Below are 69,346 nucleotides of genomic sequence, written 5' to 3' on the forward strand. Positions count from 1 at the left end.
AGGGTCCCAAAACATCACAGTGGATAAGGTCAAAAATCTTATCAGATAGATGATTTTGACTATGAAAAAGAAGTCTTCGCTGCTTAGCAAGAGGACAAACATAGCAGGGTTTATTTTTATCACAAGAAGAGTAAGACAACTTATTCTTTAAGATTTCCAATCTTTTGAAGGAAAGGTGACCAAGCCTGTTATGCCATGTGCGAGCCGTGATCAAATGGACAAGAGAGGTTGATCCGTTTGTGAGCACATATAGGCCATCGAGACTATTACCCCTGCCAATCATCTTCTTGGTCAAGACATCCTGTATAACAAAGGAATCATATGAGAAGGATACCACAATGGATGAGTCTAGTGTCAAAGCATGAACTGATGGCATCAAATTAAATTTGAAATCAGGAACTAAAAGGATATCTTTGATCACTAGGCTCTCATTGACACATATGTCACCACTAAAAAACACAGGTATCACCGTATGATTAGGTAAGATCACACTAGAATGTTGTAAAGCCTTCAGGTTCTTGAACAAGGATTTATGAGCACGTATATGCCGAGTGGCTCCTGAGTCTAAAATCCAGATGTTTCTAGAATTAGAAGTACAACCCGAGGCGTTGTTAAAACAACAAGAACCTGCATGAAAGGATGTCATGTTGATATCATGATGACCTTCAGAGGTGATTGGAGCCGTGAGTTAAGTTGAAAGCATGTTGATGATCTGGTGAATCTGATCATTGGTCAGGCTAGTTGTAGCTGCAATGCCTGATTCTGATTTGCCTTCTTGATGGTTGACCAATCCTTCAGCCATGTTTGCCTGATTCTTTGACTTTGGTTTATAACCAACCGGAAAACCATGAAGCTTGTAACACTTGTCGATAGTATGTCCAGGTATTTTGCAATGAGTGCATATTGGCATGTCCTTCTTGTTGGATTTCCTTTGGTCATTCACAGCCATCGCCATGGGATTGGACTGATCTTGGCCACCAATTGTATCCAGGCTAACAGATCTGTGCTTCTCATCTTGGCGCACCATGGAGAAGACCTTGTTGATAGGTGGAAGATGATCCATGAGGAGGATCTGGCCGCGCACAGTGTTGAAGGAATCATTGAGTCCCATGAGAAACTTCATGACGTACTCACTTAGCATAAAGTTGAGTAGTTCTTTTGATCCTCCACAAGAACAAGTGCAGATAGGCTTGTAGTTGCTCAATTCTTCCCATATAATCTTGAGCTTGGTGTAGTACATGCCCACACTCATCTGATCTTGAACAAGGTTCATGATCTCGCGTCTGAGCTCGAAGATTCTTGGATCATTGCTTTGTTCATACCTTTCTTGTAGGTCTTTCCAGATCTCCACTGCAGAATCTCCAAAAGCTACGCTTGGAGCTATCTCCTCAGTGCACGAGTTCAAGATCCAAGCGATGACGATATTGTTGTTCCTTGTCCAGGAAACCACGCGATTAGGATTGGAATCGTCAGGTTTTGGGATTGAGCCATCAATGAACCCTAATTTGTTCTTGATCTGCAACGCCATCTTCATCGATCTGCTCCACGAGTGGTAATTTTCTCCATTCATCTGCTGCGTCATCAAGATCATTCCTGGTGAGTCTGTGTGATGCAAGAAAAAAGGATCAACCACATCGTCAATTGGAGCCTTTTGCGACCTAATTCCAGTCGCGGACATATCTCCAGTCAATGCTTCTTCGGACGACATGTTGAGTATGCCGATTCAGGAAATCGAGAAATGAGAGAAAAAGGAAACTTCAATGGAGATTCGATTAGAAGCGATTTGCAGAAATTCGCTCTGATACCATTTCATGATCGAGATCTCAGAGAGAAGAAAGAAGAGATGAAACAAAGGAATCTCGGAAAAGAAGAAAAATGTTTCATTCATTTGAAAAGAGGGGAAGATTACAATATATAACTTCCCAGATTACAATAAAAGGAAAAGACAGAAAACACCCTTATTAAACTTATTTAATGAAGGGCAGAAAAGTAAGACAACATTAAACAAAGAAAGTTATTTAACGAAGTTAACGTACACATGAAGCAACCAAACCAAAAACTGAGAAAACCGTCTAAACTAAACCAATTCTCAATACGGTCCAAGCCAACTCAAACGAAGATCATTATAATCATTATAGTATGATATATGAATGTTTCCATTTGCAGGAATAGGCGTGTCATACATCTTGTTGTACGATATAGGGGCAAGGATTAAATATCATTCCCAGACGAAATGCCAAAAATACCATAGCCCGGGCCAGAAAGACAAGATGTATATATGTAATCATCTGATATTGTAGAACAATTGAAAAAAGTATAGTTCCGTATTTTATGATTTACATAATAAAATGGAAACATTGAGAATCCGCGGATTTTCAACAGTTGGCCGACAAGACAATTATTAGGCTCATAAACATCGATCTCTCTAGCCTTGTAGTTAATTTTCTGGACGAGGAATTTTACCCACTCTGGAAACTCGATAACCGTATGATTCTTAATTCCTTTAGCTCCGTTTGGAACTCGGAAAATAGGAGGGAAAGGAAAATGAAAATCCATTTTATTTTACCTAGGTTGTTTGGACTGAGGAAAATATGGTGGAAAAAAAATATGATGGAAAATGCAAGGAAAGTGTATAACTAAAATGAGGATTTCATTTTCCTTCGAAAATCAATGGAAAATGAGAATCTTTCCAAATTTGTCTATGAAGGGATCACATTTATGTGTCTCATCCAGAAAAGCTCAATAACAGAGAGTTTATTTGAAAAAAAATATTTAGAGGGGCTAATTAAAAAATTGATGGTAAAAATGAATTTTTTTTTTTTTAAAATGAGTCAAAATTGTAAATTTTTAGGGTAAAAAATGGGCAAAAAATATAAATAAAAAATATTTGAGGAGGGGGGGGGGGGCTAATTAAAAAAATTCATGGTAAAAATGAACTTATTTTTTTAAAATTGGTCAAAAGTGTAAATAATTTTTTTAGGGGGGGCTAATTAAAAAAAATTCATTGTAAAAAGGAATTTTTTTTAAAAAAAATGGGTCAAAAATGTAAATTTTTTAGGGTAAAAAATGTAAAACTTTTAAAAAATTGACAAAAAATGTAAATAAAAAAATTTGAGGGGGGGCTGGAGCCCACCTTGGACCTGATAGTTCCGTCCATGATCTCATCGTTACTTTCTCGTCAATTTTCTCTCATATTTTCCATGACTTCCAAACACAATTAAAATTTTGACTTATTCTATTATTTTCTCTCACATTTTCATTTTATCGGATCGGCGGTCCATTTTCACCGCATCTTGATCCTTTGCACTTGTTTTCACCGGCTCCAACTTGAACTATGAATAAGGCGAAGAACGCTGAGAGCTTGTAAGACCACAACATGAGTGTAAGTTAACTAGAACCGAGACACCAAATTTCTTGAAAAATATTAGAAAATGATTTATGAAACTAATCGGATCGGAATTTCCAATTTGATCAGCTGCTCCGATATTTCCTGTGGGGCCTTGGTTCTGGACTGACAATCACACAGTGAGATGACTTTGAATATTCAAAGTCAATATAATCAAATAAGTTGCAAAATCTCTAACACACACATGGACCACAACATCTCCGATGCATTATTTTTCCAAAAGGTGTTTATTGCTATTTTTGGACCACAACTTATTAATTTATACTTTCAGTGAAATTTCCATTTGAACTGTAATTTGACCACGTCAATGGAGTTAGCTTGATCGTTACTTTTCTTACTGGGGGAATTATTTATTATTATTGGTTCTTGATACCAAGTATTGAGCTTAATAACTACTGAAAAAATGGGCTCAAGGTCCACATTGAGAAGCAGTTTTGATTTAAAGTTTGCACTTAACTAGGTCTAGGAGTATCTAGGAGAGGGTTTACAAAAATTTATAAAAACCAAAAATTTATGTGATCAAAGTTAGTCCAAGTCAAATGAGAGACATGAAATGTTTTCCTATTCTAATCTCAATAGATATAACTAATTACCTCCAATTAATACACATACTCATCACATGTTTCTACCAACCAGAAAAAGAATCTACCACAATCCTCTTTTGCTCTCTCTTACCTGAAAAACACTAAAATCTATCAAATAACTTATTAACATGCGTTGATTCTTGTATTAAAGAGTCGTGATATATTAGGAAAGAACTTATCTAAATTGCAAGATGTTATTAATCTAGCTTTTTTTTAATATATGAAAATAAACAAAATAAGAGTATTCGGATAAAAATCTAATGGTTAATAATATGTGTCATGAATTTTTAATTAAAATTTTCGCGATAATTTTGGCAACTTGACTATTTGTGCCTTTTTTAACAGATGGATTTGAACCGAAAATTTTCAGTCGAGTTACCTGTTGACGCAATTGGAAAGCACCGCCTTGTATATAATTAGTAACTGGAAACCTTTCAGTCGCAATTTATGATAATTAGCAAGTAATTTTTTGGCACAATAAGCACGCAAAATAGTTTTTTAGTAGAGCTCAAAAGTCAATACATACAGAACCAAAGCGGATTGATAATTGCACAGCTTATTAATTTATACTTTCTGAGATATTTCCTCGTTATTTGTCTCAGTCCGGGTCTTTTGTTCCTTCACTTTTCGAAGTGAATAATACATTCAGATTTTATCTTTGGTCTCCATATATTTATTTAATTGGCCGAGTTGTTAGTCAGCATATATCTTATTTGGGGAAGAAAAAAAACACAGAAGGAAAGCTTAAGAATGAAAACACTGTTATGGCTGGTCGTGCTTTTTTGTCTACTATCGTCGCTCGCGACAACCTATGCTCGGTTTCCGTTTGAAACCCGTGCGCCGTTCCATGGCCGACGTTGTCTGCCTTCTTCTTGCGGAAGCATCACCAAAATATCTCATCCTCTCCGACTCAAAAGCGACCCCAAACCCTGTGGCGATCCACGCTACGAGCTTTCTTGCGAGAATAACGTCTCAACTGTGCTGTACTTTGAAAGTACTAAACACTATGTGCAGGCAATAAATTACAACAATTATACGATCAGAATTGTGGACGCTAATTATCAGAAAGATAACAATTGTTCCTCGTTCCCTCAATACCCGTCTGAATATTGGACCAGCAACTTCAGCATCTGGCAGAATATTGATAATGAGACGCGTTTTGGATATATCACAACGCCTGTGGTGATTTTAAAATGCAAAAAAAGAGTGAATTCCTCTCTTTATAAAGAAATCGCTTCTTACTGCAACAAAGACCGTCGTTCCAGCAACTCCTACTATTATTTGGTTGATGCCGAATCAATGAGAGCTTCGGATATGGAGATGTCTTGCAGTACAGAGCAGAAGGCTCATGTACCACATGATTGGTTGATCAACAAGAATGCTTCGGATATTCGCAATCAGCTTGCACTTGGCTTTGAGCTTACCTGGGTTCCGAGTGGCTGCTACATCACAGACTCCAACGGCATTCGATGTTATTATTTTGGTAAGATGTTCTTGTTAAATTAATTCCCATTTCGTTTTGCACTATTCTCACTGACTTTTTAGTTAACGTCGTGTTGTTCATGCCTCTGATATAATGCAGATCGCCACTGGACAATTTTTGGTCCTGGTAATTACGTTTCCTCTAGATCTCATCGTAACGTATTTCCTCCCTCCAGTCATTTCTGTTCTTGCATCCTTAATGCCTTTTCCTATTGTTAGCAGTAAGAATTTAAGATGTAGATCATTAATTATTCCTTTTTTGGCTTTGCCAGTTTCAATAAAACGTCTCGCAGTTTCTTTTTTAAAAATTATAATACTTGTACGTTTGCCATTTTCCAACAATGCAGACTTTCTGGTCTTTATGGTAATCGTTATTAAATTCCTATGTGGAATTCAATTTGTGATCCCGCTTCTGATCTACAAATGGCGTCGACGACATCTCTCGACGTACAGCTCCATCGAAGAGTTCCTTGCAAGACACTACAACCTCGTGCCCATAAGATACTCCTACTCCGACATCAAGGATATGACTCTAAATTTCAAGACCAAACTCGGCCAGGGAGGCTACGGCTCGGTGTTTAAAGGAAAGCTCCGCAAAGACCGTCTTGTGGCCGTCAAGATTCTCAGCAAGTCAGCCAAAACCAACGGACAAGATTTCATCAGCGAAGTTGCTACGATCGGAAGGATTCATCATGTCAATGTCGTACGGCTTATCGGTTACTGCATACAGGGCTCAAACCACGCCCTAGTCTATGATTTCATGCCTAATGGCTCTCTTGACAAATTCATTTTCTCTAAACCTGAAAATGAAAGATCTTTGACTCGCACCGAGTTATTTAAGATCTCACTCGGAGTGGCTCGTGGTATCGAATATCTGCACCAAGGGTGTTACATGCAGATTTTGCATTTCGATATCAAACCTCACAACGTCCTTTTGGATGAGGATTTCACTCCCAAGGTTTCCGATTTTGGGTTGGCGAGATTATGCCCTTTTGAGAACAACTTTGTTTCTATGACGGCCGCGAGAGGAACATTAGGGTACATGGCTCCCGAGCTGTTTTACAAAAACATCGGTGGAGTGTCTTACAAAGCCGATGTCTATAGCTACGGCATGTTGTTGATGGAGATGGCGAGTCAGAGGAAGAATTTGAATGCCATTGCCGAGAATTCGAGTCAAATATACTATCCTTCTTGGGTGTATGAGCAATTGAGCAGAGGAAAGAACGCGGTGCCTATGGAGGATGATATATCTGAAGAGGATTCAGAGAGGATAAAGAAGATGATTACAGTGGCTTTATGGTGCATACAGCTCAATCCCACCGATCGGCCTTCAATGGGAAGAGTCATAGAAATGCTTGAATCTGAGGATGAAGATCTGCCATTTCCGCCGAAGCCTTCTTATTGTCCGCAACAAGAAAATTTTGTAGTACAAGATTCCGACACCTCATCATCAAGTGAAACCACTTCCACATTATCATAGATATTAATGTCATGTAATGTTTTTCTCCTTTTGCTGAAGATGGATAATGTATATGTATCTCTGCTATTTCCTTACTCCTTAAATTAGAAGATTTATTACTTTTTCATGTCTCTGTTTTCTTCTTCTTCTTCTTTCTACTTCTTTTAATTCAACATTAGGTGAGATGTTATAAGAGGTGGGCATTTGGAATTCCTTATGCAAGGGCCCGAAATGTTATGGTCTATAAGTACCGGAATTTTGGCGAAATCAAACTGGAAACTCTTTGTTCCCGCTAATTCCGGTACTGCTCCATAAATAATTATAAATAAAACTAAAATACACTCTAAAAATAAACCATGAGCATACCGGAATTCCATGTTTCATGAATAGTTCCAAAGCAGATTTCAATACCGATTCGGGGCCGAAAAATAACAATATTCCGATTTAAGGGGATTTTTAATAAACCTACTCCTCCGAACAATTGGCATTATTCTATTTATATTTATTGATACCAAACAACATAGTTTTATATAAGTGTAAAATTCTTTCAATTACATGTATTTATCTTCCATCTTATTCCATTCGTCCATTCAAGTTTTCTTTTCCCCCACTTTTTTATATATTTTTTCATTTCTCTTAAAAAAAAATATCACCACCCCTCTCAAACATCTCCCCTGGAATTTTTATTTTCTATAAAACCAAAACGTTTGGGAGTGTTACAATTCTATTAAAAAAAAGGTGTATTGTGCTAGGTGTACTAATATTTTACAAAACTTACAAAAAATATATATATTGCTTGGAGAAAAAGGCATTCAATATCTCATCAAGCTTGTTCTTGTCCCGACCACGGAGGGGTTTTTCTACAAATGGGACAAGAGGCATTTAATCTGAGCCAACCATCGATGCAATCCGAATGGAAGCAATGTTTATACTCGGGTATGGTTTTTAGTGTTTCCTTGGGCCGATACTCCGACAAACATATTGCGCTAACATTGTCTTCGGGCTTGGGAATCCGTCGGCTCTCTCCCAAAACTATCTTTGGATAAGACTCGAGTGTTGGGCCATCGAGGCCCAAAACAAGTGTCAGTGGTTGTGGGTCCACGGACGAGCTAAGGCCCACGGTTGACCTCCGTGGACTAGCAAGCGATTTGACTCGCCCGCAAACGAAACAAAGCATCCCTAAGAAGCACAACACCGTTGGTACTCCGACTCCCATCGCCACCGCATCTCGGGCGGATCGAGGGATTCCTGGGCCCACAATGAAAATTCTACAGTTTACTTTGAGTTTCCATAAACTTATAATTCTTGTACTATATAAATAACACTACTCATTATAATAGTATGCGAAAATATTTATTGATGAATTTGTTAAATTTGGAGCATATAAATTTAGAATTTTTTAAGCCATGAGCAAGTAAGTGAGACTTTATTACGTTAGGTTTAGTTATACTAGGAAAAAGTCAACCAAAAGAAAAGCCAATGATGAAACGATAAATTTATAACGTTAGTTTTGTTCAACGGTTCTATACTTTACATCAATAATTATAGGTCCTTAGTACTCTGTTGAACGAAAAGAACTAGCTATCTGTTCTTATCTTCTAAAGTGCTTCTGATAATCATATTTGATATAAATTAATCTAAAACAAAACCCTTCTGGTAATCGTTAACCTTTGGAGTAGAGTGAAAAAAATCTCAAATAAAAGCATTGACGTATTGCCCTTATTATTTTGTAATTCGCACTTACGTTAGTTCCAATTATTTATGATTTTTTGGAGATATAATTGCTCTTAATTAGTCAATTCCATTTTCAATTTTTAAATATGAAGTCGACGTGTATGATGACGCATTGGCGAAAAGCAAGAGCTATATTCACGAGTTTTAAATTATTGATATACTTGTAAACAAGCAAATTTTACATTAACATTGGATTTTATACAATCATATAATACCAAGTCAAATGAAGTTAGATGGGTCGCTCTTGTCTTTTGTTCCTTTAGTTTTCAAAGTGAATAATACATTCAGAGATTTTATCTTTGGTCTCGATATATTTATTTAATTGGCCGAGTTGTTAGTCGGCATATATCTTATTTGGGGAAAAAAACACAGAAGGAAAGCTTAAGAATGAAAACACTGTTATGGCTGGTCGTGCTTTTTTTGTCTACTATCGTGCTCGGTTTCCGTTTCACGATACGAGCTTTCTTGCGAGAATAACGTCTCAACTGTACTGTACTTTGGAAGTATAAGACATTATGTGCGGGCCATAAATTACAACAACTACACGATCCGAATAGTGGACGCTGATTATCAGAAAGATAACTGTTCCTCTTTCCCTCGATACCCGTCTGAATATTGGACCAGCAACTTCAGTATCCGTCAGCATATTAATAATCGCTCGCTTTCTAGATATATCTATATCACAACGCCTGTGGTGATTTTAAAATGCAAAAAAAGAGTGAATTCCTGTCTTTATGAAGAAATCGCTTCTTATTGCGAATACAGTCATTCTAGTGACTTTTATTATTACTTGGTTGATGCCAAATCAATGAGAGCTTCGGATATGGAGATGTCTTGCAGTACAGAGCAGAAGGCTCTGATATCATCTGATTGGTTGATCAACAAGAATGCTTCGGTTGATATTCGCAATCAGCTTGCACTTGGCTTTGAGCTTACCTGGGTTCCAGAAGGCTGCTACATCACAGACTCCAACGGCATTCGATGTGATAATGGTTAGATATTCTTGGTTATTTTAAATCCATGTCGTTATGCACCACTTACATCCAACACACATTTTATTCTAACTAACCTTTTAGTTAATGTCGTGATGTTCATGCCTCTTATATAATGCAGATCTCTTCAAGACAATTTTGTCTGGAATTGGTAAGTACTTGTGTTGGAGTATTATGGACAATGTTGAGATTTAATTGTCTATTAAACAGCTGACTTTAGGCAAAGGTTTGAGTGAGGTCCACTCAACGGAATTTGATAAGAATTAATGACATTTTTAGTCCCTCAACTATGTCGCCTTTAACAGCTAGCTCCCTGAGCAAAAAAAACTGCTTTTTCACTCCTTCGTGATAGTATCAAATTCATCTTTAGTTCTTCTGTTACTTTTTTCGTTAAAATAGACGGAATTTGAAGTGCACTTCTATTTAATTCAATTTATTTATTGAATTATTTAAAAGAAGAAAATAATTTAACTAAACAAATCTCTCTCTCTCTCTCTCTGCACTGTCATGGCGTTGATAATGGACGAGCAAGCGAAACTCGAAGAGAACGACGGCGTTCTATCTCCTCCCCCGAACTTCTCGATGGTCGAAGACGGGATTTACAGATCCAGTTTTCCTCAGCCGGCCAATTTTCCCTTTCTGGAAACCTAAATCTCCAAGGAATTGTGTACGTAAGCGATATAATATGTATGTATATATATATCTATACACACATAGCACGCATTAATTGCTGTTTCGTTCGATATCGTTTGGTTTTTGGTGAGCTATTGTAATGGTTTTTATTATTAGGAATTCGATGAATTTTTAATAATTTAATGTTTGATTGCTATTTTTTTTTTTGTGGTCTTCTTTCTTCAGTTGAATTTTCTTCAAACGAAACAGATTGCTCTAATCTCTCTGAGAATTTGACTAATTCAATTTACAACGATTGGCGTGTTTGACTTGAATTGTGTTTTCTTTTTTGGAACGAACAGATATATGTGCCCTGAGCCATATCCAGAGGAGAACATGAAGTTTCTTGTGGCCAACAATATCAAGCTGCATCAATTCGGAATCGTGGGCAATGATACACAGTTTTCCCATTTTGCCCTTCCCGAACGACAACCTCTGCAAGGAAAGAAAAAATGCAGAGAAAAAATGAAGAAGAAAGGAGAGAGAGAATGATAAAAATATTAAATTATTTAATGATAATTAATATATCTGATCACGTGGTCAAATTCCGTCTATTTTAACGAAAAAAGTAACAGAAGGACTAAAGATGAATTTGATACTATCACGAAGGAGTGAAAAAACAGTTTTTTTTGTTCAGGGAGCAACCTGTTAAATGCGACATAGTTGAGGGACCAAAAATGTCATTAATTCATTTGATAATTCTTTCGTATTATTCTTCCTTGCGGAATGGGGTATAATATCGATTATAATTTTGCCAAAATCGGAGCTAGAATGAATGAGAAATTGATGTTTGAAGTATGCTTTATGACACACTGAGAAAGTGACGGACTGGACGAAGTGACTAAGTCATTCCAGCTCGACTGGGCGAGGTCGACTGGACGAAGTGACGAAGTCATCCCAGCTCGACTGGGCGAGGTCGACTGGACGAAATGACGAAGTCATTCCAGCTCGACTGGGCGAGGTCGACTGGACGAAGTGACGAAGTCATTCCAGCTCGACTGGCCTAGGTCGACTGGACGAAGTGACGAAGTCATTCCAGTTCGACTGGACGAGCTCGACCGGACGTAGTGACGAAGTGTACGTTTGAGACTTAAAGCCAACGGTTTGTATTCTTCAATTCAATGGTTTTTTGAGCTTTAAGTGCGCATTATGGCTGTGGAATAATGTCATTAAGGCTGAAAACGTTGGACTGTTCGCATGGCTTTGAATTCAAAACGGTGTGTTAAATGGTTGTAATAACCTGCGTTAAATGGTTGTAATAACCTGCGTTAAATGCCTTTAAGGCTGGACGGTTTGAACTTCAACCGACGTAGCCTTGGCCTTTATAAATAGAGGCTTGCTCATCTCATTCATGGACACAGTTTTTCCACTGCTTCTCTCTACTCCTTCTCTCTCCCAGAAATTGTTCTTTCTTTTGTAGTCGGTGCTCAGCTCTGTTACAGGTTTTGTTCGCCGGAGAAGTCCGTTTGGTGCAAACCTCTTCTCGCTTCCGCCGTTGTATCCTGGGAGGTAAATTGCTCGTCGTTTCCGGCACCCAAGGGGAGGGCAATATTACTTTAAGGAGACCGTCGAACGGTCCTCGGCCTTTGCTTTCCCATCTTGTTTATTTTTCCTCGCTCATAATATTGTTGTGTTGTAATTTTTATTTTCTTTATTCTAAGTTGTCGGTTTTATTTTTCCAGAAAAAAATAAATATTTTGAAGTAATATTTCTAACAACTTGTTCTCTAATTATAGCCGATTTTTCCTTTAGTAATAAAATTAAACATGCTCTTCTAAGCATTCACCAGTGTTTATTTACCAAGCTTCATTTGTATTCTTACAGGTGTCTCTGTCTTTTTCTTCATCACCAGTAAGATTTTGAAGATTGTATATCATTAATTATTTCTTGTGTCATCAAATGCTCTAGAATTGGCTTAATATATTGTCAAATAATACTTCTACCTTTTTTTTTTTTTTTTTATGTTTTTCAATAATGCAGTAGCATCTGTTATTAAATTCATATTCGGAACTCCATTTGTGGTCGCGTTTCTTGTCTACAAATGGCGTCGGAGACATCAATCGACGTACAACTCCATCGAAGAGTTCCTCGGAAGCCACAACAACCTCGTGCCCATAAGATACTCCTACTCCGATATCAAGAAGATGACTCAGAATTTCAAGACCAAACTCGGCCAAGGAGGCTATGGCTCTGTATTCAAAGGAAAGCTCCGTAGCAATCGTCTTGTGGCCATCAAGATTCTCAGCAAGTCGGCCAAAACCAATGGACAAGATTTCATTAACGAGGTTGCAACGATCGGAAGGATTCATCATGTCAACGTCGTTCGTCTCATTGGTTACTGCATAGAGGGTTCAAACCACGCCTTAGTCTACGATTTCATGCCTAACGGCTCTCTTGACAGTTACATTTTTCACAAACCCGGAAATCATAGCTCTTTGACTTGCACCCAGCTATCTGATATCTCGCTCGGAGTGGCTCATGGTATCGAATATCTACACCAAGGATGTTGCATGCAAATCTTGCATTTCAATATAAAACCACATAACATCCTTCTCGACGAGGATTTCACCCCGAAGGTTTCAGATTTTGGGTTGGCGAGATTGTGTCCTTTGGAGGACACCTTTGTTTCTTTGACCGCCGCTAGAGGAACATTAGGGTACATCGCTCCCGAGATTTTTTACAAAAACATCGGTGGAGTGTCTTACAAAGCCGATGTGTACAGCTTCAGTATATTGTTGATGGAAATGGCGAGTCAGAGGAGGAATTTGAATGCTATTAACGAGAATTCGAGCCAAATATACTATCCTTCTTGGGTGTATGAGCAATTGAGCAGAGGAAAGAATGCGGTGCCTGAGGAGGATGATATATCTGAAGAGGATTCAGAGAGGATAAAGAAGATGATTACAGTGGCTTTATGGTGCATACAGCTCAATCCTACCGATCGGCCTTCGATGGGAAGAGTCATAGAAATGCTTGAATCTGAGGATGAAGATCTGCCATTTCCACCGAAGCCTTCTTATTGTCCGCAGCAAGATGATTTTCTAGTTCAAGATTCCGACGGTTCATCATCATTAAACTGAAACCACTTCCGTATAATCATGCATATTAATGTCATGTAATGTTTTTCTTATTATGCTGAATATAAATTAAATCGGTGTTTTGTGTCTCTGTTTTTCATTCTCTTCTTCTCATCTTCCTAATGTTAGTCATTTTTCTGTTATATACTTGTGTAAGTAGTCTTTATTAAGAAACCAGCCAGTAATATTTTAATTTTTTTTACCCAGTTTCTACCATTTTGCAATGCAGCTCTATTTGAATTCATTCTCCCGCCTTCATTGAAAACTCCTAGAAATTAGGAAGCCTCAAATAAGGTGAAATTATTAAAGAGACACTAATAGCTAACTCCACTTATTTGTTCAAAGATTACTTGCTCAAACAAAACTTCTTTTTTTTTTTTTTTTTTTTTTAATTCTGCTTAACTCTAATTCAACAATTCGATTCACAACTAGAAGATATAATATAAGGCCTCGCACAAGGTCTGTGTTTGCACAACCACCCATGAAGAGTCAACTATACACCTAATGGAAAAATTTACTTATTAGATTTGATGATTAGAAAATCACTGGTACCTTACAAATAATTGAAAAAGAAACCAAGTATTTTCGGTTATGGCTTCTAATTCTAAATGCATGATTTGCCTTTTAGGCTTGCTGTCAACAGTAGTTTTGTTGAACCGGCAGCGATGAAAGGGTTGGGTGGCGTGCTCAACAAGGCATCTCCTCCTTGGAGCATATGAACCACCATTTTCATGGAAGGACGGTTTTCCGGGTCCCACTGAATGCACCACAGCACCGCGATCGCAAATCTCTTCGCAATCGCACAAACTTCCTCTTCCCCGATGCCGATGTGAAAATCGTCTCCTTCTAGAAGATTGTATATCATTCATGATAGTAAATCTGAGTCTTGTCGTTGTCGTCGCTGGTCCTCCTTCCTCCTACCATCTCAAGCAACACCATTCCGTAGCTGTAAATGTCCGATTTGTACGAAACATTCCCAAAGTTGCTCTGAACTTTGGAACAAAGCTTCGCGAGACAGAAATCAGAGATTTTCGCCGTGAAAGCGTTGGTCTAGAAGTACATTGTGAGGCTTGATGTCAAAAGTAAAGGATCTGTTGGTGAAGATACTCTACCCCTTTTGCGATTCCCAGAGAAATGTCTTGGACATTTTTCCAGCCGAGAAAACGTTCTGCGTCCGGAGATGTTATGAAATGCTGGAGCTGTTTAGCATTTTCACCACCACGAAAAAGGAATCTGAGATTTTCCTTGAACTGCTCTGTGGTAAGCTTAATATCGGCATATGAATATCTGCTTAGGGTTTTCATCTTTGTAGTCATTCAGAAATCTCTCCATTTTGAGTTGAATCTCTCTACCTTTTCTGACAAAGTTATAAGCCCGAAACGCTCCAAGTAAAACCGCTAAGAATAGCAGCACCGATCGCTGCACCAATAGCCACAAATTTCCTGCGTAGCGCTGTAACATATAAAAGACGACAGTCAATGCATTTTACCTTTTTCTCATAATATTTATAGTTTTTTCTTTTCTTTTCCTTTCCCAAGCACATAAAAAGAAAAACAAATATTTGTAATGAACAATAGGTATGCTCGTAATAAAAAAATAAAAAAAAATAAAAAATCAAAGGCAGAGTATTAGATTAGATTGTGGGAAAGTAGTCTTACCTTCGTATCTATTATGGATATAGCAGTGGGTCTGTACTTGGGTGGAAATATTGTCCTTCAGATAACAAATCTGTCTGTTGGCTTCACAATGACCACAGGTTGGCTTAAGCCAACTCAAACGAAGATTATTATCATCATTATAGGATGATATATAACAGAGAGTACTTTAGGCGTGCTATACACCCTTGTACAATTTAGGGGCAAGCATTAAATATTTGAATCCGATGAGAAGCGGCAAGAATTTGGTAGCCCGGGCCAACAAAACAAGATATAAAACTGGAATCCTCTGATGTTGTGCAACAAGTGAAAACAGTAAAGTTATCTATTTTACGATCTAAAATTTTCATTATATTGTAATATAATACTTTTACCTTTTTAATAATGCAGTAGCACTTTGTATCCTAAAATTCCTATGTGGAACTCCAATTGTGATCGCGCTTGTGGTCTACAAATGGCGCCGGCGACAACAACCTCGTGCCCATAAGATACTCCTACTCCGACATCAAGAAGATGACTCAAAATTTCAAGACCGGACTTGGCCAGGGAGGCTATGGCTCAGTATTCAAAGGAAAGCTCCGCAGCCACCGTCTCGTAGCTGTCAAGATTCTCAGCAAGTCATCCAAAACCAACGGACAAGATTTTATCAACGAAGTTGCCACGATCGGAAGGATTCATCACGTCAATGTCGTACGCCTCATCGGTTATCGCATCGAAGGCTCAAACCACGCTTTAGTCTGCGACTTCATGCCTAACGGCTCTCTAGATAGCTATATTTTCTCTAAACCCGGAAATGAAAGATCTTTGACTCGCACGGAGTTATATAAGATCTCGCTGGGAGTGGCTCGCGGTATCGAATATCTACACCGAGGGTGTTGCATGCAGATCTTGCATTTCGATATCAAACCTCACAACATCCTTCTCGACGAGGATTTCACTCCAAAGGTTTCTGATTTCAGGTTGGCAAGATTGTGCCCTTTGGAGAACAACTTTGTGTCTATGACGGCCGCGAGAGGAACATTAGGGTACATAGCACCCGAACTGTTTTACAAAAACATTGGTGGAGTGTCTTACAAAGCCGATGTATACAGTTTCGGTATGCTGTTGATGGAGATGGCGAGTCGGAGGAAGAATTTGAATGCGAGTGCTGAGAATTCAAGCCAAATTGGAAGATGGATATTGTATAATATCTCTCTTTCTTTTTTCATAAATTGGAAGATGAATTGGTGTTTTGTGTCTCTGTTTTTGTTCTCTTCCTCTCATCTTCTTAATAATATTTAATTTTGTGTGAGATTTGTGTAAGTGGTTTTGAAAAAACCAGCCAGTAAATGATCTGGTCAACAACTGCTCCTCCCGTTTAGAGAGAAATGAAGTCAAGAAGACAAGTATTCAATATTTGAATCCGATGAAACGGCAAAAAATTGGTAGCCCGGCCAGCACAAGATATACAACGGTAATTAAAAACACCATTCTCTGATGTGGTGGAACATTTGAAAAAAACTTGAGCTGTCTACTTTATGATTTACATAATAAAATGGCGAGTTTGAGAATCCGTGGATTTTCAAAACTTGGCTCACTAGACAATTATTGGGGTCGTAAACATCGATCTGTCTAGACTTGTAATTAATTTTGGTTGCAAAGAATTTTACCGACTCTGGAAACATATGATAACCGTATGATCGGCGGACCATTTTCACCGCATCTTGATTCTTTGCATTTGTTTTCACCAAGAACCGTGAACGAACAAGAAGCCATAAAGAAGACAAATCGATTCTACTGCATCTCTAGTCAAGAGATCTTGGAACCATTCAATTGGCACGGAATTTCCGATGATACCGAGAATGCAAGAACCTTCTCGCGGAGCTGGGAATGCTCTGTCCAATGTCCAGACTTTTTTTTTCCCCTGAAAATACATTTTATATAAAAACAATGTGAAAAGTAATAATGGCGATTATGAGGTTAGATAAATAATTAAAGCAGGACATACTTGATGGGATACATTTGCTTGCATTCATTTGAGAAATAAGACTATCAAAAGTCATGGAGCCCTTATTCTCTAACTAGATTGCTGTTAGTGTGACGCTGAATTGTCATCCTAAGAGCCATTATGTCCTCTTCTTCTTCCACCTGATTAAATTGCTCTACAAGCTCCAGGTTGCATCGAGATCTGTGGAAAACAAGAAACTTCGACCGTTGAGACAAAAAGTTCAGAAGAGATCTTTTGGTTCATGTCGAGGTATAGATTGTCAATTCCGTTTCCGTGTTGCCCATCACTTGAATTGACGATTCAGAGAGGAAATCGTTCCGAATGAACACCGGTGTTCCCGTTCTCCAGAGGCTGATAATATTTTCTCAGGCCGCCGAGGAAACAAAAAAAAAAAAAGACAAGTTTTCCAGTATATATTAGTTGACTAAAATCTGAAAAAATAAGAAACGACAACTCAACGAAAAATAAATATAAAAGCAAACGACAATTTAAAACAACATTTAATGCAAAAAACGACAAACGACAAGTTACAAACGACATCAAAATCAAAGGAAAAACGATATTACGATAAACATCAAAGGAAAAGAAAAACGACATCGAAGGCAAACGACAAATGGAAATCGCATAAGCGACAAACGACAAGACAAAAAACGACGACGACAAAAAATAACTTCAACAGCAAAGAAAAACGACATCATATATAAACGACATCAAAGGAAAACGATTAAAGTGAAACGACATCATTGGCAAACAACAAAATAAAAAACGACAGTAAGGACAAACGACAAGATAAAAAAACAACACCAATGACAAACGACCTTAAAAACTTTTGAGAAGAAGAAAAAACTAATCAACGTTCGTAAAAAAAAAAAAAAAAAAAAAAATCAACGTTTAGATATTTATGATTTGATATTTTTAGTTGAATACATTAGGTTTTAATTAAAATAAAATATTAACAGCTATTATACGTTCCGAAGTTGTTCGTCTTCTTCATGTGGAAGCATTGTCAGCATAACCTATCTTCTGCGACTCAAAAGCAACCAAAAACATCATAGCGATCCAATGTACGAGCTTTCTTGCGAGAATATTGACCTATATTGTTTTACTCTGGTACCATTAGATTTAATGTCGAGGCAATAAATTACAATAATTACACGATCAAAATTTTTTATCGGTTACTTGAGCATCTGGCAGGACTATCGGCATTTGAAATCTCTCTCAACGACAAGTACTGTGATGGTATAAAACGCAAAAAAAAAATAAAAAAATAAAAAATATAAAAAAAAAAAAAAAAAAGTGAATTCCTATGGTTATACAGATCCTTATTGCAACAACCATCATTAATTCAATCCCATCATCCTTATGGTTTCTATGCCCAGTGGAAACATCATAGTTCTAAGGGAAAATAACACATTTATACCATGTGTTTTAGTCAAATGTCGAGTTTAACCCTCGGTTTTCAAAAATATCGAGTTCATACCCTCTGTTTAACTAAAATGACGAAATTATACCCCATGTTTAACTAAAATGATGAAATTATACCCTGAAATAGACAACAGTGTCACGAATATTTTTTTTATTGACTTTTCATTGACGTTGACTATAATATGTATATATAAACACCAATTATCTTTATTCATTCGCGCCATATATGTAATTTATTTAAAAACTAAAAAATAAACAACAGTCTCTTAATCGTGAAGAACACAGAAAGAGGCAAATGGGTAAACATCGATAGTTGATAGTCATCAAAATCGCATATTCGAACAGAGAATCTAGAATTTAGAGTTACAATTCGAACACAGAATGAAGTCATTTATTAGGAGGTATGAGTTTTATTATTTAATTTTAATTTAAGGCTATTTTTATTTCAAAATTGAGAATTTGGAAGTTAGGGCACTAATTTAGATTTGATTTGGTGTTTCTTATATAAGAGTTAATATCAATGAAAGGGAGATTTGTGACGCTGTTATTCATTTCAGGGTATAATTTCGTCATTTTAGTTAAACGGAGGGTATGAACTCGACATTTTTGAAAACCGAGGGTTAAACTCGATATTTCACTAAAACACAGGGTATAAATGTGATATTTTCCCTAGTTCTAAAGGCAACAAAAGGTTTGTGCTCGTTAACCTTTTGATGAACGCTTTAATCCATGGTATTTAGAAGAAAAAAAAATTTGTAGTTTGTGCTCGTTAACCTTTGGTTTCAATGAACGAGTGGTTATTCAGGTTGGTTTTTCTAAACGATTCAGATCGATATAAATAACATAACAGTAATGTTGACTTTTGAGAAATAGTTCGGACTTTGGAGCCCAAAAACATTTAGGGAAGCTAAAAGGAAATTCTTGGAACTCCAAGCTGAATAACCAAGCTAACTCTGTTTGAGTTAGTCAAGCTGTCCCATTGTTTCACAATATACAAGGATATTAAATTTCACAAAAACTAGATCAAACCATTACAGATCATTTGCACATAAAACAAACTAATTATTCTAATTCGGCTATGGCTTCTAATTCTAAATTCCTTATTCGCCTTTTAGGCTTGTTGTCAACGGTAGTTTTTGTTGAACCGGCGGCGATGAAAGGGTTCGGTGGTGTGCTCAACAAGGCATCTCCTCCTTGAAGCATATGAACCACAGTTTTCATGGAAGGACGGTTTGCCGGGTCCCACTGAATGCACCACAGCCCCACGATCGCCAATCTCTTAGGCTCTGTTTGGAACCCGGAAAATAGGAGGGAAAGGAAAATGGAAATCCATCCTATTTTACTTAGGTTGTTTGGATTGAGAAAAATATGGTAGAAAAAAAATATGATGGAAAATACGAGGGAAAGTATATAACTAAAATGATGATTTCATTTTCCTTCGAAAATCAAATGGAAAATGAGAATCTCTCCACATTTGTTTATGATGGGATCACATTTGTCTACGGTAAAAATGTAAAACTTTTTAAAAATGGGCAAAAAATATAAATAAAAAAATTTAAGGGGGCTAATTAAAAAATCATGGTAAAAATGAAAATTAAAAAAAATGGGTCAAAAGTGTAAATTTTTTAGGGTAAAAATGTAAAACTTTTTAAAAATGGGCAAAAAATGTAAATAAAAAAATTTAGGGGGACTAATTAAAAAAATCATGGTAAAAATGAAATTTTTTTAAAAAATGGTCAAAAGTATAAATTTTTTAGGGTAAAAATGTAAATTTTTTTAAAAATTGAGAAAAAATGTAAATAAAAAAATTTAGGGGGCTATAATTAAAAAAATTCATTGTAAAAATGAAATTTTAAAAAAAAATGAGTCAAAAGTGTAAATATTTTAGGGTAAAAAAAATGTAAATTTTTAAAAAATGGCCAAAAAATGTAAATAAGAAAAGTTTGAGGGGAGGGGACTAGAACCCACCCTGAACTTAAGTTAGCTTCGTCTCTAGTCTCATCGTTACTTTCCCGTCAATTTTCTCTCATATTTTCTATGACTTTCAAACACAATTAGAATTTCGACTTTTCCTATTATTTTCCCTGACATTTTCATTTTCTCTATTATTTTCACTTTCTCTCTTATTTTCTGGGTTCCAAACGGAGCCTTAGCGATCGCACAATCTTCTTCTTCCCCGATTCCGATATGAAAAGCGTCTCCTTCTTCTAGAAGATTGTAGATCCATTCCGGATAGTAAATCTGGGTCTTGTCGTTCTCGTCGCTGGTCCTTTTTCCTCCGACCATCTCGAGCAACACCATTCTGAAACTGTAAACGTCCGATTTGTACGAAACGTTCCCAAAGTTTCTCGAGAAAACCTCGGGAGCGATGTAGCCCATCGTCCCTCGAGCCGTGCTCATCGACACCAGACTCTGATCCTTGGAGCAAAGCTTTGCGAGACCGAAATCGGAGATTTTTGGAGTGAAGTTTTGGTCGAGAAGTACATTGTGAGGCTTGATGTCGAAGTGAAGGATTCGTTGGTCGCAACCTTGGTGGAGATACTCGACACCTTTTGCGATTCTCAATGAAATGTCTTGGAGTTTTCTCCAGCCGAGAAAGCGTTCGGCGTCCGGAGAAGATATGAAGTGTTGGAGCGAGCCGTTGGGCAAGAACTCGTACACGAGAGCTCTTCTAGATCCATCGGCACGATATCCGACCAAGCGAACCACGTTGACATGGTGGATTTGACCGATCGTATAAGAAATATTGATGTATGATGTATTTTTTTTCTTCTATTCCGAAGATTGATTTTTTTTTTCTTCTGTTTTTGTTCTCTTCCTCTCATCTTCTTAATAATATTTAATTTTGTGTGAGATTTGTGTAAGTGGTTTTTAAAAAACCAGCCAGTAAATGATCTGGTCAGCAACTGCTCCTCCCGTTTAGAGAGAAATGAAGTCAAGTATTCAATATTTGAATCCGATGAAACGGCAAAAATTTGGTAGCCCGGCCAGCACAAGATATACTACGGTAATTAAAAACACCATTCTCTGATTTTGTGGAACATTTGAAAACACTTGAGCTGTCTACTTTATGATTTACATAATAAAATGGCGAGTTTGAGAATCCGTGGATTTTCAAAAGTTGGCTCACTAGACAATTATTGGGGTCGTAAACATCGATCTGTCTAGACTTGTAATTAATTTTGGTTACAAAGAATTTTACCGACTCTGGAAACAATACCATAACCGTATGATTCCCGTTGCAAGACAGCTCGAACAAGAACCGTGAGTCCGAAGGAGAATCGGATCGGCGGACCATTTTCACAGCATCTTGATTCTTTGCATTTGTTTTCACCAAGAACCGTGAACGAACAAGAAGCCATAAAGAAGACAAACCGATTCCACTGCATCGACAAGAGATCTTGGAACCATTCAATTGGCACGGAATTTTCGATGATACCAAGAATGCAAGAAGCTTCTCGCGGAGCTGGAAATGCTCTGTCCAATGCTCATCACTTGCATTGACGATTCAGAGAGGAAATCATTCCGAAAGAACGCCGTATTCCCATTCTCCGGCGGCTGAGTTCGCCTAGCCACTCAAGGTTTTGCTTAGGGTTTTGATAATATTTTCGCAGGCCGCCGACGAAAATAAAAATGAAAGAGAAAAAAAAAAAAAGAAGTATAGCGTAAGTTTTCCAGTATATATAAGTTGACTAAAATCTAAAAAAGTAAATATAATAATTAAGAAACGACAACTCAACAAAAACCAAAAATAAACACACACATCAGAAGCAAACGACAAACGACAATTCAAAACGACATCAAATGCTAAGAAAAAACGACAAACGAAAAGCTTCAAAACGACATCAACAGCATAGAATAACGATATCAAGATAAACAAATGAGAAAATAAAAACGACATCAAAGGCAAACGACAAATGAAAATCGAATGAACGACAAACGACAAGTTAAAAACGACGACGACAATAAAACGAAATCAACAGCAAAGAAAAACGACATCAAAGGCAAACGACAAATGAAAATCGAATGAATGACAAACGACAAGATAAAAACGACGACGACAATAAAACGAAATCAACAGCAAAGAAAAACGACATTATAGATAAACGACATCAAAGGAAAACGATTAAAGTAAAACGACATCAATGGCAAACAACAAATTAAAAACGACAGTAACGACAAACGACAAGATAAATATTATTTGTTCCGATATTCTTTGCAGAGCATCAGAGAAAATTGTAAGCACAAGTCAATGGAGTAATATATACTTTACATAGACCTATAAGCTTGAGGCCTTGTTATAATTTGACCAAGTCAATGGGGTAAGCTTGGTCCCTCTTGTTTTGTCTTGTACTTATTCACCGACTTATTTTTCGAAGTGCATATTTTCTTCCAGATTTTATTTTAAGTTGTAGGAGGGTTCTCAAGATATCGTTAGTGATTGGTTGACTTATCTTATGTCATTTAGAATAAGAGGTGGGAGACTCGCTATAGAGTAGAGATCATGATTCAAGCTAGAGTTTTGTTCAAGTCTTCGCTATGTCATGTTATGTATGTGGTCGGAATCAACGTTCGTAAAAAAAAAATAATAATAAAATAAAAATAAAAATAAAACTAAAAAATAAAATAAAATCAACGTTTGGATATTTATGATTTGATATTTTTAGTTGAATACATTAGATTTTAATTAAAATAAAATATTAACAGCTATTATACCTTCCGAAGTTGTTCGTCTTCTTCATGTGGAAGCATTGTCAGCACTCATCTTCTGCGACTCAAAAGCAACCAAAAACATTATAGCGATCCAATGTACGAGCTTTCTTGCGAGAATATTGACCTATATTGTTTTACTCTGGTACCATTAGATTCAATGTCGAGGCAATAAATTACAATAATTACACGATAAAAATTGTTTATTGGTTACTTCAGCATCTGGCAGGACTATCGGCATTTGAAATCTCTCTCAACGACAAGTACTGTGATGGTATAAACGCAAAAAAAAAAAAAAAAAAAAAAAAAAAAAAAAAAGGAGGGAATTCCTATGCAACAACCATCATTCAATCCCATCATCCTTATGGTTTCGATGCCCAGTGGAAACATCATAGTTCTAAAGGCAACAAAAGGTTTGTGCTCGTTAACCTTTTGATGAACGCTTTAATCCATGGTATTTAGAAGAAAAAAAATTTGTAACCCTTTGGTTTGTGCTCGTTAACCTTTGGTTTCAATGAACGAGTGGTTATTCAGGTTGGTTTTTCTAAACGATTCAGATCGATATAAATAACATAACAGTAATGTTGACTTTTGAGAAATAGTTCGGACTTTGGAGCCCAAAAACATTTAGGGAAGCTAAAAGGAAATTCTTGGAACTCCAAGCTAAATAACCAAGCTAACTCTGTTTGAGTTAGTCAAGCTGTCCCATTGTTTCACAATATACAAGGATATTAAATTTCACAAAAACTAGATCAAACCATTACAGATCATTTGCACATAAAACAAACTAATTATTATAATTCGGCTATGGCTTCTAATTCTAAATTCCTGATTCGCCTTTTAGGCTTGTTGTCAACGGTAGTTTTTGTTGAACCGGCGGCAATGAAAGGGTTCGGTGGTGTGCTCAACAAGGCATCTCCTCCTTGAAGCATATGAACCACAGTTTTCATGGAAGGACGGTTTGCCGGGTCCCACTGAATGCACCACAGCCCCACGATCGCCAATCTCTTAGCGATCGCACAATCTTCTACTTCCCCGATTCCAATACGAAAATCGTCTCCTTCTTCTAGAAGATTGTAGATCCATTCCGGATAGTAAATCTGGGTCTTGTCGTTCTCGTCGCTGGTCCTCCTTCCTCCGACCATCTCGAGCAACACCATTCCAAAACTGTAAACATCAGATTTGTACGAAACGTTCCCAAAGTTTCTCGAGAAAACCTCGGGAGCGATGTAGCCCATCGTCCCTCTAGCCGTGCTCATCGACACCAGACTCTGATCCTTGGAGCAAAGCTTTGCGAGACCGAAATCGGAGATTTTTGGAGTGAAGTTTTGGTCGAGAAGTACATTGTGAGGCTTGATGTCGAAGTGAAGGATCCGTTGGTCGCAACCTTGGTGGAGATACTCGACCCCTTTTGCGATTCCAAGAGAAATTTCTTGAAGTTTTTTCCAGCCGAGAAAGCGTTCGGCGTCCGGAGAAGATATGAAGTGTTGGAGCGAGCCGTTGGGCAAGAACTCGTACACGAGAGCTCTTCTAGATCCATCGGCACAATATCCGACCAAGCGAACCACGTTGACATGGTGGATTTGACCGATCGTACCCACTTCGTTTATGAGCTCTTCACCGTCGCCTTTAGAGGTGTTTAGCACTTTCACGGCCACGAAAAAGGAATCCGAGAGATTTCTTTTAAACACCGTTCCATATGCTCCTTCGCCGAGCTTTTCCTTGAACTGCTCTGTGATCAGCTTAATATCATTGTATGAATATCTGCTGGGCTTTTGAGCTTCGTAGTCATTCAGAAATCTCTCCATTTTGCGTTGAATCTCTCTTGCATTTCTGTCAAGAGTTATAAACCCGAAATGCTACAACTAGCACTGCTAAGAGAGTAGCAACGCCGATTGCTGCACCGATAGCCATAAATTTCCTACGCCGTGCTGAAATACATATAAAAACAGCAGTCAAATCATTTTACCTATTCTCATAATATTTAGAGGTTTTTCTCTTTTCTTTTTCCTAGCACATAAAAGAAAAATAAAATAAATAATTATAGATATCTTTGTAAAAATAAAAAAAACACAATCGGTATGCTTGCTATAAAATAAAATATAAATTCAAAAGCACGAGTATTAGATTAAAATGTGGGAAATTAGTCTTACCTTCGTTTGGATTTGGGATGTAACATCGTACTGGGGTGGAATTTTCCTTCAGAAAACAAATCTTTCTGTGGGCTTCACAACGACCACAGGTCGGTTCAAGCCAACTCAAACGAAGATTATTTTTGTCATTATATAATGATATAGAATAGTCGTCAGTCGCAGGCATAGGGGTGTAATACATCCTAGTACAATTTAGGGGCAACGAGTTAATCACATGGTCGGATGAAAGGGCTAGAATTTGGTACCCCTGGCCAGAAAGACAAGATTTAGAATAATCTGACGTTGTTGAACAATTGAAGAAACTAATCTCATATGTCTCATAATAAAATGGCGAGTTTGAAAATCCGGGGATTTTCAGAAGTTGGCCCACAAGACAATTATCGGGGTCGTAAACGTCGATCTCTCTAGCCTTGTAATTAAGTTTTTTAACGAAAAATTTTACCGACTCTGAAAACTCGATAACCGTATGACTCCCGTTGCAAGACAGCTCGAATCCCGGGAATCCGCATAGATCATGGCTCCCCTTGAGTCCGAAGGGGAATCGGATCGACGGACCATTTTTACCACATCTTGATTCTTTGCACTTGTTTTCACCGGCTCCAACTTCGGCGATGAACAGCACGAAGAAAGCCAAGAGCTTGTACGACCAACACATGATTACTGGTTTTGTGTCAAAGACAACCAGAGTTGAGACACCAAATTCCCAAAAATTATAAATAATAATCCAACTGATAGGAATTTTCAATTTAAAGAGTGGTCGGATATTTACTGAAAATCACACAGTGAGACGACTTTGAATATTAAAACTAAAAGTCATTACAACTCAAATAATGTGCAAAAAAATCTAAGAATCGTTAAGATACCGGGACCACAACATCTCCAATGCATTATTTTTCCAAAATCATTTCCCATTATGAATCCATACGTTCTGTTTAAATTTCCTTTTGTACTGCAATTTGACCAAGTCAATGGACGTTAATTTTTCTTAATAGGAGAATGATAATTGACGTTGATTCCTCTTAATACATAATAGTCAAGTTCTTAATCAGGGACAGTACAAAAATGACAAAATTATTGAGCTTAGGGATGGAATGATCTAACTCGTACACACTCAAATTACGTTTTTTTGTAGATTTATTTTTAGTAACATTACATTGATGTGTTAGGATTCTACAACGCAAATCCGACCTAAAATCAGAAAACGAAATCGTAAAGAACAAAATTAACACACACAGAATATCGGGAGAAAATGTGTTTACAATTCGCTTGCGCTCTACAAAGAACATCGGCGCATACGGTATTTATAGGAAACACATTAGGGCTTCAGTCGTCACCTCAGCAGCTCCATACCTCTACCAATCTCCCACTTGGAGACTATCTCATCACATATCTCCATCTGCAGCAGCGACTCCGATCTTCAAGCAAGGAGTCCAACTGAAGTCGAGCAAAACTTCAGTTTGTCATATGGCACTAACTTCGTCAACATGTCAGCTGAATTCTGATTTCCTGTGATCTTCTCAAGCACTAGCACTCCATCTTCTAATGCCGATCTGATGAAGTGGTATCGCAACTGTATATGCTTCGTCTGAGCGTGATGCACTGGATTCTTTGTCAACTGAATGACACTCTAGCTATCACCGTAACATGATGATCATTAAATTATGGTCGTAAGGTCTTCAGTCGTCACCTCAGCGCTGATTAGGCTCCACATCTCTAACATGATGATAGTTAAATCTAGTTATGATTTAGTTTTTTTAATATGTTATTGTTGTTAGTTTAATTTTTTTATGTGAACTTGAAATTGTTAGATAGATTCAATATATTGTTATAGCAGGGAAAAAAAAAAAAAAAGAAATAAACCCCGTCAAATTTTGCTTAAACTAATGTGTTATGTTTTACTCGAAATATGTAAATTTTGGATATCATCTATGGCATGTAGCCATTTTGTTTAAAATTACAAGTCTTCAATAATCATTTGTTAAAACTTAATCAATTTGCAGCTTTATTCCTTGAAGCTTCGATATAATCCCTAAATTTACAAGGGTAATTCTTAAGGGAAAACAAATGAATGGCAGAGAAAATGAGAGAGATGAAAGTGATTGACGTTAGGATTTGAGCCTTAAATCAGATCTAATCGAAAACAATTAAATCGCAAAAATAAAACATACAAACACACAGATTTAAGAATCTCAAGTGATAACTACGTCCTTGTGATAACTTGTTAATTTTTACTTTCTGAGAAATTTCCTTGTTATTTATATGTGCTGCATTTTGACCAAGTCAAATGGAGTTAGCTAGGTCGATCTCCCCTTTAGTTTCCTGGTCTTTTGGCAGCAAATAAATACTTTCAAATCTTATGGGGATATTGATATACATACTCTGCGTCTCAGAATAGTCTCAGAGTATGTCGTTTATATCTTTTATGTGTTTAGTCTGTATACGCAAAAGATATTGTTGAAATCGAGCTCGTCAGTTCGCCCTCCCGCGTCAGTTCGCCCTCCCGCGTCAGCTCGTCCTTTCTACTGTCTAGCGTGCTTTCCTCCTGACAAGCATGCATCGGGAGTCCTCACTCCTTGGAACTCATTCCACATGGAAAATTGTCGCATTTATTTCTCATGTTATTTCCTATGACTTGTTCTCTGTGTATATTTATTATTCTCTATTTCCTAAAAGTAGTTATTACATGTATTTATTACACTCTCTCTTGTATCCACCATATGTATAAATAGGTGATACAAAATTCACATTAATAAGAAGAAATATTCAAAGTCTCGGAACACTCTCTCTCTTCTCCGATTCTCTCTTTCTTCATCTTCTCTCCGGATTCGACTCTCTCTCTCTCTCAACTTCAACATGGTATCAGAGCAGAGAAAATCAATCACCATGAACACCACCACGCCCACTCAGTCTCAATCTGAATCCTTCTCCCAACATATCACGAGCCACAAACTCAATGGCCACAACTTCCTACAGTGGTCTCAATCCGTGCTCATGTTCATATCGGGACATGGTAAAGATGACTACCTCACAGGCGTGGCTACATCTCCAAAGACCGAGGATCCAGAATTTAAGAGTTGGAAGGCAGACAACAACATGGTAATGTCCTGGCTCATAAACTCTATGCATCCCGAAATCGGGGAAACCTTCCTCCTTTACCGAACGGCAGCAGAAATCTGGCAAGCAGCTAGAGAAATCTTCTCCAACTCAGAAGATATGTCCAAGCTGTTTGAAACTGAGAACACTCTCCACGACCTACGTCAAGGAGAGATGTCTGTTACTCAGTTCTTCAGCTCGCTCACACATCTATGGCAGAAGATCGACCTCTACGAACAGCACCAGTGGACCAGCTCCGAAGACTCAAAAATCTACCGCATGATAGTGGAGACCAAACGTGTGTTTAAACTACTATCCGGTCTCAACCAAGACCTTGATGAGGTCAGAGGTCGGATACTTAGTACAAAACCACTACCATCTCTCCGTGAAGCCTTCTCCGCGGTCAGACACGAGGAAAGCAGGAGGAAACTCATGATGGGAGCTATCCAATCGAGCTCAATTCCGGGCTCATCCTCAGACTCGTCCGCCCTCGCCACGCATGGAGACGAAGTACTTGCAGCCCGCGTCTCAACAGAGAGACCTCGCAAACCTCGCCCCTACTGCGATCATTGCAGACGACCTGGACACCTACGAGAAACCTGCTGGAAGCTGCATGGGAAACCACCGAGCTCGAAGTCAACCCGAGACACTAAGGATCCGAACTCAGTCGGAAACTTAGTATCCACTTCGTCCGCTGCCTCGACCTCGACCTCAACCTCAGACTCTCCCTTCAGCAATGACCAGATCGCTATTCTCCAAAAGCTTGTCCAACAAGTCCAACTCAGTGGAGAAACCTCCAGCATTGGTCATCTAGGTAACTCTTCTAGAGCCCTCCATGTAAGGTCAGAGAATCCCACAGCATGGATTTTCGATTCCGGTGCATCTGATCACATGACTGGTAATCGAAGTCTATTCACAACTTACTCCGCTTGTAATAAAATCATATCAGTCACCATCGCCAACGGAGCCAAGACTCAAGTCACTGGTATTGGCACCGTGGTCTTGACGAAATCCATGAGGCTAGACTCGGTGTTCTTTGTGCCTCAACTACAGTGCAATCTCTTATCTGTGCATAAGTTCAACCAAGACTCTAAGTGCCAAACTATTTTTGATGAACGTTCATGTGTGTTTCAGGAACAGGTCACGGGGAGACAGATTGGTAATGCCGAGCTGAGTACCGGACTCTATGTCATCAAGCCAAATCAGTCCGCCATGTGTCAGCTCGCCCAACATTCACCCCATTACAAAGAGATCATGCTCAATCACCTTAGACTAGGACATCCAAATTTCATGTATCTCAAAAGAATGTTTCCTTCTTTGTTTATCAATAAAAATATCAATTATATTCAGTGTGACATGTGTGATTTCGCCAAACATTCTCGAAGCTCGTATCACCCCACCTCGTACAAATCATCTCGACCTTTTGCCACGATTCACAGTGATATATGGGGGCCCTCAAAAGTTCCCAATATCACTGGAGTTCGATGGTTCCTTCTCTTTGTTGACGACCACACTAGACTTAGTTGGATATACATTATGAAACAAAAATCTGAAACATCCAATCTATTCAAAACCTTTCACAAAATGGTCCAAACACAGTTCGACACATCCATTCAAATTGTCCACACTGACAACGCTCGAGATTACTTTAATTCTGAACTCGACGATTTCTTCAAAACACATGGCATAATTCACTCCAGCTCGTGCGTTCATACTCCGCAACAAAATGGGGTAGCCGAGCTGAAAAATCGACACATTCTCGAGGTCGCCTGAGCCATCATGTTCTCCTCAAACGTCCCATCTCATTTTTGGGGAGAAGCAGTCCTCACAGCCACCTACCTCATAAACAGAATGCCATCTCGTGTCCTTGGCTATAAAATCTCATCACAAGTCCTTCTAGAGTCATACCCTCACTCACGACTCATCTCAACTCTACCTGCGAAAGTATTCGGCTGTTCAGTCTTCACCCATTCTTATGACCAAGGTAAACTTGAACCAAAATCTCTCAAGTGCATCTTCCTTGGCTATTCAGCAACTCAGAAAGGCTACAAATGCTATAAACCTCGATCCCGTAAATTCATAGTCTCCATGGATGTATCATTTCATGAGTTAAGTCCTTACTTCGCCAATTCAGCTCGTCAGGGGGAGAATGATGGAGATGACTCCCCAAATTGGCTCATCATGAACCCAGAATTCACATCGCCTCTTAGTCCATCTAGTTCACTCCAAAATCCGACATCACCAGTTCAAGAAATTCCCAGCTCGCCCCACAGTCCGACCTCACCTGTGCAAGAAATTCTCAGCTCGCCCAGTCCGACTCTGATCCCCAGTTCGCAAGCCTCTGAACCCTCTCCATGCGAACTGAACATCACCCAGAGTCCGGTACAAACTCGCAACCAAGATGTCTCTCCGAACCTGAGCCACGACACTATTGAACAAGGTAACATCGAATCTCCAGACTTACCCATTGCAGTGAGAAAACCTGCTCGGTCGTGTGGTCAATACAGGATGGAGGATTACGTGTACTATGGGAAATTATCTACGGGCTACCAAGCCTATGTGGCGAAGTTAGATGAAGGAAAAGTGCCGAACTCCATCGAGGAAGCCCTTCAAAGTCCCGAGTGGCGAGACGCAAGTCATGCTGAGATCCAAGCCCTCGAAAAGAATGATACGTGGGATATCGTCGAGCTACCACCAGGCAAGCGAACTGTTGGATGTAGATGGCTCTTCACCATCAAACATAATCCAGACGGCACAGTTGAGAGATACAAAGCTCGTCTTGTCACAAAAGGGTACACTCAGGCTTATGACATCGACTACCAAGAGACGTTTGCTCCAGTCGCGAAGTTCAATACCATCATAATCCTCTTTTCATTAGCAGCCAACTTAGATTGGCCTCTCAGTCAGCTCGACGTCAAGAATGCCTTTTTAAATGGCAAACTGGAAGAGGAAGTCTACATGCAACTCCCACCAGGATTCGACAATGATCAAGGGACCAACAAAGTCTGCAAACTCAAGAAGTCTCTATACGGTCTAAAACAATCCCCACGAGCATGGTTTGGTAAATTCACCAATGTACTCAAGCGTTGCAACTATGAACAAAGTCAAGCCGATCCAACACTCTTCTCAAAGATCTCAACACAAGGCAAGCACACCATCCTGAGTGTGTATGTGGACGACATAGTCATAACCGGATACGACCTAGAAGAGATCAGGAGACTGAAGCAAACTTTGTCATCTGAGTTCGAAGTCAAGGACCTCGGCAGCCTACGATACTTCCTCGGCATGGAGGTAGCTCGATCAGAAAAGGGCATCTCTGTTTCACAGCGCAAGTACACGTTGGACCTCCTAAAAGAAACTGGCATGCTTGGCTGTAAACCAGTTGACACTCCGATGGATGCCAATGTGAAACTTCTAGCTCGCACCACCGAGGCCGCCACCGACAAAGAAAGATTTCAGCAGCTCGTAGGAAAACTCATCTACTTAACTCACACGAGACCAGATATTGGATTCGCAGTGAGTATGGTAAGTCGATTCATGAGTAATCCCTCGGAAACTCACATGGACGCAGTCATGAGGATTCTCCAATACCTCAAAGCTACCCCAGGGATTGGTCTCTCCTTCAAGAAAAGACGAAGTCGAGGTGTCGAAGTGTTCACAGATACGGACTGGGCCGGATATGTTCCAGACAGACGATCAACATCAGGCATGTGCACATACGTCTGGGGAAATCTTGTTACCTGGCGAAGCAAGAAGCAGTCCGTGGTCTCAAGAAGTAGTGCTGAAGCCGAGCTCAGGTCTTTAGCAAGCGGAGTATGTGAAGGCATCTGGCTGAAGAGAGTTCTCGACGACCTCAAGATCATCATCGAAGGTCCAATCAAGCTCTTTTGCGATAATCAAGCTGCTCTCAGCATAGCCAAAAATCCAGTCCATCATGACAGAACAAAACATATCGAGATCGACCGATACTTCATCAGTGAAAAGATTGAAGAAAAAATAATCGATATGGAATACGTTCCATCAGGTCATCAGCTCGCCGACATTCTCACCAAAGCCCTTCCTCGAGCAACCTTCTCCGAGCTATGTAGCAAGCTCGACCTCCTCAACATATACAGCCAAGCTTGAGGGGGAGTGTTGAAATCGAGCTCGTCAGTTCGCCCTCCCGCGTCAGCTCGTTAGTTCGCCAGTTCGCCCTCCCGCGTCAGCTCGCCAGCTCGTCAGCTCGTCCTTTCTACTGTCTAGCGTGCTTTCCTCCTGACAAGCATGCCTCGGGAGTCCTCACTCCTTGGAACTCATTCCACATGGGAAATTGTCGCATTTATTTCTCATGTTATTTCCTATGACTTGTTCTCTGTGTATATTTATTATTCTCTATTTCCTAGAAGTAGTTATTACATGTATTTATTACACTCTCTCTTGTATCCACCATATGTATAAATAGGTGATACAAAATTCACATTAATAAGAAGAAATATTCAAAGTCTCGGAACACTCTCTCTCTTCTCCGATTCTCTCTTTCTTCATCTTCTCTCCAGATTCGACTCTCTCTCTCTCAACTTCAACAGATATGTCGTTTGTTAGTCTTTAGGTTTTATTCTATTTTAAGTCGTTTTTTCCTTATTTGTGACTAGGCTATATAAAAAGCCGATGTCTTGTACAATTTCGATGGAATGAATGATATTCACTCTGATTTATTCAAGAATAGAGCTTCGTTTTTCCCAATTTGATTTTTTTTTTCATCTATAAATAGAAGAGGAGCTCGTTGAAGAATGACACATCACTTTTCACACACAAAGTATAAGTCTAAAGCTTCACTTATCGTCTCTTTTACTAGATTAGTCTATACTTAGACAAAATCTTGTCTAATTATTTGGAGTTATCGGAACTGCGTTCTCGGTACCAAGTTGTGAGATAGTTGTTGTACTAATTTTACTTGTCAACATTAATAATCGCTCGCTTTCTGGATATATCTATATCACAACGCCTATGGATGTTTTAAAGTGCAAAAAAAAAAAAAAAAAGTGAATTCCTCTCTTTATGCTGAATTCGTTTCTTGTTGCAACAAAGACCGTCATTCCAGCAACTCTTATTTCCAAGTTGATCAGCTGCTCCGATATTTCCTGCGGGGCCTTGGTTCTGGACTGACAATCACACAGTGAGATGACTTTGAATATTCAAAGTCAATAGTTGCAAAATCTCTAACACACATGGTCATGGACCACAACATCTCCGATGCATTATTTTTCCAAAAGGTGTTTAATGCTATTTTTGGACCACAACTTATTAGTTTATACTTCAGTGAAATTTCCATTTGAACTGTAATTTGACCACGTCAATGGAGTTAGCTTGATCGTTACTTTTCTTACTGGGGGGGATTATTTATTTGTATTTATTATTATTGGTTCTTGATACCAAGTATTGAGCTTAATATCTACTGAAAAAATGGGCTCAAGGTCCACATTGAGAAGCAGTTTTAATTTGGGGTTTGGACTTAACTAGTATCTAGGAGAGGGTTTACAAAAATCTATAAAAACAAAAAATTTATGTGGTCAAATTAAGTCCTATCCGAGTCAAAGGAGAGACATAATTTTTTTTTCCTATTCTAACCTCAATAGATATAACTAATTACCTCCAATTAATACTCATACCCACCACATGTTTCTACCAACCAATAAAAGAATCTACCACAATCCTCTTTTGCTCTCTCCTACCTTAAAAGCACTAAAAAAAATTAAAAAAAAAACAAAAAAAAAAAACTTAATAACACGTGCTGATTCTTGTATTAAAGAAATAAGTGTGAATGAATCACACTTATCATATATTAGGGAAGCACTTATCTAAATTGCGAGATGTTATTTATCTCGCTTTTTTTAATATATGAAAATAAACAAAATAAGAGTATTTGGATAAAAAGCTAATGGTTAATAATATGTGTCATGAATTTATAATTAAAATTTTCGCGACAATTTTGGCAATTTGACTATTTGTGCCATTTTTAACGGATGGATTTGAACCGAAAATTTTCAGTCGATTTACCAAGCACTGCCTTGTATATAATCAGTAACTGGAAACCTTTTAGTCGCAATTTATGATAATTATTAATTAGCAAGTAATGGCACAATAAACACGCAAAATAGTTTTTTAATAGAGCTCAAAAGTCAATACATACAGAACCAAAGCGGATTGATAATTGCACAGCTTATTAATTTATAATTTCTGAGATATTTCCTTGTTATTTGTTTGTGAGCTGCAATCTGATACCAAGTCAAATGAAGTTAGATGGGTCGCTCTTGTCTTTTGTTCCTTGACTTTTCAAAGCGAATAATACATTCAGATTTTATCTTTGGTCTCGATATATTTATTTAATTGGCCGAGTTGTTAGTCAGCATATATCTTATTTGGGGAAAAAAAACACAGAAGGAAAGCTTAAGAATGAAAACACTGTTGTGGCTGGTCGTGCTTTTTGGTTTCTTATCCTCGCTCGCGACAACCTGTGCTCAGTCTTCATTTGAAAGCCCTGCGCCTTTCCATGGCCAACCTTGTCTGCCTTCTTCGTGCGGAAGCATCACCAACATATCTCATCCTTTCCGACTCAAAAGCGACCCCAAACCCTGTGGCGATCCACGCTACGAGCTTTCTTGTGAGAATAACTCAACTGTGCTGTACTTTGGAAGTATTAAACACTATGTGCAGGCAATAAATTACATCAATTATACGATCAGAATTGTGGACGCTAATTATCAGAAAGATAACAATTGTTCCTCGTTCCCTCAATACCCGTCTGAATATTGGAACAGAAACTTCAGCATCTGGCAGCAGATTAATAATCGCTCGTTTTCTTTTTACGATATCACAATGCCTGTGGTGATTTTAAAATGCAAAAAAAGACTGAATTCCTCTCTTTATACTGAATTCGCTTCTTACTGCAACAAAGACCGTCGTTCCAGCAATTCCTACTATTATTTGGTTGATGCCATATCAATGAGAGTGTCGGATATGGAGATGTCTTGCAGTACAGAGCAGAAGGCTCTGATATCATCTGATTGGTTGATCAACAAGAATGCTTCGGATATTCGCAATCAGCTTGCCCTTGGCTTTGAGCTTTCCTGGGTTCCGAGTGACTGCTACATCACAGACTCCAACGGCATTCGACGTGATAATGGTTAGATGTTCTTGTTAAATTGATTCCCATTTCGTTTTGCACTATTCTTACTGACTTTTTAGTTAACGTCGTGTTGTTCATGCCTCTGATATAATGCAGATCTCCCATTGACAATTTTGCAACTTGGTAAGTACGTTTACTTTTTAATGAAATCCCGTTTTTTTTTTCTTCATGAAAACTCAATTTAATATGCTCTACTATGCATTCCTCTTCTTTGATTCACTAAGCTAATACCTTCCCTCCGTCTTTTCTATTTTTACAGCTGCCGATCCCATCGTAACGTATTTCGTCCGTCCACTCATAATTTATGTTCCTTTTACTTATGTTAACGGTAAGAATTTAAGATTGTAGATCATTAATTATTCCTTTTTTGACTTTGCCAGTTTCAATAAAACGTCCCGCAGTTTCTTTTTAAAAATAATAATACTTGTACGTTTGCCAGCCAAATATGCAGTTTATGCACGTCTTCTCATTGACGTTATGGGCACTTTCTTTATGGTAATCGTTATTAAATTCCTATGTGGAGCTCCATTTGTGATCGCGTTTCTGATCTACAAATGGCGTCGACGACATCTCTCGACGTACAGCTCCATCGAAGAGTTCCTTGAAAGACACAACAACCTTATGCCCATAAGATACTCCTACTCCGACATCAAGAAGATGACTCTAAATTTCAAGACCAAACTCGGCCAGGGAGGCTACGGCTCGGTGTTCAAAGGAAAGCTCCGCAGCGACCGTCTCGTGGCCGTCAAGATTCTCAGCAAGTCAGCCAAAACCAACGGACAAGATTTCATCAGCGAAGTTGCTACGATCGGAAGGATTCATCATGTCAATGTCGTAAGGCTTATCGGTTACTGCATCCAGGGCTCAAACCACGCCCTAGTCTACGATTTCATGCCTAATGGCTCTCTTGACAAATTCATTTCCTCTAAACCTGGAAATGAAAGATCTTTGACTCGCACCGAGTTATTTAAGATCTCACTCGGAGTGGCTCGTGGTATCGAATATCTGCACCAAGGGTGTTACATGCAGATTTTGCATTTCGATATCAAGCCTCACAACATCCTTTTGGATGAGGATTTCACTCCCAAGGTTTCCGATTTTGGGTTGGCAAGATTATGCCCTTTGGAGAACAACTTTGTCTCTATGACCGGCGTGAGAGGAACATTAGGGTACATGGCTCCCGAGCTGTTTTACAAAAACATCGGCGGAGTGTCTTACAAAGCCGATGTGTACAGCTTCGGTAGGTTGTTAATAGAGATGGCGAGTCCGAGGAAGAATTCGAATGTGATTGCCGAGAATTCAAGCCAAATATACTATCCTTCTTGGGTGTATGAGCAATTGAGCAGAGGAAAGAACGTGGTGCCTGTGGAGGATGATATATCTGAAGAGGACTCGGAGATGATAAAGAAGATGGTTACAGTGGCTTTGTGGTGCATACAGCTCAATCCTACCGATCGGCCCCAGGAGTGAACTCAACTCGAAGAGAAATGAAGAGTCAGCACGAGGAGTAGCTAGTCGACTTGTGGACTCGGTACTCGACTCGAGGAGAAGTGAAGAGTCGGCACGAGGAGTAGCTAGTCGACTCGTGGACTCGGTACTCGACTCGAGGATTGAACTCAACTCGAGGAGAAATGAAGAGTCAGCACTAGGAGTAGCTAGTCGACTCGTGGACTTGGTACTCGACTCGAGGAGTGAACTCAACTCGAAGAGAAATGAAGAGTCAGCACGAGGAGTAGCTAGTCGACTTGTGGACTCGGTACTCGACTCGAGGAGAAGTGAAGAGTCGGCACGAGGAGTAGCTAGTCGACTCGTGGACTCGGTACTCGACTCGAGGATTGAACTCAACTCGAGGAGAAATGAAGAGTCAGCACTAGGAGTAGCTAGTCGACTCGTGGACTTGGTACTCGACTCGAGGAGTGAACTCAACTCAAGGAGAAGTGAAGAGTCAGCACGAGGAGTAGCTAGTCGACTCGTATACTCGGTACTCGACTCGAGGAGAAGTGAAGAGTCGGCACGAGGAGTAGCTAGTCGACTCGTGCACTCGGTACTCGACTCGAGGAGTGAACTCAACTCGAGGAGAAATGAAGAGTCAGCACGAGGAGTAGCTAGTCGAGTCGTGGACTCGGTACTCGACTCGAGGAGTGAACTCAACTCAAGGAGAAGTGAAGAGTCAGCACGAAGATGGAAAAAAAATATGATGAAAAATGCAAGAGAAAGTGTATAACTAAAATGAGGATTTCATTTTCCTTCGAAAATCAAATGGAAAATGAGAATCTCTCCAAATTTGTCTATGAGGGGATCACATTTGTGTGTCTCGTCCAGGGACCGAGCCAGAAAAGCTCAATATGAGAGTTTATTTGAAAAAAAATATTTAGAGGGGCTAATTAAAAAAAATTCATGGTAAAATGAATTTTTTTTTTAAATGAGTCAAAAGTGTAAATTTTTAGGGTAAAAATGTAAAATTTTTTAAAAAATGGGCAAAAAATGTAAATAAAAAATATTTGAGGGGGGCTAATTAAAAAAATTCATGGTAAAAATGATTTTTTTTTTTTAAATGGGTCAAAAGTGTAAATTTTTTATGGTAAAAAATGTAAAACTTTTTAAAAATCGACAAAAAATGTAAATAAAAACTTTTTAGGGGGGCTAATTAAAAAAATTAATGGTAAAAAGAATTTTTTTTTTTAAATGGGACAAAAATGTAAATTTTTTAGGGTAAAAAATGTAAAACTTTTTAAAAATTGGCAAAAAATGTAGATAAGAAAATTTGGGGGGGGGGGGGGGGGGGGGTTGGAGCCCACCTTGGACCTGAGTTAACTCCATCCTGGTCTCATCGTTACTTTCCCGTCAATTTTCTCTCATATTTTCCATGACTTCCAAATACAATTAAAATTTTGACTTTTTCTATTATTTTCTCTCACATTTTCATTTTTTCTATTATTTTCACTTTCTCTCTTATTTTCCGGATTCCAAACGGAGCCTGAGTATCTACTCGAATCCTGGAAACTACAGCGATCATAGCTCCCCTTAAGTCCGAAGGGGAATCGGATCGGCGGTCCATTTTCACCGCATCTTGATCCTTTGCACCTGTTTTCACCGGCTCCAACTTGAACTATGAATAAGGCGAAGAACTCCGAGAGCTTGTAAGACCACAACATGAGTGTAAGTTAACTAGAACCGAGACACCAAATTTCCTGAAAAATATTATAAAAAGATTTATGAAACTAATCGGATCGGAATTTCCAATTTGATCAGCTGCTCCGATATTTCCTGTGGGGCCTTGGTTCTGGACTGACAATCACACAGTGAGATGACTTTGAATATTCAAAGTAAATAGTTGCAAAATCTCTAACACACATGGACCACAACATCTCCGATGCATTATTTTTCCAAAAGGTGTTTAATGCTATTTTTGGACCACAACTTATTAATTTATACTTTCAGTGAAATTTCCATTTGAACTGTAATTTGACCACGTCAATGGAGTTAGCTTGATCGTTACTTTTCTTACTGGGGGAATTATTTATTATTATTGGTTCTTGATACCAAGTATTGAGCTTAATAACTACTGAAAAAATGGGCTCAAGGTCCATATTGAGTAGCAGTTTTGATTTGGGATTTGGACTTAATTGGGTCTAGGAGTATCTAGGAGAGGATTTACAAAAATTTATAAAAACCAAAAATTTATGTGATCAAAGTTAGTCCTATCCAAGTCAAATGAGAGACATGAAATGGTTTCCTATTCTAATCTCAATAGATATAACTAATTACCTCCAATTAATATACATATTAATCACATGTTTCTACCAACCAGAAAAAAAATCTACCACAATCCTCTTTTGCTATTTCTTACCTGTAAAACACTAAAAACTATCAAATAACTTAATAACACACGTTGATTCTTGACAAGTGTGAATGAATCACACTTATCATATATTAGGGAAGTACTTGTCTAAATTGCGAGATTTTAATTATCTCGCTTTTTGTAATATATGAAAATAAACAAAAATAAGAGTACTTGGATAAAAAGCTAATGGTTAATAATATGTGTCATGAATCTTTAATTAAAATCTTCGCGACAATTTTGGCAATTTGACTATTTGTGCCTTTTTTAACAGATGGATTTGAACCGAAAATTTTCAGTCGATTTACCCGTTGACGCAATTGGAAAGCACTGCCTTGCATATAATTAGTAGCTGGAAACCTTTTAGTCGTTCTCGTTTATGATAATTAGCAAGTAATTTTTGGCACAATAAGCACGCAAAATAGTTTTTTAATAGAGCTCAAAAGTCAATACATACGGAAACAAAGCGGATTGATAATTGCACAGGTTACTAATTTATACTTTCTGAGATATTTCCTTGTTATTTGTTTCAGTCCGGGTCTTTTGTTCCTTGACTTTTCGAAGTGAATAATACATTCAGATTTTATCTTTGGTCTCCATATATTTATTTAATTGGCCGAGTTGTTAGTCAGCAATAATATATATCTTATTTGGGGAAGAAAAAAAACAGAAGGAAAGCTTAAAGAATGAAAACACTGTTGTGGCTGGTCGTGCTTTTTGGTTTCTTATCCTCGCTCGCGACAACCTGTGCTTGGATTTCATTTGAAAGCCGTGCGCCGTTCAATGGCCGACGTTGTCTGCTTTCTTCGTGCGGAAGCATCGCCAACATATCTCATCCTCTCCGACTCAAAAGCGACCCCCAACTCTGTGGCGATCCACGCTACGAGCTTTCCTGTGAGAATAACTCAACTGTGCTGTACTTTGGAAGTATTAAACACTATGTGCAGGCAATAAATTACATCAATTATACGATCAGAATAGTGGACGCTGATTATCAGAAAGATAACTGTTCCTCTTTCCCTCGATACCCGTCTGAATATTGGAACAGGAACTTCAGCATCTGGCAGCAGATTAATAATCGGGGGCTTGTTGGATATATCACAACGCGTGTGGTGATTTTAAAATGCAAAAAAAGAGTGAATTCCTCTCTTTATAAAGAAATCGCTTCTTTTTGCGAATACAGTCATTCTAGTGACTTTTATTATTACTTGGTTGATGCCAAATCAATGAGAGCTTCGGATATGGAGATGTCTTGCAGTACAGAGCAGAAGGCTCTGATATCATCTGATTGGTTGATCAACAAGTACGCTTCGGTTGATATTCGCAATCAGCTTGCCCTTGGCTTTGAGCTTACCTGGGTTCCAGAAGGCTGCTACATCACAGACTCCAACGGCATTCGATGTGATGATTCTGGTAAGATGTTCTTGTTAAATTAATTACCATTTCGTTTTGCACTATTCTCACTGACTTTTTAGTTAACGTCGTGTTGTTCGTGCCTCTGATATAATGCAGATGATCTCCTCATGACAATTTTGGGTCTTGGTAAGTACGTTTCCTTTTTAATGAAATCCCGTGTTTTTTTCTTCATGAAAACTCAATTTAATATGCTCTACTATGCATTCCTCTTCTTTGATTCACTAAGCTAATACCTTTTCTCCGTCTTTTCTATTTTTACAGCTACCTTTGTACTAGATACCGTAATGCTTTTCCTCCCTCCAGTCACTTATGCTCCTTTGACTAATGTCAACGGTAAGAATTTAAGATTGTAGATCATTAATTATTCCTTTTTTGGCTTTGCCAGTTTCAATAAGACGTCCCGCAGTTTCTTTTTAAAAATAATAATACTTGTACGTTTGCCATTTTCCAAAAATGCAGTTTATGCACATCTTTTCATTGACGTTATGGGCACTTTCTTTATGGTAATCGTTATTAAATTCCTATGTGGAGCTCCATTTGTGATCGCGTTTCTGATCTACAAATGGCGTCGACGACATCTCTCGACGTACAGTTCCATCGAAGAGTTCCTTGAAAGACACAACAACCTTGTGCCCATAAGATACTCCTACTCCGACATCAAGAAGATGACTCTAAATTTCAAGACCAAACTCGGCCAGGGAGGCTACGGCTCGGTGTTCAAAGGAAAGCTCCGCAGCGACCGTCTCGTGGCCGTCAAGATTCTCAGCAAGTCAGCCAAAACCAACGGACAAGATTTCATCAGCGAAGTCGCTACGATCGGAAGGATTCATCATGTCAATGTCGTACGGCTTATCGGTTACTGCATCCAGGGCTCAAACCACGCCCTAGTCTACGATTTCATGCCTAATGGCTCTCTTGACAAATTCATTTCCTCTAAACCCGGAAATGAAAGATCTTTGACTCGCACCGAGTTATTTAAGATCTCACTCGGAGTGGCTCGTGGTATCGAATATCTGCACCAAGGGTGTTACATGCAGATTTTGCATTTCGATATCAAGCCTCACAACATCCTTTTGGATGAGGATTTCACTCCCAAGGTTTCCGATTTCGGGTTGGCAAGATTATGCCCTTTGGAGAACAACTTTGTCTCTATGACCGGCGTGAGAGGAACATTAGGGTACATGGCTCCCGAGCTGTTTTACAAAAACATCGGCGGAGTGTCTTACAAAGCCGATGTGTACAGCTTCGGTAGGTTGTTAATAGAGATGGCGAGTCCGAGGAAGAATTCGAATGTGATTGCCGAGAATTCAAGCCAAATATACTATCCTTCTTGGGTGTATGAGCAATTGAGCAGAGGAAAGAACGTGGTGCCTGTGGAGGATGATATATCTGAAGAGGACTCGGAGATGATAAAGAAGATGGTTACAGTGGCTTTGTGGTGCATACAGCTCAATCCTACCGATCGGCCTTCGATGGGAAGAGTCATTGAAATGCTTGAATCTGAGATTGAAGATCTGCCATTTCCGCCGAAGCCTTCTTATTGTCCGCAACAAGAAAATTTTGTAGTACAAGATCCCGACACCTCATCATCAAGTGAAACCACTTCCACATTATCGTAGATATTGATGTCATGTAATGTTTTTCTCCTTTTGCTGAAGATGGATAATGTATATGTATCTCTGCTATTTCCTTACTCCTTAAATTAGAAGATCTATTACTTTTTCATGTCTCTGTTTTCTTCTTCTTCTTTCTACTTCTTATAATTCAACATTAGGTGAGATGTTATAAGAGGTGGGCATTTGGAATTCCTTATTCAAGGGCCCGAAATGTTATGGTCTATAAGTACCGGAATAAACCTACTCCTCCGAACAATTGGCATTATTCTATATATATATATTATATATATATATATATATATATATATATATATATATATATTGATACCAAACAACATAGTTTTATATAAGTGTAAAATTCTTTCAATTACATGTATTTATCTTCCATCTTATTCAATCCACCCATTCAAGTTTTCTTTTCCCCCGCTTTTTTATATATTTTTTCATTTCTCTTTAAAAAAAAAATATCACCACTCCTCTCAAACATCTCCCCTGGAATTTTTATTTTCTATAAAACCAAAACGTTTGGGAGTGTTACAATTCTATTAAAAAAAAAACGTGTATTGTGCTAGGTGTACTAATATTTTACAAAACTTACAAAAAAAAAAAAAAAAAAAAAAAAAAAAAAAAAAAACTATATTGCTTGGAGAAAAAGGCATTCAATATCTCATCAAGCTTGTTCTTGTCCCGACCACGGAGGGGTTTTTCTACAAATGGGACAAGAGGCATTTAATCTGAGCCAACCATCGATGCAATCCGAATGGAAGCAATGTTTACACTCGGGTATGGTTTTTAGTGTTTCCTTGGGCCGATACTCCGACAAACATATTGCGCAAACGTTGTCGTCGGGCTTGGGAAGCCGTCGGCTCTCTCCCAAAACTATCTTTGGATAAGACTCGAGTGTTGGGCCATCGAGGCCCAAAACAAGTGTCGGCGGTTGTGGGGCCACGGATGAGCTAAGGTCCACGGTTGACCTCCGTGGACTAGCGAGCGATTTGACGCGCCCGCAAACAAAACAAAGCATCCCTAAGAAGCACAACACCGTTGGTACTCCGACTCCCATCGCCACCGCATATCGGGCGGATCGAGGGATTCCTGGGCCCACAATGAAAATTCTACACTTTACTTATAATTCTTGTACTAAATAAATAACACTACTCATTATAATAGTATGAGAAAATATTTATTGATGAATTTGTTAAATTTGGAGCATATAAATTTAGAATTTTAAGCCATGAGCAATAGTGAGACTTGATTACGTTAGGATTAGTTATACTGGAAAAAGTCAACCAAAAGAAAAGCCAATGATGAAACGATAAATTTATAACGTACGTTAGTTTTGTTCAACGGTGATACTTTACATCAATAATTATAGATCCTTAGTACTCTGTTGAACGAAAAGAACTAGCTATCTGTTCTTATCTTCTAAAGTGTTTCTGATAATCATATTTGATATAAATTAATCTAAAACAAAACCCTTCTGGTAATCGTTATCCTTTGGAGTAGAGTAAAAAAAATCTCAAATAAAAGCATTGACGTATTGCCCTTATTATTTTGTAATTCGCACTTACGTACTTTAGTTCCAATTATTTAAGAATTTTTGGAGATATACTTGCTCTTAATTAGTCAACTCCATTTTCAATTTTTAAATATGAAGTCGACGTGTATGATGACGCATTGGTGAAAAGCAAGAGCTATATTCACGAGTTTTAAATTATATATACTTGTAAAAACGCAAATTTTATATTAGCATTGGATTTATACAATCATATAATATATGTAATAACTATTATTCGTTAGAGTCAAGTGAGCTATGCATTGCTAACATAACATATGTATACGTTTGACATTTGCACAATCAAGCTTTTGACTCGTGGTTCCTAATATAGTCTAATTGGTAAATTCCCACTACCTCAATAAAAAAATATCGTGGGTTCAATTTTCAATCGCAATAAAGTTATTTAAAAAAATAAACAAAAACTTTTACTCAAAAAAAGAGGGGATAGCATGCATCATTATTTTTTATTTTTATTTTTTATAAATACATACATACAAAACGGAATTATTGTTATTGAATTACAAAGTCTACGTCAGCAGATAGTAAGTCCAATCTTCAAACCCAAACATGATTAAATATTTTTTTTTTTTTTATATCTTAGGGGTGTTGGAAACTGTAATTCCATTGACTAAAATATTATGGAGACTAAAAAATCACTACGACACGCTCCAACTTAACGAAGAAAAATATTAGGCCAAATACAGTTTTCATAATTAATTTTGATCATCAAAATATTTTGGTCTAAAAAATCATACTATTCTAATTTATGAGATTGTTGGGATAGAATTTCACAATCTAGTGTATTTTTAGTTATATTTTCACAAAACTTCTCTTTGTATTCCCTTTTTATTTTACATATATTCTATTTTTTTTTAATAGAAGTTTTATTAGCTTTAAACTACGTCAAAATTATTATATTGTGTACATTACCTCCTCACTCGACATCAGAATCCAAAATATAGCATCCTAATAAATTCAATTTCCGCAAAAAAAATTAAAAATTAAAAAATTAATAAGCTATGAAAGAAACTCAGTACCTCGTCGACTAGGAATGTTAGAGCAAACAATCCTCCTTGTAGAGTTAGCCCTAAACCCACAAGTCCCGCCACGAGCCACGCACTTTCCACACGTGGGAACATCCCATGCGAGCCTCAAGTGATCGCTTAAATCCGACGACGAAACCTCCGTGTAGAACGACCAGTCCACCGGCACCGAAAATCTCCCCAAACCCTCGCACCTCGCAGCCAAAAACCTCGAAACCCTAGGCGATGACGTGGCGAAAACCACGCGCGTTTCGGTGCTCATGCAAGAGATAGGGTTTAGCCTAGACTCGAAGACGAAATCCGGCGAGCACTTGAAGAACGAAAAGCCAAGTTCGAACTCGGAGTGGAAAGGCGAACCGGAGAGGTTTAGCGACGTCATGATCTTCTTGGGAAGGCATTTCTCGGGATCGTTTATCCAAATCTCCTGAGTCGCGTAGTCTATCGCTTTTACGGAGAAATATTGGTCGGAGTTTGGGAGTTTGAGGAGGGTTTGACCGGGTTGACCGCACGATAAGTCAAAGCCGGGGTAGCCGCAGAGCGAGGATTGGCGGTCCTTAACCCGGAAGGGAAATCGGATATCGGGTTCCCCGGGATTGCAAGCAGATTTTGAGCATTTTGATTGGTCTTCTTGTTGTGAGGTTGATAAAAGATACGAGTTTATGAGGACAAGGAAATATATGAGAGGTTTTATCATAGTAGTGAATAGTGTGTTTATAATTATTAGTTTGTGTAAATGAATGTAGATTTGATAGAGGAGCAATGAGTGTGCACGCAAATGAGGTTATATAGGATATTGTGATATAATGTGATGTTTGACTTTTTTTTTTAGGGTCCTGGTCTAAATTTGTTAGGTCATATCAAATGAGAACGTTGTGGTGTGGAAATCTAGTTTTATAAGTGATTAGATTGTGCCGGGTCTTTAGAAAACTCTTATGTGTTGAAAAGGTCACGTCTTTTGCAAAAACTTTTGTATTAATAAAGTAGCTTGATTATCAGAAAGTCAATCCTCATGATCGATCATGTGGTGTACAAGTAATTTGTGCTTGAGTTGATGGTTCAGTGGAAACCTTTAAGGATAACATTAGAATCAACTTTCAAATTGTTGACGTCATGTTTGCCGTAAATTATTTTGGATATTAAACTACAGTTTAAGTGAATTGGTATCAGTCAATAATATCTTAATCTTGTTAATTACTCACTTTTTTGGTGGGCCAAAAATTAGTGAAACCTACCTTTGGTTTTTCAATGATCGGTTGTTAACGCTGTAACTCAAAGGGAATATTCTGATCGAATATCTGGTTGTTGGCTTTGATGTCATATTTCGTAAGTCTTAGTCCAGAGCTTTTTATTTTAATTTGTAAAGGGTTCACAAATTCGGGAAAAATTAATATGAAGACTTGTAGCACCAAGTCCGAAAATCACACAGATCTCAATCGTTGATTCATGCACAAAATATCGAGTGCATAATACTTGTCAATGATCTTTCAAAATCTGTTTTTGGAGTTTGAGGTCTATTCTCTCTTTGTGGGTTTCTTAGACTGGACGGAACATTTCCGTTTGGTTTTTAGCTTCTTGATGTCGTTTTTAGCTCCTTGTCGTTTTTTTTATTGGCCTTCAAGTACTAATTATAATCTCAATTTAAATGTCCAAGCTAAAAGTTGCGGCTCCTAAAAGTTGACCAAAGCAAGAGCACTAATTATCACTCTAAGAATGCCAGGCGTTTTTGTCTACGGATTAAGTTTTGTTTTTGTTTTGGCCTCACCATCGTTCATTATCTTAGAAAAATTAGAGAAGTGTTTTTGCCAAGTATTTTTATAGTAGTGATTGATTTAATACATTCAAAATAAATAATGTTTTTCAAACTTATACAAATATTTGAGTTATTTTTTTTTTATAAATGAAATCATAAATCAGTAAACAAAGTTAAATTAAATGAAGCCAAAATAATAAATAAACTTAAAAAATATGTATATAAAACATCAACAAAAATTATTGTTAACCGCGACGACAACTATCTATCTTGCCGAAGTTAAAAAATCCACTGCCATATTCGATTTCCACATTATCTTTTTGCGATAAAGACACAATACCGGTTACAGGTTTCACAATTTCACAAATAACGACTATTTCAATATTTCCACGAATCCCGTTTAGTTTCCAAAAAAAAATTGGACCATTCTACTAGGTGTAAATGAGACAATTTATAATCAGACGGGAAATTTGGAATTCTACTTATTTGAAATTGTTAAAGGATTGTGTAAATTGTTGGAACTTATTACAAAACTGGCTATGAGCATTCATGTGCTCATGCGTTTACTCTTCCATAGTCGCAATATTTGAAATTTGAAGCCATTAAAACTGATTACATATTGTATGGTTGAATTTGAAGACAAAGCGTGGAAGTATATACAAGCAATGCTTTATAGTAACTCTTATTGGTCCTCACAGAGAAAACAAATTCATGGTCAAAAATGATGTAATCAACGTCATAAGAGCAATATAGAAGTCCAAAGCCTATGTGAAACTCGGTAGGAATATTAATATATTGATGGTTACTACTACTACTAAGACAATTGTTGAACAAAAGAAGAATATTCTTATTCTATCCGTTTTTATTTTTTAATTCCTAATACGAGTGCCTTTGGATGTCTGGAATTGTGGAAGTGTTTGTGTGTAGAGTCAAAAGGGTATGAAATAGAGAGTCTGAACACTGACATTTGAATCTGAAGCCTTTGAAAACAGACTTTCAGTTTTATGTTTAATTATTCAAGAGCAAAATCCAAGCACAACCACTACTATTTATAGAGACTAGTAAAAGGATAACTATACATACACTTCGCGTCTCATGTATTATATTCACTATTTACTAATAATTAAATTTATATGCATCGAATCTCAACTCCAAATCAGTAGTGTTGAGTCTATTTTGTTTCACATGAAGCTTATTGTATATGCTAATATTATGATATTAAAACAAAATCCTTACAGAAAAATAAAAATCACGTACATATTCGTATTGTTGTTTTTTCGCAATTCATACGACCATTCTTCAACGAGAACATTATTTTGGCCTCTTTGGTAGCTACTAGTCACGGTCAAACTCAAAACAAACCGTTGTGGGAGTTTAAGACTCTCTCTAATCACCAAAATTATTCATCTTTCGAATTAACGAAAACATACTTAATAAAGCAAAACTAATTTTTTTATTGAAAGAGTCAAAAATCGTAGCACCGACCGTTTCGTTCCCAATCGCCGTAGCGCGTGGGCTCGGGTCCCCTGGGCCCACCGATCTCGCCGCCATTCCTGTCCACGTCATCGTCCTCCTCCTTCTCTCTCTCCTCATCCTTCTTCTTCTCCGACTCTCTCTCTCCCTCCTCTTTGACTCCCTCTTTCTCCGGCGAATCGGGCTTCTGAGTCGCGGACGAGCACAAGAGTCGACTCGCTGAGTTCGCGGCGGAGCGAATCGGCGACTCCGATCCGGATCGGGATAGCCTTGGCAGGGATTGAATCATACGGCTGAGATTGCCTGCCATTTTTCTTCTTGTTCGATTTCTCTGATGATCGCAGTAAAAGGGAAAAGGCAACAAGAAGAGAACGAAAGAAATGAGAGTGAGAATTTTGGGGGAAGAGAATGAGACACGGCGTCGTATTCAACGGTGAGATTGCCACGTGGTGGTTTTGAAAATTGGGCTACGTGTTTAAGAAGGCCCAATATAATCAGATTAACGGGCCTGGTTGAAAGGCAAATACTAGTATTTGCATTATCTGGTCCCGTAAGTGGAATATTTTAGTTTTCTAGATCAATTTATTAAAATTTCTTTGTTTTATACCGGGTCAACCACTTAGCTTAGCACTATTATTGGTTATTAAATATTTTTACTATGTCTTTTTCAGTTTTTGGTTGCACAAATAAATATATAATTTGTAAATGATTTCGATGAGTTAAATAATTATTTGAAATTGATTAAGTTGTAAAATTGTCGAGGTATGTCTAAAATTAACAAAAATGGATAAAATTAAAAAATTGCAAGCATCCAAATAAATTTATTGTATGCATATCTTAAAAAAAATTATAAACAGTGTTAAAATTTGGTTATTTTTCTAAATATTTATTGCTATGACTATTTTGTATATCAATTAATTTTGTCTAATTTTTTTCAAATAATAAGCTAACGATAAGATGGTCGACATGAGAAATAAATTTTCTATTTATAGAGTGTTGAACAATTCATCGCCTTGAATAAATGGTAAGACTTAATGTCGTCATCAAAAAAAGAGTAATACACTAGCAAATTCCTATTAATCCAATAAGAAAGGTTACACAAACATGTCCAAATATGTTAGATAGTTTGCCAACCGATATTCTATTTTACACAATTGTACATTATTCATAGAATTTGAAGATAAGGGCTTTTATTGGAAAAGAAAAAAGAACTTCATAGAATTTGAAGATAAGGGCTTGAATTGGAAAACATAAAAAAGAACTTCATAGAGTAGTATTTGTAGCCTGTCGGCAGAGAGAGACAGGTTCAAGGCTCAAAAAAACCAACAAAAGATAAGTACAAAACAAGAGAGAGAGAGAGAGAGAGAAGAGAGAGAAAATGGGCGGAGGAAGCCAAGTGCTGAAGAGAATTCCAAGAATTAAATTCCCTCAAAGACACCCAAAATCATCATCACCATCATCAGGTAACTTTCTTTATTACTTTTGTGTATTATGATTAATTTTGAGCTTGAATTGTGGTGAAAATGTAGATATTTTTTTCGAGTTTTTCCTCTTTTTTGTGGTTACTTGTTACAAAGCTGATTATATTGGAAATCTCATATAATAAAAAATAAAGTAATTAGCGTGGAATTGTATTGATTTGATCCGATGACAGGTTTTGTACTTCCCTCTGTTACGATGATTATGCTTGTCAGTTCTTTCTGGGTGTGTCTTGATTGAAAGTTCAAGAATTTAATTGCAGAGTTGTGTGACTCTGGTACAGCGAATTAGATTATTATTATTATAAATATATATATATAGACATATTTATTCTTTTCTTTTAAAAAAGACGAATCTTGATTGCTTTATATGACTTCGTTCTTTCACTTCTTTGGTCTAACTCACTGTCTGTCTGTCTGACTTTTGCTTTCCTCTAAGGACAAGCTTGAGTATATACATATTTTTAAATCTTTTATTAACCCATTTAAACACTAACTTTATATATATAAATAACCCTACAAATATTTATAAAACACCAAAACTCATAAATTGACTAAAAAAAACACATTAAAATAATCTATCTCTATGTTTTTATGTTTAATTATTTAAATGTAATATTTTTTGTAATGTTATTTTTATTTATCTTAATTTCTGTTAAATATTGATAAGTACTAAATTATTTTAATCACTTAATTAAAAAATATCATCATTATAATTATTTATTGAAATATTTATTAATAAAGAGATTGTTTTATTTTAATAATATAATAATGGTGAATAGTATTTTTAGTGTGAAATTTGGTGTTGTGGTGTTGGAGTTGGAAAAAAATTTGGTGCTAAATCAACATAAAAGTTGTATTGAATTAACACCAAATATAGGAAATGGGTTGGAGTTGCCCTAACTTGGTGAGTCAATGAGTGTGATACTTGAAATTATAATAAACAATTGGGTTTCAAGGTTTGTGAAGAAGAAAAGAAAGAAAAAAAAAAAGCAAACTTGTTCAATGATTGAATGTTCAATTTAATTATCAATCAATGTTAAATGTGAGAAATGAAATTGCAGGTCCTCAAGGCGAAGAAGCAACGAAGAAGGAGGTTCATACGACGTCGGGTCGATCGTCGGAAGTTCCTCAGGCGCCGCAGAATATGGGAGAAGGAGGCAAAGCTTCTCTTCAGCCCAAACGAACTCCGGTCACCGATCGAGAAATCGAAGCTGTCATGGTCTGTGTGTGTCTTTCATTTTCATTCTCATCACTCTCAACACTGTTTGATGCAATTAATTATGTGTGATGATATTGATCATGATATTTGTTTTCTAACGTTTTTGCAGTTGGGTGGTTGCTTTGATTAATGGATAGCTCAAGGCTCAATCAGATGTTTTTGTTTTTTTTTTTTTTGCCTCTCTTGTTTAGTTCTGAAAATTAAGAACAGGACTGTTTTCTTTTGGCAATAAAAAGGCCGGTCTAGGTTTTTGTATTTGTTTTTGTACATAATCAAGTGTTTGTTGATGACACTAATAAAGCTACTCTTTTTTTTCTCGTTTTCAAAAGATATCTTGTTCTTATTTTATTTATGGGTAAATGTCTTTCCTTGTTCAAAAGATATCTTGTTCTTATTAGCAAAGGTCCAAAATTAAGACATGAGAAACATTCACAAGTACCACACTTATATACGAATACTGATTTAATTTATTATTTACACTTTGTTTTAGAGCACCGGTATGTGGGGACTTGGGGACACTCCTGTGATTATGGACTTAAATGCCCACTGAATGATTTATTTTTCCTTATGTGGCCCCTCTAAAAACCAAAGAGAAATTTCATTTTTTGGGCTTAATAAGCTATTAAATATCAAGATTAGACCCTAATGTTTAAAAATATCTAAATATGGACTTTTGACCCAAAATCAGACAAAAACACCTTTGATTCTAAAAACCCATATTTTTCTCTCATTTTCAAATCAATTTCATCACAGATCTTTTGATCTTCGAATTGGTTGCGCTAGGATTAGAATTTTCGGTGGTCGAACGACATCGTATGTGTTCAGTTTCGATTTTGAGTGCTTCACATTGTATCTCATCGTACGGCATCGTATCGCAACGTACGACATCGTACAGCATCGTACGACATCGTACATTATAATGTATGATAAAAATCGAAATTGAACACATACGATGTTGTACGATGTCGTACGATGCTGTACGATGTCGTACGATGCTGTACGATGCCATACGATGAGATACAATGTGAAACCCTCAAAATGGAAACTGAACACATACGATATCGTACGATGTCGTACGATGCTGTACGATGCGATACGATGCTGTACGATGAAATTCAATCTGAAACCCTCAAAATCGAAACTGAACACATACCCAAATTCCTTAAAATAAAAAAAAATCGGTGCGTTGCCCCGAACCCCACGAGCTCAGCAGTGAGCTCGACCACCGAAAATTCTAATCCTATCGCAACCAATTCGAAATCAAATGAAAAGAATTGTGATGAAAATGAGAGAAAAATATGGGTTTTTTGAATCAAGGGTGTTTTTGTCCGATTTTGGTCCAAAAGTCCATATTTAGATATTTTTAAACATTAGGGTCTAATCTTGATATTTAATGGCTTATTAAGCCCAATTAATGAAATTTCTCAAACCAAATATGCTAAATGAAAAATACCATCATCATATAGTGGTGGTACAACCCTGTCAATAATTGATCTTATTGGAAATAACTCAACCAAAGCTCAAAACACAGGGTACCTTAGATCACAAGTAACCAATAAAAATAACAAGAACACGCAGTATTTGTCAGAGTTTCAGCAGGCTTATCCCCAGAACTCTTCAAAATGGTTGTTCGATTTGCAGTACTAGATCAATGTGAATTACACACTCGATGTATCCCAAGAAACTAGCTTGCTTCTCACTTTCCTCTACTTTAAAATTATACAACTCGAATTCTCTCTTTAATTTACACAAGTGAATGAATAATAAACTTAACGTTACTATCGGTAATAACAACTTTGTATCAATGAGGAAGCTATATCCACTGTTGATCTTTTTGTTTGTATCTGATCATTGCCACATCGGATGATTAACACATCTACCAGAGATTAGAACTTACTAAACCTGTGTTTCTAAAGTACTTCTTACTAAAAACAAAACCACATCGAAATCCCGAGGAATGTCGGAGAGTGCAACTTTCGTCCTTGATCAGACGGCAAGACAATGCTCGTTCTGTGGCATCCTTGCCAACATTGTGAAAAGTAATGATGGCGATTATGAGGTTAGATAAATAAATAAATAATTAATTAATAATGATCTATTCCCTGTGGCGGAGATGTAATTTCCGTCCTTGAGATTACTATCGAGCAAGCTCCCCCAATAGTTCCCTTCCTGGCAGAGGTAGGTCTCTGCAACAAAACATCATTTTAATCAACACTTGTTTCACATAATTAAGAATTGTTCTATATAATAGTACTTGGGCTCTGTAGCACCGACCACAAGGGCATCCTCAGACTTTCGAAGGAGTACAAAGTTGACACCTTACTCGGCCATAAGGTTGACTCGTAGCTGTACGATGTTCACTTTGTCGGTCTTCATGTTCAATCATAAGTTTGTTAAAAGAAGATTGAGAGAAAATGCACTTGCAGCCAGAAAACTATAAAATTCATGCACAAGCAACTCCCACCAGACCGGCGCTGCTGTCAGACCATCATGAAGCTTGCGGGGCAACCAACCGTGGTCCACATCATCGTCTGCAAGTGGGTTCCGTTCCAATTGTCCTCTCTATATACAAAAATATAAGGAATAGATGATTAAAAATGAGTTCGAACTATGTAGGATTGATTTGGTCATTGCACACCACATAGAGAACAGCAAAGAAGCTTCTCGGATGGCTAAAGCCAAACTTATCCACGGAATTGTGAGCACTTCGAGGCGAGGGATGTTAGAAAGAGAGGTGTTCGGGCGGGGACCAAGAGCAGAGTAATGAATTCACGCTCAGACGCCAAATCCTAACAAACAGAAGGCAAAGACATTAGAAGAGAAAAGAAAGAACCCAAGGACAAAATAACTCACTTAGAGAGTGTGTTGCCAACAATGAGGTGCAGTTGGAGTATGTGAAGACACATGATCAAGCAGCGGATATCTTCACCAAACCTCTCCAGCGCGAAGACTTTGTGAAGTTGAGAAGTATGCTTGGAGTAGCAAAATCAAGTTTAAGGGGGGTGTTGAAATAATAAATTGATTTTGAGTTTATTAGTTTTGGGCCTTAAGAGTTTTAAGCTCAAATATGTGTTGTATTAGGTCCATATTCTAGAAGCCTATTCTAGAGAAATCCATAGACTACTCTAGAAGATAAGGATAAGATAAGAAATGTGGAGAAAACTCTAGAGAATTATTTCTAGTCATTAGATTAAGTTTGTGGTGGCAAAATCATATCCATTGATTTAGGAATGCCGCTAGTATAAATAGGAATGATGTACTTGAGTTTCCATCAAGCCAAAATAAAAGTTCGACCCGAATCGTAGGAGACCAAGTGGGCAGAACCTAGGTCTACACGCCACATGTCGAGTCCGACCCGAATCACAGTTTATTGCACTTGAGCGTGTACGAGTCTCTCCGGACCAACCTGCCCAGAGAGCTCATGGGTTTCAAAGACTACCCATTTGTGGGGAGAGAAAACGAAGGCCAGGACGGAGACTCGAGAAGTTTCTGGGCCACAGAGAGGTGTTGATGTACTTGAGAGACTTCTCAAAGGAGTTTGGGATTGAGGAGTTTGTGAGGTTCGGGACAGAGGTTGTGTCTGTGAGTCCGGTAATGCTTATAGCCATACGACAAGCCGTACGAGACTAAACTCGCCGATCGGAGTACTCTCGACTTCGAATCGAAGGTTGTCGATCGGTCGGAGAGCCGCAGATTAGAGAGATCCCCTTTTACTGGACTGGGCTAGGTTAATCGGGGGAAACTCGAAGCGAAAAAGAAAAAGAGTTTGGGGGAGAAAATTAAAAGAAATAAATATATATATATATAATATGATTGCAACACGTGAGACGTCTTTTGCTTCAATTTTATTTAAAATTATCAAAATTGTATTATAATAAACTGAAATTCATTTCAATATATTATGCTATATTTGTATGAAATATATTTTATAAAAAATACATCTATCTATATAATTTTGTCGTTTTTATAAAATACAATTAGGTATTTATAGTTTCATTTTGGTTTATAATTAGAAATAAATCATTCAAAGTCTCAAATATGTTAAACTTAAAACAAAAAAACTAGTATTTTTATGTATTTTTCTCGGGTTAATATATATAAATATATATATATATAAATATATATATTACCTGAAAATTAAATTAATTTAACGGCAAATTTGGAATGAAGTAGAAACAAAAAATAACAGACACGAGAGAGATTGACTTCAGTATTTTTCCCATCAAACGATATGGTAAAAGACCAAAAAGAGAATTTAAACAGATTACTGTAATGATGCCAACAAAATAAAACTCTTAACAATTATGATTGATAAAAAGATCATCAATGATTTCCATTCGCATGACGATAGAAAATCAATAATGTTCTACATAAATACAAGGAATAACATAATAACTGTACATTATTCGTTATAGAAAAAGCCTTAAAAAAAACACTTATAACCAAGGAAGAAATACAGCAGAGAAAAAACTATTCCCAACACAAAATATGCTAAACTTGTATGGGGTATTAAACCTGTGTTTCCAAAGCAGTTCTTACTAAAAACAAGACTACATCAAACTCCCGAGGACTGTCGGAGAGGGACCGATATCGTCCTCAATCAGACGACGAGACAATGCTCGTTATGTGGTGTCCTCGAGACCAACCCAAAAATAAATAACTAATTAACTAAAACAATATCGAAAAAAAGTTCCAAGAAGAGAAAAATCCATAATAATAACTATATAAAAAAAAAATACAAGACAGTCTTCATGTCATCACAGTGTGCTTATCTTGTTGGCGCTTTTTGGGATCTTCTTGATGCCTCGAGACACGGTGATCTCCGTTGGTCAATGGGTCGACCGAGCCATTGTTGTAGTCTTCCTCTTCTTCTCTGAGAAGGAACTTGTCAACCTGCGCAGCGGCTTGACGGCCCTCGGCGATGGCCCAAACCACCAGAGACTGTCCTCTCCGGCAATCTCCGGCGGCGAATACTCCGTCCACGCTCGTCGAGAATCGCCCATACTCCGCTTTGAAGTTCGACCGGTTGTCGGTCTCCATTCCCAGCTTCTCCGCAACATTCTGGATTACAAAAGTTTTAACCAAAAAGATTATTTTTTTGTTATTATTATTGTTTTTTTACCTGCAAATCTGTACAGGTATTATAGTAAGAATGAATACTGACCGCCTCGGGACCAAGGAAACCCATGGCGAGAAGTGCGAGGTCAGCCTGGATCAACTCCTCGGAGCCCTCGATTTCCTTGAACGAGAATCTTCCAGAGGCGTCCTTCTCCCAGTTCACACGGACCACTTCGAGTCCCTTGAGCTTCCCGTTCTCGTCTCCCACGAATCGCTTGGTCAGCACTTCGTACGATCTCGGGTCTTTTCCGAACTTGGCAGCAGCTTCCTGGTGCCCGTAGTCCACGCGGAAGACACGAGGCCACTGCAAAAATGAATCATAGAAGACCATGTGAGTTTGAAAAACGGTCCCAGCGAGAGAAATTTCGAGAGGTCAGATGATGAATCAGAGAGTTATTATGAGACCTGTGGCCAGGGATTGCCCGGAGCCCTGGTTCGCGGCGGCTCGGGAAGAAGCTCGAGGTTCACAATGCCGGTGCAGCCGTGACGGATCGAGGTTCCGATACAGTCGGTACCGGTGTCACCTCCTCCGATCACCACCACCTTCTTTCCCTTGGCGGAGATGTAATTCCCGTCCTCGAGATTGCTGTCGAGCAAGCTCTTGGTGTTTGCGTGAAGAAACTCCATGGCAAAATGAACCCCGGATAGTTCTCTTCCAGGAACAGGAAGATCTCTGCAACAAATTCATCATTTAAAAATTATATATATTTTTTTCACATAGGAGGTCTTTTATAACAAGTGTTGTTAATAGGTTTATAGTACCTGGGCTTTGTGGCACCAACCGCCAAAATAAGGGCATCGTTGTCGCTCCTTAGACTTTCGAGTGAGTACAATGGATCGACCCCGACATTAGCGTTGACCACGAAGTTGACGCCTTCCTCGGCCATGAGGTCAACTCGTCGCTGTACGACGTCAACTTTGTCAGTCTTCATGTTGGGGACACCGTACATCATGAGCCCTCCGATTCTGTCAGAGCGCTCGTACACCGTCACTGTGTGGCCTATCCGATTCAGTTGATCCGCAGCGGCCAAACCAGAGGGACCACTTCCGACAATCGCTACCCTTTTCCTGCAATAACAAACAAACAAGCAATGTTAAAAAAAAACACACAACATTCATGCATATTTTAGAAAACAGAAAAGACAACGTACCCAGATCTCTGGACAGGAGGCCTTGGAACCATCCAGCCTTCCTCGAATGCCTTGTCGATGATCGCACATTCTATGTTTTTGATGGACACAGGGTTTTCGATGATGCCAAGAACGCAAGAACCTTCACACGGAGCTGGGCAGACTCGGCCGGTAAACTCTGGAAAGTTGTTGGTCTCGAGTAGTCTGTCCAATGCCTCGCGCCACCTGTTCTGATATACCAACTCGTTGAATTCCGGTATTTTGTTTCCGAGAGGACACCCAGAGTTTTCCTACAATTGCATTGTATGCAAATTTTTATAAAAATAAATATAACATCTGAAAAGTAGATAAAATAAAATAAAATAAAATAATTGAAGGACATACTTGATGGCAAAATGGAGTGCCACAGTCCATGCAACGGGCAGACTGAGTACTCAAAAGCGGTCCGGGTTTTGATTCCTCCATAACCTCTCCCCAGTCATTCATTCTCTCATTTGGGTCTCGGTATTGAACACCTTCGCGCTCGTATGAGATAAACCCGCGATGCTTAACGGCGTTCTCAACCCTAGTGGGCCTCGCGACCACTGCTTCTGCTTCTTCGACCTTCTGAAAATATACACAAACGTTGATATCAGATCACGGAAATGGAAACTGCTTGGCTGGATAGCTAACAAACAGGAAGAAGTGAAACCTGATTGGCTTGTCCATTCAAAGTTGCTGCCGCCATTTTCTTCAGCTCTTCAAAAGCATTGTTGGCCACGTTGACCTCCTCGTCTGGCTCTTCCTCGTCTTCACTAGAATCCTTAGCAGCCTCCTTAGACTCCCCGGCCTTCATGCTCGCAAGGGCACGCTTGTATTCCTTCGGGAAAACCTTGACGAACTTGGGAAGAAGACTCTCAAAGTCATCGAGCACTTCTCTCGCTAAACTGCTGTTGGTATGACGTTGGTGCTGTTGAATCATCATCCTAAGAGTAGTCACGTCCTCTTCTTCTTCCACCTTGTCAAGGTCCACAAGCTCCGCATTGCATCTAGATTTGAATTTCCCATCCACGTCGAGAATGTAAGCAATACCGCCACTCATACCGGCCGCGAAGTTTCTTCCGGTTTTTCCAAGCACGACGACGGTGCCACCTGTCATGTACTCGCAGCCATGGTCGCCGACACCTTCCACGACAGCCTTGGCCCCTGAATTACGGACGCAGAATCTCTCCGCTGCCATTCCATTGAAATACGCCTCTCCATTCGTCGCCCCGTAAAGAGCCACGTTGCCAATGACAATGTTTTCTTTCGGGTCAAACCCACTTCCCTTTGGAGGATAAACCACGATCTTACCACCGGACAGACCTTTTCCAACATAATCGTTGCTGTCACCTTCGAGCTCTAGAAGGATTCCAGAACAAAGGAATGCTCCAAAACTCTGGCCCGCGCTTCCACCAAATTTGATATGGATGGTGTCTGTGGGAAGGCCAGCCATGTGGTAACGCTTAGTCACTTCGTGGCTGAGCATTGTACCAACAGCACGATTCACGTTGCAGATCTGCGTATCGATGTACACGGGAAGAGCCTTGTCCAAAGCGGCTTTGGAGAGAGCGATGAGCTTGTTGTCCAAAGCCATGTCCAAAGCGTGATCTTGCTTCTGGACACAGTATTGGGCAGCGTCGGGTCGGATATCGGAAGCGGGTCTGAGCAACAGGGAGAGATTGATGTTCTCAAGCTTCTCGTTATTTCTGGTTACTTCTCTGTCGACTTCGAGCATATCTGCGCGACCAACCATTTCGTTCAAGGTCCGGAAGCCGAGCTGAGACATTATCTCTCTGACCTCCTCCGCCAGCATGAAGAAAAAGTTGATGACGTGTTCGGGCTCTCCGGCAAACTTCTCTCGGAGAACCGGATCTTGAGTGGCGATTCCGACTGGACAGGTGTTTTTGTGGCACTTCCTCATCATGATGCAGCCGAGAGTGATAAGTGGTGCCGTGCTGAATCCGAACTCTTCTGCGCCGAGCATCGCAGCAATGGCAACGTCTCTTCCGGTTTTGAGCTGACCATCGGTTTGAAGAACGGTGCGGCCACGGAGATTGTTCGCAACTAATGTCTGGTGAGTCTCCGCTAGACCGAGTTCCCAGGGAAGCCCGGCGTTCTTGATGCCAGTCCATCTCGAAGCCCCTGTACCTCCGTCGTGACCAGAAATGAGGACATGGTCAGCATGACCCTTAACAACACCACTGGCAACGACCCCAACACCAGCTTCAGAGACCAACTTTACACTGATACGAGCCGACGGATTGGAGTTCTGAAGGGGAAAAATACAAAAATACAAATCAGGTAAGAAAAGTTGGTACATCGAGCTTAGCTTTTCAAACAGGACAGAAAATGATTTTTTTTTTTTACCTTGAGATCGTGGATCAACTGAGCAAGATCTTCGATTGAATAGATATCGTGATGGGGCGGTGGGCTGATGAGACCAACCCCAGGAGTGGAATTCCTGGTGACAGCAATTTCTCCAACAACCTTGTGTCCGGGAAGTTCACCTCCTTCACCAGGCTTCGCACCCTATGAATCGACAATGATGGACGTTTTAATACACAATAAATCCACATACAAAGAACTCTGCGATTCCTAACCTCACCAAATTTCGGAACATATTAATCAACTAAAGATGCGAAGGACACTGCATCGTCTGCCATGCACGAAAGGAACCACAGTTCCAATAATACATAAAATAAAGATACGGACCTTCAAATAATTAATTAATTGCGGATATCTACCTGAGCCATTTTTATCTGCAGCTCGTCTGCATTTGTAAGATAGTAACTCGAAACGCCGAATCTTCCACTGGCAACTTGTTTGATTGAGCTCCTCTTTGGATTCCTAGAACCGTCAGCAAGCGGTTCCATGCGTGAAGGCTGCTCGCCTCCCTCGCCTAACAAAGAAAGTTGATCGGAACAGCTCAGTGGAAAGTTGCTATTGATTGTGACATGACAAGCAAATCAAACTGACAAGAGATTAGAAAACAAGAAGAAAACCTGTGTTGGATTTTCCGCCGATCGTGTTCATAGCGATAGCAAGTGTGGAGTGTGCCTCCAAAGATATAGATCCATAACTCATGGCACCGGTACAGAATCTTTTGACAATCTCACTAACGGGTTCGACTTCGTCCAATGGAACTGAAACTGCCGAGTCTTTGAACTTCAAAATCCCACGCAAATTGCAGGCTTTGTTCAACTCATGGATGATCTTGGAGTATTCTTTGTAAGCAGCCACGCTGTTGGTCCTGGCCGCTTCTTGAAGCTTTGCTATAGCAAGAGGGTCGTTAAGGTGAACCTCGCCGCCTTTCCTCCAGTGATAATCCCCGGGATTCGGCAGAGCCATGGCTTCGGCGCTTCCTTTCGGGTACACCCGAGACGGGAACGCCACGTCATGCAAGTGAAGTGCATCGCCGGCAAGTATCTCAAAAGTCGCACCTTCCACTCTGCTCGGAGTTCCTGCAAAGCAGCGGTCGATCACTTCTGAAGAAAGGCCCAGAGCCTCGAAAATCTGAGCGCCCTTGTAGGATGCCAAAGTCGATATGCCCATCTTGGCGAGAACCTTCATCATTCCGTAATGGCTTGCCTTGAAGAATTTCTTCACCAGATCGGCCTTGGAGTGGAATTCGCCACTAGACTTTGGAGGGATTTTGCCATCGACCTGCAATCTCCAGATCGCCTCTACTGCCAAATAGGGGCAGATAGCATCGGCGCCGAACCCGACTAGCGTGCAGAAATGGTGAACTTCACGTGGCTCCGCAGACTCGACGATCAATCCAACTTGAGTTCGTTCAAGGTTATTAACGAGATGTTGATGAACGGCACCAACAGCCAAGAGGGAGCTCACAGCAACTCGAGACTTCGAGAAGGCTAAATTGAGAAAACAAAAAAACATCGAGCAAATCAGTTCCAATCCACCCCACACTGAATAAATGAAATACTAAATAGTTAATACAATACCTCTGTCTGATAGTACAATTGTTGTATAGCCTTTTCTAATTGCATCTTGTGCTTCAGTGCAAATCCGATCCAAAGTCTCCTCCAATCCCTTCCTACCACGGCTCTTAGAAAAGGTAATATCTAGAACCTTGCTTTGCCAGCCTCTATAATTCATCTTCTTGATAGCTTCCATTTCATCGATTGATAAAAGGGGACCTTTCAGGGAGAGGCGATGGCACTGCTCTTCAGTGGTTTCCGTCAGGTCACCTTCTGGTCCAATCATGCATTCCATGGAAGTGACAATCTTTTCTCTAATGGGATCAATCGGAGGATTTGTTACTTGAGCAAACATCTGCTTGAAGTACTCAAATGTGAGCTTCTCTCTATTAGACATCACGGCCAAAGGTGTATCGTTACCCATTGAGCCAAGGGCTTCGACCCCATCTTTGGCCATCGGAAGCATTAACATTTCAAGGGCCTCAGTAGTATAACTGCAAAATAAAAGCCAGGATTACAAAAAATAAATAAAAAAAATTAACTTCTTCTACCGTGGAAAAGTAGACGAGTCAGAAAAAATTGCATACCCAAAAGCTTTCAAGGGAGATAGTAGACCATGGATGCCCATGTTTCCCATGTCCTCGTCGGCAGTGGATGCCTATAATATCAGAATTCGCGGTTAAAAACTTCCCTAAGGAGAAATTAATAAAATGAATATCCCGTGAATCAAATTGTGTCAAACTCACTGGTGAAACCCCAGCTATGGCTGGAGGGACTCTGTCAGACTCATAAACAGAAGCAACTACATCTTTGAGCTCCATCTTTTGTTTCTTGAGCCACTCGCCATAGGGCCTTGCCTTTGAGTATTGCTTCTTCAAGGCTGAATCATCCACCACGGTATGATTTTCGAAATCGACCAATAGCATCATCCCCGGGTTAAGCCTTCCTTTCCTGGCTACATCCTCCGGTGCAATGTCAACGACGCCGACTTCACTGGCCATTATAACACGTCCGCTGTGGGTGACATAGAAACGACCCGGTCGAAGTCCATTGCGATCCAGTGTGGCTCCAAGGTACCGACCATCAGTAACTGTAAAAGGGAAGCTCCATTAAGTTCAAACCCAAATACTACAGATGTGACAGAACAAAACTATTAAACCTAAAACTTGTTTCCTACATGATATAAGGGCTGGTCCGTCCCATGGCTCCATAAGGGACGAGAAGTACTCGTACAATGCTTTCCTCTGGGGATCCATATTCTTGTCATTTTGCCATGCCTCGGGAATCATCATCATTACAGCTTCAGGAAGACTCCTGCCAGCTCGTACCAGGAGCTCAAGAACACCATCGAAAGCACCTGCACAGTGCGATTAAGACAACAGGTTAAAGCATTTTCTGTACCGTAAAACGTGTCGATATAACAATTTTTTAAAACTGAAAATGCTAGCGAATTTCACCTGAATCTGACGAACTGACATCGACAATTGGTAAAAGTTTCTTCAACTCGTTCTTTGGTAGACCAAGCTCCTTGCACTTCAACAATCCTTCACGGGCTTTCATCCTGAGAAATGTTTGCAAATTTAATTAGAAATAATAAACAAATATATCAGGCAGTAAGCAGATCATTGGATTCTCCAAATCAGGAATGTTAAACAAATAACATCATAATTTGTGTACACTATTGTAATCCTCTGCTTATATGCCAAGAAAACCCAATTGAAGAGTGGATAAGATTTAACGCCCATGTTTTTTCTCTCCCACTCGTGAAATTCGTCTGATTACTGCTTAATAGTTAGACTATGCACGCGACAGAACATACCAGTTAACATTTCCTTTAAGTGTATTGATTTCCCCATTGTGGCCCAAAACACGCATAGGCTGAGCACGATCCCAGCTAGGGAAAGTGTTAGTCGAGAATCGGGAGTGAATCTGCACGAAAGAATAAATAGAGCAACGGTTGTCATTCACAATTCGTAATTTGTTTAAAGCAATGATAAGTCGTCCAAAAATCACCGCACGAAATTGCGCTGAGGCCACCTTAGGAGGGCCGGTATATAACTACAGGAAGCCTAATGACTATACTCCAACACCCACACGTCGCTTTTAGCCACTTAATTTATCTTCACTCTCAACCTGAACTTATCAAAGAAAGCACTGGCCCTAAGTTTCTGGAAACAATATTTACTCGACTATGAGGGATTTTTTTTCTCTTTTTGGCTTTACCAACTCACCCATGTATCCAGTCCAGCATGAAAATACATTTAGCAATCAAGGGAGCGGAAGAACTTAAGAGATCATCAAACCTCAATGCCTCAGAAGTCATTCCTCAACCTTGCATCCCTTCAGTTACTGGTGGTTCCCATGCTGTTTGGCGGAGTATGAAGTTAGTGGAGAAGGATAACAAGCAAATGGATAAAAAAATTACCAGTGCCATGTAGCTCGTAAACCTTTCATTTCCAAGATCTGCAAAAAAGTAATCCATCACTTGCTCTGGCTTCAGCTGACCCTTGTAAACAATAGTCCTGCACAGTTATCATGAACAAAGGTATTTTTAACTAGCCGAGTTATAAAAAGACCTCTGTAACATCTTACGTAGCACCAATCTGAAATAATCATTACCTTGACGAAAGAGAACATATGTAGAAATCTTTAGCACCACCGTATTCGAGGTTCAAAGCAGCCCGTATGTCAACCATTGAAAGCCTCCTCAGTATGTACATCTATAAACAAGAAGAAGATGCAACATCTCATTAGACAGATATATATAAGGGTTATTAAGTTATATAGCCACACGGTTATAGTGAATTGGGATATAGCCCACCTTTGGTTAATTTCTTGTAAATAGCCAAGTTAACTTATTAACGGATTAGTAAAAGACTTATTTAACTCGGTCAAACATGTATAAAACGTAACTAATAGGCTGCCACGTATGCAAGTTGGCTATTTACAAAGTATTTACTAAAGGTTGGCTAATTTACAATTCTTATAGTTTAGGTGGCTTACGTAGCCAATTTTTTGTATATATAATCCATTCATTGTTTCTACGGAATGTAACAACAGATGACTATGATTGATTATGTTAAAAGATATTCGAAAAAACACATAACACGACATTGCATTACCTGGCGCTCAAGGTCAACCTTTGACTTGGAACTAGGAGTGAGAAAGACTTGCTCGATCACTGGTTCAGTTTGAATAGCAGAATTTCCCAGCCCAGAGTTGTCTGTCGGCACAAGTCGCCACCCAAGAACAGTGTGCCCGAGAGACTCCGCAACCTACATGACACCACATACTTAACTTTTGATCAGTAAATCTTCTTATAAAAAAAATAAAAAAAATCAACCAGTGACTCAAAAATTACCTTTGTGAAAATTCTCTTGCTTTCCAATCGACGACTTTCAGATGTCGGCAAGAACATCATACCAACAGCATATTCTCCACGTGGTGGAAGCTCAAATCCAGCTTCCTTGGTGACCTGAGAAACATCATAATATATATACATGTAACAGTGTGTAACGATGAAAACGTATGTAAAGTTTCACACTTGTTTAACAGTAAATAACTTGTACCAAAATCACCCGTGAAAGTTCCTATTTTTCGATATCTAAATGAAGCAGACAAATAAATAAGAGCGTGTTTTCCACTGACATGTGAGTTATACGATGAGTGTGTAAAAAGTTCAAGCTTTGACTACGTGTTTTGTGCTAACGCACACGTACGTATAGATGACTAAAAATATAGATACATTATTTTTTTTTACGCAACTACAATTTAGAGACAGACAACCAAATACGTAACAGACTGTCATCTAAAAACAGTGAATGTATGCAAACAAAAACAAAACAAAAATTAAGTCGGTCGATAAATTTAAAAAAATAACATTATTAAAAGAAGTGATTCACTAAGCCAATAACAAGGTGAATGGTGAGATAGATTCAAACGTCACATAGAGAACAAACAAGGAATTTAGTTTTCATCAGTTGACAAATTAAGCAAAACAAAATCATATTAAAAAAAATTAAAACAAGCAATATATATGAAAAATAAATAAAAATAATATATAAACTGACAGCTGTTACATTATATATAATTACCTCCTTGTAAAAGTCGTGAGGAATGGCTACGAGAATCCCAGCACCATCGCCGGTATTTGTCTCGCAACCACAAGCACCTCTGTGCGTCATACGAATCAGCATCTCCAGAGCATCCGTGATCTTCAATATAAAAAATAAAAATTCTTAGTAAAAACAATCTCATGAGGTATCTCCTCATTCATTTATCGCTTATTTGTTTTCAAGGATCTAATATCAACATTTTTTTTTCGCTTACCGTCTTGCGACTACTCTCGCCGGACAATTCGGCTACGAAGCCGACACCGCAAGAGTCCTTATCAAACGACGGGTCGTACAGACCGAGTGGCTTCTCCGGCACTGTGGAGAATCCGGACCTCGCGACGACCCGAAGCTTTGGCGACCTCCCGGGACCATCGGAGCGCCACAAGTGTACTCTCTCCGATCCCGTAGCCCTAACGCGAGTCCCGAAGAATTTCTTCTCCGGACTCGCCGTCGTCGGCTTCAATCCGGTGCAGCACCTCACCGTCGCCACCGAGCGACCGACGAGCCGCGAAAGCTGCGGCGGCGCGAGCGACGGCTTCGTGCGGAGCTGGAGAACAGAGCCGGTGGCGCCCAACATTGTTCGAGATTTCGGTCCAGGAAAAATGAAAAGTCAATACTGAAACACAACGAAAAAGCAACAGATTTTTTTTTTCTTCCTTTTTCTTCTTAGATCCGGTCAGAGTATTCAATTCGAAACAAAAACAGAGAGGAACGATTTTCCTTTTCACGTTCTTTCAAGCAAAAACAGATCTGCGAAGATCTATTTTCCGAGAAAAACAAACGAGAAAAGCTAGGGTCCAAGATTCACAACTCGTCCGTATTCCTTCGCTCTTCTTCTTCTCCTCCGTCGCAGAAGAACACGAACTCGCCGGAACAAAAGCCACGGATTTTATCGGAAAAATGGGCAGAGAGAGAGAGAGAGAGAGAGAAGGCAAACAAACAATAGGCCTTTTTATGCTCTTTTTTTAGGTTCTCTTCGGCAAAGGCAGAGAGAGGTCTGTTTTATAGACCAAATTAACCAAACAGAGAACCGAAAGAGAAAATCAGAAATAAAATAATAAATAAATCGCGATTGGGGTCCACTAGATAGGGGCTAAACTTGCAAATTAGAGAGTCTCACCTGGCAAAAGAATAAATAGTAAAAGAAAGTCATACATCAGTGTGTAATTTTTTTAGTGACGTGCCAGCGCGAAATTCCTCTTTTGTGCCACGTATGCACGGCCTATGCGGCACGCGACAACCGATAATGGTGGGTCCCACAACACAAAGTCGATTGATCGTTCCGTTTTTTTAATTTATTAATAAGAAAAAAATTGAAGACGAATAGATAATTGAAACCGCTCGACCGGGCATTGGGTTTATCTTATTTATTTTGTTTTTATGTTATTACTTTTGTGGTTTTTTAGCCGCCGCGGTATACTTGTTAATCTGCTGATAAGTAAACCCTAATCATGTTTTGTTTCGTTTGGTTTTGTCTTTCAAGGCTCGGCTCCGATTCTCCACGAAAGGGAAGAAAAAAAAACTAATTTATTTTTTGAGATTTTATAAATAAAATCACCCTACAAATATTACTCTTTATCAGTTAAATCTGTTAGTTATGTTTGCCCATTGCTTATTATTTATAATTTTTTTAAAAATCTAATTCTTTCCAAAAGACAGTGATCTGCTGCAATAATTCACCACACCAAATTGATTATAATTTTTATCCAGATTGATTTCTTTCGATCAGAAACATATCTTATCGATTTGTATGTCCTTACTAAAACGAAAAATTAAATGTGATGTGGATTATTTTGTTTGATATATCATATGATTCATATATACATATCGTTGTGCTTATAGAGTGCTTTTTTTTATTAATAAGTTTTTTTTTTAAGTTACACTATTGATCAAATTACATGATATATTATAGCAATACAAGTGTAGTTGTCATTATTTGTCAAAATTACATAATTTAATACAAGGCATTAAATATAAAGAGGATAAATTATCCACTTGTAATAAAACATATATTTTTGCAGCGCATGGAATTCACATTCAGGACTTCTCAGTCAAAATATATGTAAAATTATCATTAAACTTTGCTTATTTTGTTAAGTGACTATACTCTTGAATAAAAGCGAAAATAACAATTATTTTTATGTTTTAAGTATCCATTTCAATTAAGTTATTGAGCAACAACAAAAAAATATATACATTTCAATTAAGCAAAAATAAATAAATAAATAATTTCAACTTATTTAACTCCAAATTTAACCACGTTTCAAGTTTTAAACTTTGTTTCAAATATATATATATATATATATATATATATATATATATATATATATATATATATATATACAAACTGTTTCTACCATCTTTTTTATTTGACATTTTTGTGACAAACGGAAATTAAATTGGCATGGGTATTTTGGTAAAGTAAGGAAAAGGTGTTTGGTGGATCGTTGACTGGTAAATATCAAAATAGGATATCATAGATTTTGGAATGTACGCGTAAAACCGTAATAGAGGGTATAAACTTGTTTGAGATAGCATCAAGAGAATATAGAAAACACCAGATAATAGAAAGGATATTGTATTAAAGGAAATAAAAAAGGAAGGACAAGTTTGGTTAACTCTTTTTTTTCCAAGAAGAAAATTGGTTAAATGCCTTCAAACGCGGCCAATTGTAATTTGTAAGTAATTGTTTCGCCAACGGATTTTTACATAGCCAACAGTATGTGGACACTGATTTTTATTGGAGACGATTTCCTTATAAACCAAGATTCAAATGATTTGTTTTTAAGTAAGTAATAAACCATGTTCTACATGGCAATTTCCTTTCTACCAGTTTCATTTCTATAAGGATCAGTCTAAATAAATAGAATGAGTCTAAAAATAAAGTGCAATGAATTGTTTGTCACATTCTACTATTTTAAAATAGTAACCATTAAATTGGTCATCTTTCTTATACATTGAAACTATATGATATAATTAAAATTGGTCCCCAATCCTAATAAATTTGAAAGATATTATTTTCCTCTTATAAAAATGTTATCATTCATAACACTAATACTTGAAATATATATATATATATATATATATATATATATATATATATATTGCACCTGTTTTTTTAATTCCATTTAAGAGGTTTCTTATCTTTCCCATTTTAAAATATACAACCTACAAATTCTTATTTTTTTTAATTCCATTTAAGAGGTTTCTTATCTTTCCCATTTTAAAATATACAACCTACAAATTCTAGAACTAATTTATTTATCACCTTTATTATTTGGATGTCCCTGGTAAAGATAACATATTCAGTGTACGCCATTTTCAAATAAACATTAAATTGTATCTCATTAAAATATGTCAAAGTTTTGAAACTCTTAACCCATTTATTTAATTTCCCACACACCCCGTCGCAATTAATTCCATATTTTAAAGCTTCATACCCTTGAACAGTTTGCATAAATTTCTAGGAATTTTCATTGACTTCCATAAAAATGAAAATTAAATATCTAGAACCTCTATAAATCCTTTGGTAATTATAACTGAAAATTGTGTTTGCCTAACTTCACGTCCATGTCATTCACAAGGACCACAAAAAGGTTATAATAATATAATAGACCCTGAAAATTAAAAGTTATTTCCAATTTTCATAATGTATAAGGGCTTCTAATTATCAAAAACAAAAATCAATAAAGAAATGTACGGAGACCTGATATTGGACTGGTCACATAGGTATAGAGAGAAACAAAGGTGGTTGTGAAAAACAACTGTCGACGAAATTTATTGATTTTTTTTTTTTTTTGCCAAAATCTATAAACATTCAAAGTATTGAATGTAATTTGCTAAAGTAACAGCAATAGGAGCATTTTTTTTAAGCTACATGCTTCTCGTCTCAGTTCATATATTTTAAGGTTTAAGTTTGGTAGTATGGAATTTTTAAGATATATTTATGTCACTATAACGATTTTTTTAAGGCGTTGTAGATTTGTAATAAAAACTACGAAATTTTAAATTTAGTTAACGTTTGTAAACGTTT

At 38.2% G+C, this 69,346-nt stretch overlaps 9 protein-coding genes and 2 pseudogenes across 16 annotated transcripts; 6 read left to right on the forward strand and 5 right to left on the reverse strand.

The window, feature by feature from the left end:
• Positions 1–688: 688 nt before the first annotated feature.
• LOC149380360 (uncharacterized) lies at positions 689–1,708 on the reverse strand. The gene has a single exon (XM_089604145.1). The coding sequence runs from the start codon at positions 1,706–1,708 to the stop codon at positions 689–691; it is 1,020 nt and encodes a 339-aa protein (XP_089460271.1).
• Positions 1,709–4,711: 3,003 nt separating this feature from the next.
• LOC149380361 (rust resistance kinase Lr10-like) lies at positions 4,712–7,062 on the forward strand. The gene is made up of 3 exons (XM_089604147.1): positions 4,712–5,473; positions 5,573–5,599; positions 5,820–7,062. The coding sequence occupies exons 1-3, from the start codon at positions 4,741–4,743 to the stop codon at positions 6,950–6,952; spliced, it is 1,893 nt and encodes a 630-aa protein (XP_089460273.1). The 5' UTR covers positions 4,712–4,740; the 3' UTR covers positions 6,953–7,062.
• Positions 7,063–9,116: 2,054 nt separating this feature from the next.
• Positions 9,117–13,792, forward strand: LOC149380362 (rust resistance kinase Lr10-like; the record flags this gene model as incomplete). The annotated part of the gene is made up of 4 exons (XM_089604148.1): positions 9,117–9,660; positions 9,779–9,808; positions 10,279–10,344; positions 12,313–13,792. Coding segments are annotated over 4 exons (1,737 nt in total), but the record flags the coding sequence as incomplete, so codon positions are not given.
• Positions 13,793–15,574: 1,782 nt separating this feature from the next.
• Positions 15,575–16,342, forward strand: LOC149380363 (rust resistance kinase Lr10 pseudogene; annotated as a pseudogene).
• Positions 16,343–19,296: 2,954 nt separating this feature from the next.
• Positions 19,297–21,974, reverse strand: LOC149380364 (rust resistance kinase Lr10-like). Its single transcript, XM_089604149.1, has 4 exons — positions 21,913–21,974; positions 21,694–21,856; positions 20,628–21,245; positions 19,297–19,757 (listed from the first exon to the last, which is right to left on the reverse strand). Exons 1-4 carry the CDS (start codon positions 21,972–21,974, stop codon positions 19,536–19,538), a joined length of 1,065 nt encoding a protein of 354 aa, XP_089460275.1. The 3' UTR covers positions 19,297–19,535.
• A 1,986-nt stretch (positions 21,975–23,960) lies between these two features.
• On the reverse strand, positions 23,961–26,230 carry LOC149380365 (rust resistance kinase Lr10-like; annotated as a pseudogene). Its single transcript, XR_016294125.1, has 2 exons — positions 25,337–26,230; positions 23,961–25,114 (listed from the first exon to the last, which is right to left on the reverse strand). The product of XR_016294125.1 is annotated as a rust resistance kinase Lr10-like (transcript).
• An 8,580-nt stretch (positions 26,231–34,810) lies between these two features.
• On the forward strand, positions 34,811–37,064 carry LOC149380366 (rust resistance kinase Lr10-like). Its single transcript, XM_089604150.1, has 2 exons — positions 34,811–35,573; positions 36,046–37,064. Exons 1-2 carry the CDS (start codon positions 34,862–34,864, stop codon positions 37,062–37,064), a joined length of 1,731 nt encoding a protein of 576 aa, XP_089460276.1. The 5' UTR covers positions 34,811–34,861.
• A 3,057-nt stretch (positions 37,065–40,121) lies between these two features.
• LOC149380367 (rust resistance kinase Lr10-like) lies at positions 40,122–42,580 on the forward strand. The gene is made up of 2 exons (XM_089604151.1): positions 40,122–40,848; positions 41,311–42,580. The coding sequence occupies exons 1-2, from the start codon at positions 40,122–40,124 to the stop codon at positions 42,468–42,470; spliced, it is 1,887 nt and encodes a 628-aa protein (XP_089460277.1). The 3' UTR covers positions 42,471–42,580.
• A 498-nt stretch (positions 42,581–43,078) lies between these two features.
• LOC149380368 (putative RING-H2 finger protein ATL21A) lies at positions 43,079–45,864 on the reverse strand. Its single transcript, XM_089602619.1, has 2 exons — positions 45,063–45,864; positions 43,079–43,562 (listed from the first exon to the last, which is right to left on the reverse strand). Exons 1-2 carry the CDS (start codon positions 45,760–45,762, stop codon positions 43,138–43,140), a joined length of 1,125 nt encoding a protein of 374 aa, XP_089458745.1. The 5' UTR covers positions 45,763–45,864; the 3' UTR covers positions 43,079–43,137.
• Positions 45,865–49,486: 3,622 nt separating this feature from the next.
• Positions 49,487–51,370, forward strand: LOC149380369 (uncharacterized). 2 transcript variants are annotated; one of them, XM_089602623.1, is made up of 3 exons: positions 49,487–49,754; positions 50,843–50,991; positions 51,101–51,370. In XM_089602623.1, the coding sequence occupies exons 1-3, from the start codon at positions 49,670–49,672 to the stop codon at positions 51,119–51,121; spliced, it is 255 nt and encodes an 84-aa protein (XP_089458749.1). In that variant the 5' UTR covers positions 49,487–49,669; the 3' UTR covers positions 51,122–51,370. The 2 variants fall into 2 exon arrangements, with proteins under 2 accessions (XP_089458749.1, XP_089458748.1); XM_089602622.1 differs by having other exon boundaries at positions 49,508–49,754; positions 50,834–50,991.
• Positions 51,371–55,267: 3,897 nt separating this feature from the next.
• GLT1 (NADH-dependent glutamate synthase 1) lies at positions 55,268–66,306 on the reverse strand. Of its 6 annotated transcripts, XM_089602717.1 has the most exons (22): positions 65,528–66,306; positions 65,293–65,412; positions 64,560–64,673; positions 64,321–64,473; positions 63,818–63,918; positions 63,624–63,720; positions 63,018–63,127; positions 62,656–62,759; positions 62,376–62,555; positions 61,945–62,288; positions 61,786–61,856; positions 61,223–61,692; positions 60,263–61,132; positions 60,005–60,159; positions 59,628–59,789; positions 57,931–59,529; positions 57,624–57,845; positions 57,261–57,529; positions 56,872–57,177; positions 56,515–56,782; positions 56,156–56,413; positions 55,268–56,052 (listed from the first exon to the last, which is right to left on the reverse strand). In XM_089602717.1, exons 1-22 carry the CDS (start codon positions 65,888–65,890, stop codon positions 55,741–55,743), a joined length of 6,648 nt encoding a protein of 2,215 aa, XP_089458843.1. In that variant the 5' UTR covers positions 65,891–66,306; the 3' UTR covers positions 55,268–55,740. The 6 variants fall into 6 exon arrangements, with proteins under 6 accessions (XP_089458843.1, XP_089458844.1, XP_089458845.1 ...); XM_089602718.1 differs by lacking the exons at positions 63,818–63,918; positions 64,321–64,473; positions 64,560–64,673; positions 65,293–65,412; positions 65,528–66,306 and adding an exon at positions 63,430–63,562 and having other exon boundaries at positions 63,646–63,718; XM_089602719.1 differs by lacking the exons at positions 63,818–63,918; positions 64,321–64,473; positions 64,560–64,673; positions 65,293–65,412; positions 65,528–66,306 and adding an exon at positions 63,430–63,562 and having other exon boundaries at positions 63,624–63,704.
• Between the last annotated feature and the right edge of the window lie 3,040 nt (positions 66,307–69,346).

The sequence above is a fragment of the Urtica dioica genome, chromosome 12, assembly GCF_054948205.1.
Source record: "Urtica dioica subsp. dioica isolate 48M chromosome 12, U.dioica_male_clone48M_v1_H2, whole genome shotgun sequence".
NCBI classification, from domain to species: Eukaryota; Viridiplantae; Streptophyta; class Magnoliopsida; order Rosales; family Urticaceae; genus Urtica; species Urtica dioica.

Excerpts from the sequence above, each read along its gene's own strand:
- LOC149380360 (XM_089604145.1), bottom strand. The coding sequence starts at position 1,708 with ATGTCGTCCGAAGAAGCATTGACTGGAGATATGTCCGCGACTGGAATT.
- LOC149380361 (XM_089604147.1), top strand. The coding sequence starts at position 4,741 with ATGAAAACACTGTTATGGCTGGTCGTGCTTTTTTGTCTACTATCGTCG. Across the intron at positions 5,474-5,572 it reads CATTCGATGTTATTATTTTG|ATCGCCACTGGACAATTTTT; the intron begins GTAAGATGTTCT and ends GATATAATGCAG. Across the intron at positions 5,600-5,819 it reads CTGGACAATTTTTGGTCCTG|ACTTTCTGGTCTTTATGGTA; the intron begins GTAATTACGTTT and ends CCAACAATGCAG.
- LOC149380364 (XM_089604149.1), bottom strand. The coding sequence starts at position 21,974 with ATGCAAGTGATGAGCATTGGACAGAGCATTTCCAGCTCCGCGAGAAGC. Across the intron at positions 21,246-21,693 it reads ACGGGAATCATACGGTTATG|AAGAAAAAAAATACATCATA; the intron begins GTATTGTTTCCA and ends TCTTCGGAATAG. Across the intron at positions 19,758-20,627 it reads AAGAAGAAGATTGTGCGATC|CCTAAGAGATTGGCGATCGT; the intron begins GCTAAGGCTCCG and ends TTCCAAACAGAG.
- LOC149380366 (XM_089604150.1), top strand. The coding sequence starts at position 34,862 with ATGAAAACACTGTTGTGGCTGGTCGTGCTTTTTGGTTTCTTATCCTCG. Across the intron at positions 35,574-36,045 it reads CTACATCACAGACTCCAACG|TTTATGCACGTCTTCTCATT; the intron begins GCATTCGACGTG and ends CCAAATATGCAG.
- LOC149380367 (XM_089604151.1), top strand. The coding sequence starts at position 40,122 with ATGAAAACACTGTTGTGGCTGGTCGTGCTTTTTGGTTTCTTATCCTCG. Across the intron at positions 40,849-41,310 it reads CATTCGATGTGATGATTCTG|TTTATGCACATCTTTTCATT; the intron begins GTAAGATGTTCT and ends CCAAAAATGCAG.
- LOC149380368 (XM_089602619.1), bottom strand. The coding sequence starts at position 45,762 with ATGATAAAACCTCTCATATATTTCCTTGTCCTCATAAACTCGTATCTT. Across the intron at positions 43,563-45,062 it reads TAACATTCCTAGTCGACGAG|GAATCCCTCGATCCGCCCGA; the intron begins GTACTGAGTTTC and ends TTGTGGGCCCAG.
- LOC149380369 (XM_089602622.1), top strand. The coding sequence starts at position 49,670 with ATGGGCGGAGGAAGCCAAGTGCTGAAGAGAATTCCAAGAATTAAATTC. Across the intron at positions 49,755-50,833 it reads ATCATCATCACCATCATCAG|GTCCTCAAGGCGAAGAAGCA; the intron begins GTAACTTTCTTT and ends ATGAAATTGCAG. Across the intron at positions 50,992-51,100 it reads GAGAAATCGAAGCTGTCATG|TTGGGTGGTTGCTTTGATTA; the intron begins GTCTGTGTGTGT and ends ACGTTTTTGCAG.
- GLT1 (XM_089602717.1), bottom strand. The coding sequence starts at position 65,890 with ATGTTGGGCGCCACCGGCTCTGTTCTCCAGCTCCGCACGAAGCCGTCG. Across the intron at positions 64,674-65,292 it reads CTCACGACTTTTACAAGGAG|GTCACCAAGGAAGCTGGATT; the intron begins GTAATTATATAT and ends GATGTTTCTCAG. Across the intron at positions 59,790-60,004 it reads TGCAGATAAAAATGGCTCAG|GGTGCGAAGCCTGGTGAAGG; the intron begins GTAGATATCCGC and ends GTCGATTCATAG.